General features: G+C 38.6%; 2 protein-coding genes across 4 annotated transcripts in view; one reads left to right on the top strand and one right to left on the bottom strand.

Annotated features, from left to right (window-relative positions):
• Positions 1-9,667, top strand: part of MCC (MCC regulator of WNT signaling pathway) — a 385,746-nt gene extending 376,079 nt beyond the window's left edge. For both annotated transcript variants that reach the window (XM_081053748.1, XM_081053749.1), the window contains 2 exons: positions 2,622-2,744; positions 4,349-9,667. In XM_081053748.1, coding sequence (XP_080909874.1) covers positions 2,622-2,744; positions 4,349-4,529 — 304 coding nt within the window. In that variant the 3' untranslated portion in view covers positions 4,530-9,667. The remainder of the gene's footprint in view (positions 1-2,621; positions 2,745-4,348) is intronic.
• Positions 9,668-15,343: 5,676 nt separating this feature from the next.
• Positions 15,344-60,389, bottom strand: DCP2 (decapping mRNA 2). Of its 2 annotated transcripts, XM_081053750.1 has the most exons (11): positions 60,130-60,386; positions 48,499-48,650; positions 43,047-43,174; positions 42,540-42,638; positions 31,641-31,793; positions 31,408-31,520; positions 31,196-31,303; positions 29,192-29,327; positions 22,593-22,688; positions 20,337-20,388; positions 15,366-18,686 (listed from the first exon to the last, which is right to left on the bottom strand). In XM_081053750.1, the coding sequence occupies exons 1-11, from the start codon at positions 60,180-60,182 to the stop codon at positions 18,523-18,525; spliced, it is 1,254 nt and encodes a 417-aa protein (XP_080909876.1). In that variant the 5' UTR covers positions 60,183-60,386; the 3' UTR covers positions 15,366-18,522. The 2 variants fall into 2 exon arrangements, with proteins under 2 accessions (XP_080909877.1, XP_080909876.1); XM_081053751.1 differs by lacking the exon at positions 22,593-22,688 and having other exon boundaries at positions 15,344-18,686; positions 60,130-60,389.
• Positions 60,390-60,948: the final 559 nt, after the last annotated feature.

A 60,948-nucleotide genomic window follows, 5' to 3' on the forward strand; every position in this document is an offset into this window, starting at 1 on the left:
GGTCCTTCAAGGGCCGGGGTACTGAGGAAGGAAGCCCGTTGTTTTATGGGGAGGCTGGGATTTCCATACTGCCCCCACCCCATCTGCGGGCTGGGGCAGGGATGGGGATGTAATTGAGAATAACGATACTGCTCTGGGCAGTTTTCTGTTGTGAATTTATTGAGTTCGTGGTGACATTTTAAATTCTCTTCACAATTTTTTCTCCTTTGCACTATTAATCAACTTTAGAATGCAAGATAAAAGCAGCAAAACAGTAACAAAATGCAAGACAAATAACCCTTCTCTATTCTTTCTAGCCAGAGGGAAGGGGAAAAAAATCTTTCATGCTCTCCTAACCTTCCTCAGCTGACAGTGGCCTGCCTGGAAAGCTGAGAGGATGGGTTAGGGAGGGAGCGTCCCCCCTGGCCACTATTCTTACTTCTGGTAGGAAATGGTGCCACTCTCAGATTCCTGTAGGAAATGCAACCAAATTTCCTGGTGGCTGCTAGGGCCCTGGAAAAACCGCCATTCCTCAGCAAGTGGGAGACCCTTGCTGGAAGGCTCTGCGGTGTGTTCTTAGGGTGGGAGGGACGGACCATTCCCTGAAGAATGTTGAATCTTAGAGGACTTCGGGCTGGTTGTTCAGCTTCACTTAGAGATCTTTCCCCCTCCATCCTCACTTCCAAAAGCAGGTCTGGATTTTGGTGTTGAAGCTCCTTTATTACTCAGTTTGGAAAGCCTGACTTGCACTTATAGTATATAATAGCTGGAGGCAAAAATGAGAAACATTAGATATTTGAGAAGCAGGGAAGGGAGAACAGGGCTGAACCATCCATCACCTGAGAGTCCTCCACCCTCTGGCCAGCCTCCCACGCCCCTCCTGTGGGCAGCGTAGTACTGAGACGTGATCTCACATACTGCATTTCCCCAAAAATAAGACCTAGCCAGACCATCAATTCTAATACGTCTGTCTTTTGGAACAAAAATTAATATAACACCTTATAGTAAAATAAGACGGGGTATAATATAATACCGGGTCTTACATTAATTTTTGCTTCAAAGGACACATTAGAGCTAAGTTTATTTTCGGGGAAAACACAGTATTTCACAAAAGCAGTTATAAAAATTCCAAGCAATGCAAAAGTGAGTCAAGTAGAAAATGAAAGCGTTCCATCATCCCTCTTCTGTGAGTTAACCTTTGTTGAGTGGTGCTGAGCCTTCTGGTCTGTTAAGCAGATATTCACACTCGTCTTTTTAGCTGTTTTTGCAAAAATGGCATCCAGTAGAACTCACCCTTTTCACTTGCCAGTGTCACATACCCTCCATGCCAGTGCGTTTCTATCTGCATTTTTTTTTTTAAGTTGCAGAGTAGTACAGATATACCTTACTCAGTCCCATGGTTGTTTCCCACTCTTACTTAGCTGCTGTAACCAATGCACAAGTGAATGAATGCAACTGTAGCTCATGTATCATCAGGCACCTACACTCCTTTTTCTGTAAGAACAATTCCTAGAAATCAAGTTGCTTTGTCAAGGGATTCATTCATTTTTTTATTTTGCTAGGCACTGCCAACCTGTTTACCAAAACCATCGGGCTAATTTACATTCCTCACACACTCACCGTTCTTTCTAGAGAATTTCTTCCATAAACCCTGGTTTCTCAGTGCGCTCCAAGTACCTTCAGTGTGTTGTTCTGAAGCTGTTTTAACAACCGTTGTTCCTGAGAAGCTGTCACCCAGGCATGGTGCTCAGCACTGGGGAACCCAACGAAAGTCCTTGCCACCCTGGAGCCTCCACGCCAGTGGGGGAGCCTGCGGAGTTCAGATACATAACCTGTCACAGCCGACTGTGCTGAGTGTGACGCATGTGACACCATGCAGTGACACTGCACGTCATAGGGGTGCTTCGGGGGCAGGATGATCACTGCTTCCCTGCCCATTGCTTGTGCTCCGTGGGAATGGGAGGGAGGCAACAAGCGGAGTGGACACTAGATACCTCCTGTAACAGACTCCCAAGTCTGTCAGCGTGGGTTACGTAGTGACCATGGGGTCGAGGAGTCAAATGAAAGTGCAGCTATCATGTAAGAACTTTAAGGGGAACAAGTGAGAAAATCATTTCTACCCGTCTACCACTACCACCCTTTTGTTTGTCTTTTTGCAGGGTAGGATCACGTTATTTTCAACAAGTAGAGACTTGTCCATGGGTAGCCGCCCAGAGCAGAGGTTTCTGTTCTGGAATCCCCGAGTGGTTCAGAGGTTAGAACACTTGGAAGAGGATATGGAGACTGAGGCAGGGTTTTGTGGTCAGGCTGCAGTCGCTGGGCATCTGGCATGCCCACAGCACAAAGGAACTTCTGTTAGGTTCCCCATCTGGAAGACTAGAAACTACTTCCTGTCTCGTTCCTTTGTGACACATACAAAGGCCTTATCAGTAAAGTAAGCAGGAGCAATTGATTTCAAGAATGCTGTTCTGGCGCCACTGAGGGCAAAGGGAGCTCTGGTGCCTTCTAGTACCTTCCTTTTCGTTCCCCTGCCTTTTGACTTGGCCAGCTAAACTTTGCTCCATTCTGCCACCATTTCCAGGGTAGTAGCCACCTCCACCATCAGCTCAAGTTACTCATGGTATTCTTTGTCTCTTTGATAGAGAAAAGAAGTTAAAGGCCAGAGTTCAAGAGTTGGTGAACGCCTTGGAAAGACTCACCAAGAGCAGTGAAATCCGACACCAGCAATCAGCGGAGTTCGTTAATGACCTAAAGCGGGCCAACAGGTAAAATCCTTTTGCAGATTCCCCACAGCTACCTGGACTGTACGCCGGGAGGACCTTTCCATAATTGCTGGGGACTAACTGGAGAATGGAGTTCTCACCTGCCTTCCGCTGGCCCTGCAGCCTGGTCTTCCCCATGGCCGTTTCCCAGTGTTCCCTAGAAACCTAAGAACTGCATGGGAAAGACAAGTCCTTGGGCCAAATGTGTTTGGGAAATGCGGCATACTGTGTGTGGTCTGTCCCCGTACCCTGTTTCCCTGAAAATAAGACCTAGCCGGACAATCAGCTCTAATGTGTCTTTTGGAACAAAAATTGATATAAAACCCGGTCTTATTTTACTATAAGTTTTGCTCCAAAAGACACATTAGAGCTGATGGTCCAGCTGTCTTATTTTCGGGGAAACATGGTAATAGTTCATGTAGTAAAGGTTCTGAAGTCACACAATTTTTAAAATCTATTTAGTTGTGGTTAAGCTAATGTTTCCCAAACAAACTGGCTCCAGAACCTTTTATTTGAGCAACATTAATATCCTGTGAAACACGTCAGAAGCACTGCTCTAAGACAGCAGGCACAAACGTTTTGGGCTCAGGACCACTATATTCTCATCAAAAACTGACGACCTCAAAGAGCTTTGTTCTTATAAATTGTCAATTGACACTTCATTTTGGAAAGTAAAAGATGAAATTTTTAAAGTTATTTAAACAATGAATTCACTACGTGAAATAAATACACATGCATTTATTTAAAAATAGCATTTTACAAAAAAAAGAGTAATAGCACTATTACTATTTTACAAGTCTCTAACGTCTGGTTTAATAGAAGACAGCCAGATTCTCACATCTGCTCTTACAGCCAATAGTTTTGAAATGTTAACGAAAAAACCCAGCTTTACAGATTGTAGGTAGAAAATACAGGACCTCACAGACCTCCCCTGTAGGGCTTTGAGAATCCCCGGGGGGTCAGTCCTAGGCCACTTTGAGAACCTGATTGTACCTGGAAGGGATTTGGGGTGCTGCTTTGGACCAGAGAGGGTATCAGGACTTACCTAGCCCTGGGCTCACAGGAACAGTTGAGGCCTATAGTCTGTGTTCTGCAGGCAGCATTAGCTTATGAAATGGCCTGTGTGCGCTGAATCTCACCAGCCTGAAGCATAAAGGGAAGTCGTGGGAGGCTCTCTGCCTCAATCCAGGTGGTCACTGAGACCTCAGGGCGTGAGGAACTCTCGCCTGTAATTTACACTTGACCAACTGTTGCAGGCAGCTATGGGACACACTATTTGTATTTAAATGACAGATTTCTGGGATTCAGTTATCTTTTCTGCTTATCCGTTTTGGATGTGGCTAGTTTAGACTGTTGGTTTAAACCCCGCCTAATTAACACCTTAGTGACAAACCTCTAAGCAGTCTGGCTGAATTCATCATGATTAAGCCAATACGCGTGAGTGGTCCTTAAGTGTTGAAATACTAACCATTTGATTTCACATTCCCACTGAGGAGGCTGAGCGACTGTTCTGCAGGGTGGTGCTTCCTGAACCCGGTTACCAGTGTGTGTGCGCGTCTCAGTGCTACTTAGGGTGACAACTCTCCTCTCCCCCTCTTCCCACCCAGCAACCTGGTGGCCGCCTATGAGAAAGCAAAGAAGAAACATCAGAACAAACTGAAGAAGCTGGAGTCTCAGATGATGGCCATGGTGGAGCGACACGAGACCCAGGTGCGGATGCTCAAGCAGAGAATAGCGCTGCTGGAGGAGGAGAACTCCAGGCCGCACACTAATGAGACGTCACTTTAAGTGGCACTCGGCCACCCAGTTCTGCCTGAGTGGTAGCAGCGGAAGCAGGTGATGGAAGAGAAGGACCTGGGGACCGAGTGCCTGCGGGGAGGCTGAGAAACGGGAAGGGCAGGTAGGTCAGCACGTGGACAGTGGAGTGCCCTGGACTCAGCCCCGGGGTGTGGCCCTGGGACTCAGCGCAGACTGGATCCAGGGGATCCTGTTCCTCCCGGACCCCCGCCAGCATGTACATACCTGCCCTGTGCGCCGTGCTCAGCAGGCCCCACTTCTGCTTTCAGCACTGGCTTTGTCCGTTCTGGAGGTTGGGCCTCAGTCGTGTCACAGCATTGGTTTTGTAAGACTTTTCCATTTTCTTCTGTTTGGTAGATAGTGACCTTATCTTGGGCACCCCCCGTTTCTCTCCTTGCCTTCTTCAGGGGAAAACTGCCACACGCAGGTGTGTGTGTACGCATCTAGATTTGCCTATCGCAACCAGGCTTTGGTTTTCAAGTCCCACGTAGCAACGCTAAGATACAGATGTACAGACTGTCCCTCGGAGACGCTCGGGGAGGCAGATGGCAGGATGGTGTACGCAGGTCTGCTTCCCAGCAGGGCCCCCCAGCGCCGCGCCTGAGCAGTTGTGTCCGGGAATGACACTTCCTGCAGCTGTGTGTGGAGGCAGGCCGGGCAGGGAGCCCTTCTGGCTGGGCGTCCCCGCCCAGGGCAGCGTGTTCACAGCATCCCGAGGCTGAGAGGCTGAGCACATCCTGCTCCTTGTTCAGGAGCAGAGGGGCATCATTAGCACCTCCCCCCGCGCAGCACTAGTAATTGCTGTTCTGCCGGAATCCAAACTCAGCCAGAGTCCTGATGGAGCTCTGGACCTGCCTCTATTTCTCTAAGGGCCAGAGGCAGGACACTGAGGTGTGTTGTAGGCCGACCCCACCTCTGAGAGACTGCTGCTGAACCACCAGTTCAAGACTTTGCTCCTGCTGTCAGGAGGGGCAGGGGCTGACGGGGGGGTCATTGAGGCCTCCTTTTATCCCCCCCCCCCCATAGCTGGGGATGGTTCGCATATGGTGCTTTAACAGGTTAAAGGTCAAGCAAAATACTGGTGGGAGGGTGGGGCGGGCAGGACCAGAGTACCTGAATTCTTTCAGGAAGAGCTTCCATCTTCAATTCACTATTCCTTTCCTCCTGTAGCCGTCCCTGTTTCACCCTTTCACTTCCTTTCTTCTGTTGATGCCCTACACTGATACATTTTAAAAGGACCGCTTACCATTTACTCTGTAGTACCTGAAGATCTTATGAGAAATACGTCCCAATGCGACCGTTCACAAAGTTTTGCTTATGACCAGGTCACTGCATTGGGGTCCCCATGTCCACAAGCTCAAGGTCTGTCCAGAAATCATGATGTAACTTCCTCAGCTCCTGCAGTGAGGAAAGACACTCGAGCCATCACGTTGGAGGACAGAGCAGTTTTATCCCTAAAGCAACCAACTTTCTCAGGTAGGCAGTGAGGCTGCCCCATCTTCAAAAAAAGGGGCAACTGGCATCAATGTGGAAGGACCAGCTTTTCGGTGCTTTGGAAGCTCTCATTTAGTCAGAGTTGATTCTTGTGATTTGTTTTTAAAAAACATTTTTTACTCTTTGGGTAAAATTTCATTTTGTGACAAGGAAAATGTTTTGACTGGAAACTATGTGCAAAAAAATAGTTTAGCAGACAAAAATCAGTTTTCCCCCTTTTCCCAGCTCACCTAGGGAAATGTCCTCCCCTAAGCAAACTGGGATGGGCAAGGTGGGAAACCACTGATGGCTTTTTCTTTTGTGGCTGAACAGGCATCAGAACAGTTTTGATTTTCACCAACACTGACAAATGGAGCTCACATGAATACAATCCTGTCTGCTGACCTCTGTCTACCATTCTTGTTCCAAGTTATAACAGAGCCCCCCCCTTTTAGGGTCATGTCATCCCTCCAGACCCAGGTCTCAGCTGGTCCATTAAGAGCCCCACCCTGCACTGCTGATACCGAGCCTCATTATGAGTTTATACAATACTTTTTCAGTATATGGCGATCGGATGAAAACTATTTCCCCAGTAAAACTGTTACTTCTATAAATGTGTAGAATAAAAAAGCTATTAAATAGTTGATTTCCTTTCCTTGTATTTTTCAAATACTCCCCGACACACAATCCTTGTTGAAGGTGAACCGACAGGCACTTGGTTATGCTAATTCTGGGGCCTCTAAAGCAGCATTGATTATTAAATGATGGCAGGTGCCTGGATCATTTTCCTTTTTCATAACCTTAATTTTCTTTCTAAATAGGAGCTGGTTTATATTCACATTTCCATCAGGAATGAACAGTGATCTTAATTCTAACGTGTATGAAATTAAAAACCTTCAACGTTCATATTTTTAATTCTGTTTCCTCAGTGGTTACTTACCCCTTTCAGACAGTGATCTTCTCTGTTCAGAGCTCAGTCTCTGGCTCTTAGAGACCTGTCTGTAACTGGTGTGCCATCAACGTGTGGGTCCCCAGCTGGGTCTGATGTTCTGCCAACCCCCACGTGCGCCAGCAACCAAACTGCCATGGACTTGTAGGCGGTAAGGTTCCTCTTTGAGACTTTCACCAAAAATTGTTGCTCGTGCCCTCCTACCTTTCTGCTCCAGTCCCATAAGTACACTAGATGTTGCATTGTTGCCAAGACAGGTAATTAACTTTCATACTCACTCTCATCTGCTGGCATGTCAGGTTTTTGAAGTTAATATCTCTGCTGGTTGAAACTAGAATGTTAGGTTAATAAGAAATTAAGTGCCAGTTAAACATAATTGTTTAATTCTCCTTTGAGATGCATGCATTTCTTAATTTTCCTCTGAGTCTGCGGCCATACTTTACAGGGACATCAGAGAACTGAACCCTTGACCTTCTATTACCCCAGAAAGAGGCAGTCCAAGTAAGAGCTGAGAAGGCTTTTTCTTAAAAACTGTTAGGATGAGGCTAGTAAGGACTTTACTACCCTCAGAAAAACTTCAAATTATTGGCAAGTCTCCTAGTTCCTAGCTGGGTAGAAATTACATTTCAAATGAAAAAGTGCCCTGTAGTTAGTTGATCTGGGCTGGACAGCCTGTCACTGGCATGTGGGAAGAACCTTGCCTGTTCCCTCTAAAGCCCACAAAAATTATCCTGCAATTAATTCAACTGTCTTAAACCAAACCTCTCAAGAGTTTAGGGAATCATGCTTGTTTTAAGTGACGTGATGAGAAAGACATCAAGACTACAGAAAACAAAATTTTGAGTAACTTCTGAAAGTCATAAGACTCCAAAGCTTTAAATCTCATCCGTGAAACTACTTAAAGTGAAAATTTTATTGTGTTCACTAAGTTTACACCTATTTATAGATGCAGCAAACAACGCTATATCATTAGAAAGTTTTTAGGAGCCAAAAAGGGGAGCGGGTTATCTGATTGAAATTTTTGCATTTAATTACGGTATAGTCACAGGATTGCCAAGGTTTTTTGGGGGGGGAAGGAAGCATAAGTAATAGTTTTATTTTTCCTGCAGTAGATGACACTTAAAAAAAAAATCTGAAAAAAAGTCAGCGATTATTTTTCTATTTATCCAATGGAATGGCCTACCTATGTGACAAAAAGTGGCAATCACCGTGCTTTATTGAGGCTTACAAACTCTCCAGTGCTCAGAAGTGGGCACTACTTTGTAAAGAAGCAAAACTTGTTACAAAACAAAAATGATACCTTTGCTGCACACACAGTTCTTACTGAAGTTTAGACAAGTCCTGGTCTAGTTAACAGAAACCTTGTGTGTAGACAGGCCAGGCTGAAGTTAGCTCGCAACCTGTGGCCTTCTGCGGTTCCTCCCATTACACACACTTAAAGCTGCTTTCTGATGACTAATTATTTGTATTCACTTCAAAAGATATATGCCTTAGGCTGTCAAGTACCATGTTTCCCCGAAAATAAGACTCAGCCGGACAATCAGCTCTAATGCGTCTTTTGGAGCAAAAATTAATGTAAGACCTGGTATTATTTTACTATTATATTAATTTTTGCTCCAAAAGACGCATTAAAGCTGATTGTCTGGCTAGGTCTTATTTTCGGGGAAACAGTACTAACTTTTTAGAACTGGAACAAGAATTAGCAATTAATGTAATGCTGGCTGCTGTGACCACAGCCTCACTGCGCACTTGGTGGCTGTTAAATACGAACAAGTGGAAAAGGGTACAAGTTGGAATAGCAGCTGTTGATGAATTCCTGTGTACAGGAAGTTTCATACGATTACATTTTTGGTTATGTTGGATACAGCCTCTATTACATTGCATCTGGGTGAGATTTTGCACGTGACCATGACAAAAAATCATCTGTGTCCCAGTTACAGCAACTGCTACTGGATAACTGTATCTTTGACTAGTAAGTAGTACTTGATTTTCCCAAGAGAAATACAAATCACCCCTCCAGTAATCTGAAATACCAGCTCAGCAGAATAGAGCAAGCTACACACAAAATCCCCCACGTTCACACTGATTACCTGCTTAGTAGTTCCTGCTCTACCATTCACTTTTGCACTTTTTGCAAATCAAATCCATCTGGAAAATGTTCTGTTTGTAGAACTCATAGTATTCACTTATAGTGCTTGTGTCAGGACTGCCGAGTGAGTAAAAGCCCCTAATAATCTGCTTCGGTCTGAACCTATTACAAAGATACTGAATGAAACATGTTCCCTTTTCTATTTGAGTTTTTAGATTGTCAAGACTTATTTACTTTGCATGACATTTAAGTTTCCTATTATTTGAAAATGTGCTATTTAAACCACTTGAATTATTAGGAAAACCTGCTTGAATGTACTGTCATTAAAGCACATGTGATTAAGTTTGCATTTGTCAGTATTGTTCTACTGTTTGTACTGAAAGTCTCATTTTAAAGTTGCCACTTAACACTGTACTATACCTTGTAATTTTTTAGATTCTTCATTTGTATGCTTTAAACATTTCCAGATGCCTATAGTTTTTAGCTGCTATAAAATAGCTACTTTGTGTTATTTGATATAGAATTGTTTTTTTAAAAAAAACCTCCATTTATTTATACAGAGACATTTATAATATTTTACAAACATTCTTATATTCTGAATAAATATTTCTAATTCCATGATGTACTTGAACTGCGTTTATTAAAGGGTAAGGCTGCCTTCTGTAATAACACGTAAGTATCAAACCTGTAATGCTCCATATTAAATCATAAGCTCTAGTCAAAGCTGGGAGCTACAAGACTACATTAGGTGAAAACAGCCAAACCTCATTTATCACCAATTTCTACTTGGCTGTTTTTTCAAATTTGGTATGAATGGGGAATTACCTATTGAAGGATCTTTCTCCCTTTCTAAAAAAATCACTGAAATAGAACATAATCAAGAATTGGAAGTACAAGCTATACATGACTGTCAGAAAGGACAGCAAACAGCTTTGCAGAAATGTCTGTTAGAAGGACCATCACCACAATGCTGTCAGTTCTATCAAAGCAAAGTACCTTTGACAATATGAGTGTTAATACCTTGGTCACTCTTAAAATTTTAAATAAAAATTACTACCATATCGCTCAGGTCTCTACTAGGCCTGTGAAGAATTCTATTCAGAAAACCTGGTTCTAGTACAAATTCAAGAACTGCTAGATTTTATGTATCTAGTTAACTCTCACTATAATCTTCCTTTAAAGCAAAAACCAAACTGTAATTATTTGAGATAGAAAATACATACCAGTTCTTTATTTTCATTTCTGCAGAGACTCATACATGTTAATATTCTTCCTATCATAAAACATACCTTTATCTCATGTCATTTTTTATTGGTCCAAAGAGATGCAACCAAAATATGAGCACTTTGGAACCTATAATAACAAGTAACAGCAGAAAACGGGTTAAGGTAGTAATTAAAACTGCCAAAGCAGCGAAATTTATTGATATTGCACTACAAACAGTCTAAATATAACACGATAATGTTTTTACAGAAAGCCAGTATTTGAACAATCAACTGAAAAGTGTTTTCAGATACAAAGGAAACCTTCCATCATTCAAACTGCATTTTGTAATTTCTAAACTGGTGTTATTTACATAAAAAAAAACATGACTGTTAAGACATAGGACTTTGTTCATTTTCTCACTGGAGAGTACAGCTGGCATTTCTAGTCAACTCTGGAAGTGTAGTAACCCTGCAAACATCTGACCTCCCAATTCATAAACATGAGTCACTCCTTTATTTATGATGGTCTCACCCAATATAAGTGAAAAATCAGTCCTTATATTTTCATTAACACTGAGAGAAAGCGACAAAGCTACTGTTCAGCCAAAAGGTAATAAATCCAGAAACACAATAAATCCACTCTAAAGATAATCAATTCTTAACTACAGGGTGAACTTGACAGGTATATTGGGATTCCTTTTCTGCTCTCATAAATGTTTGACAATTAGCCAAAACAAGCACCAAGAACTTCATTACGACCACAGACAGAATCACTCCAATGGTTTACTTATAATCTTTCTCCAAACATTAAAATGCCCTAAGGTAAAGAAATAAAATGCTGCTATAATTAAGGCAAAAATTAAATGTTAAATCAGTTCATGTAAGATAAAAATGATTACTGAATAGTTTACAAATACAGTTATCACATTTATTCTTAAGTGCAGTTCTCAAATATTTAGTGAAACCATTTCATCAATTTTTTCTACCAGCTTTTTAAGTCCCAAATAAAATAATTTAACATGACTCAGCATAAATACCTTCACCCATTTCAGACTACAACTACTCCCAAGAAAACTGTTTTAAGACTACAAATGAACATTACCTAGTCCCCACAGCATAAAAGACACCTGTTCATATCTTATTTTGGAAATAGGCAGGGTATAAAAAGAAATCAATTATTATTCCCCTTCCCATCCAAACTAAATTGCCCTTATTTTGCTTAGACGAAAGACAACCTTGTATGAGGATTACACTTAAATTAGATAATATATGAACTATTAATTCCATCTGATTTATCATTTTACTCTAAAATAAGATTGTTTGAAATTTTCATTAAAGCCAACAAGTAAAATTAAAAATCTGAATGAGTCAATATCTACCAAAGAATTTTATAAGATATAAAGAAGCAAATTTCAAAAACAATTATAAGGAAAAAATGTGTGTGTGTGTGTGTATATACATATATATATTCATACACACACAAATATATGTAAAATAGTTCAGTTTTATTTTCTTTCCCTATTACAGAAGAATGTGTTTGTAATAATTATAAAATGGAAGTCAGATTAGCTGTCTCTTGTCTTAACTCTTGAAAGTTAAAAAAAGTAAAATTAAAGACAGTTATTACACACTTGCCTTTGAAATTAAAAGGTACTTGTGCAAGATCCAAACACAAATTGAAAATGAGACAGCAGTGCCCTAGGGCAGTGGTGAAATGTACAAAGAAACTCTTCCAGATGTCTTTCGTGCTCTTCTATCGGTGCAGACCATTTGTATAGTACGAAGACTGCAAGTCCACCTCTCCTCATTCACTCCTGGAAAGTGTTAGCACATCTAACCAACCAAACTGCCGAGGAATAGTTACTGCCCTTCTCAATTTCATTCACAGTTGAAAACCTTTACTTTGCTTTCATTTGCTGCTATCCAGTCTATTCCTAAATATCACAAAAGCATAATAAGCCAAGTTATCATTCTACAAAGAACTACCGTGTTTCCCCGAAAATAAGACCTAACTGGACAGTTCTAATGCGTCTTTTGGAGCAAAAACTAATTTACTATATTATAGTAAAATAAGACCTGGTATATTTTATATTGTAATATACTGTATTATATAAGACCGGGTCTTACATTAATTTTTGCTTCAAAACACGCATTAAAACTGATTGTCAGGCTAGGTCTTATTTTCAGGGAAACACAGTAGCTAACGACTTAAAAGCTTGAGAAATGACTAACAATGTAGATTTCTGCCCAAAATATTTCACACCAGTCTGTAGCTGTAATTGCCTTAGAACCTCAGATTCAACGAGTTAAAAGCAGATTAAAATGTTACATCCTACCTCAGAAAAGTCCACAACCTAAGAATGTTAATTAAGACCTCTCAAAGACTGAGGCCCAGCAGAACCCTAGAACTTCACCCTAGAACCACACACAAGTTTTCTTTGTCCCCAAACCAATGTGACAGGTACGTACATTGAGACACAACAGCACAGGTTTCTACAGCCCTCCAACCTGCCCGTGGCCCAAAGGTCATAGTGGATCTTCTCTTCAAGGCAAGATCCCCGCCTGCAAATTCCCAGTGGCAGATTCACCATGAGGATACAACACACACACACACACACACCTCCTCTTCTACAGAAGGGACAAGATACAAGGGGCGGAGGGAAGAGGGATAGTGGGGAGAAGGACTCAATGGCCTCTTCCTGGCCAGTCACACCAGGGAAAAGGATTAAGAAATATGTCTTCAAATGGCACTCAACAGACACAAGTCAATAACCAAAATACCATCCAACCACCTACAAGATCCCTCCCACCAAAAAAGCAGCAAATAATGTGCAGGGCCTCATTCGTCCCCCACTGGACTAAAAGGACTAAAGGTCTACTAAGAGGAGGGTCCATGTGGAACAAAGTTACAAAGGCAATGATTTCTGAATTGAATCTCTTTTCCCAGACCACCCTTGACCAACACTACAATTAATGCTAGTGCCTCGTCAAGGTTAAGTCCATTTAGATTTGGCTTTCAAGCTACTATCATCACTAGACCGTCCCCTCTGCTAACCACAGAAGACCCGAGACAAATGGAATCTCCTTAACTGGTGATTTCATTAATCTGGGGGCCCAGATTAAACATTCAATTATGAACATCTCTCAAGATATAAGACTTCATACTTGTTTATACTTTTCTTTATTTATACTTCTTTATACTTTATGTTCAAGTCTGAGCAACTAAGCTCATGGAACTCAGCCTTTCGAGTCCACACTCCCATCCATGAGAGGTAACTTTTTTCCCTAGCTAAAGACTACTATTTCAATAGTAAATGCTGTTTATCACAAGGCAACTAGGCGAAAAGGGATGGGTCATCATTCAGGACAAATGTGTGGCTACCACGGGAAGTGGTCACGTGCACGCACGCGCGCGCACGCTCTGGGTCATTTCCTGTATGAGAACAGTGCACTTCAGTATGACTGAAGTTGTATCAGCACAGGAAGGACCAGAGTCCCAAATACTGGGCTTTAAAGTAAGAAAAATGACTAGATTTACTGGATTGCTTGGCGACCATACTTAGGAAAAAGGAACTATCCAGATCTAGAAAACGCTTGGTAATGGCCACCTAATATGAACACTCTGCTTGGGCTCGGCAATGCTCACATTTCTACCAGTACATCACACAGCACTCAAGAACTGATTTATCTTCTAAAATGTCTTCCTTATGCTCTTTGCCCAGCAACCATAGCTATCATCTCCCTTCAGGGCACTTTTGTTCTCCAGTAATAACCTATCATATTTTTTTGAAACTGCAATCCAGAACTCTACTTTAAAAGCATAGGAGCCTTTCCTGCCTTCTTTATGACATAGGAGTACAAACTTCAAGAGTAACTCAATTCTAAAAATTCATTAAAAAAATAAAAAAAAAAACAATAATTCTAGGAGAAGAAAAGCACTCTGAGAAAGCTCATAATCTCAGTTTTAGAAATTTTGTCAAGTATACAAATGTCCTTTAAAGTCTTAGAACAGAATACAAAATGAGGAACTCTAGCTAGGCCTTACCAAGCTAGCAGGAATAAGGTCTAACAAAACTGTTGTTTTACTAATACCTGTTTACCTAGAGACAGGTACTTAAAGGTAAAGGACATTGATACCTTCAGACAAAATAAGAGCTTGTCTTGCTTATCATTAATCTAAAATTAAAACAATATATATGAGCACGCTCCTTAGGCTAGAAAATAATCCAAGTCAAAATTACTAGGTCACACATTTTTCTTCAATCAGAAAAATGTTAATGAATCTGACCTTATAACTATGATTAATATGCAAAGAAAATACTGCATCAGAGACTACTGGGACACAACAGCTGTCAATCAACAAAATCTCTAGGCAGGCAGAGGTCGACCCCACTGGTACAAAGATATAGAAAGCCAAGAGATGTTGTCACAGTAAGAAAAATGACTTGGTAAAAGTCTCATTTTCATAATTGACTTTGCTCCTTACGTTCAAGTTAACTAACTAGTGAAACAAAACAAAAAGATAAGTGAGGGAACAAGTAATGAAATGTTTCTAATGCACACATGCAGTTAAACCTGAACATTTCTAAAGACCACCACAATATGTTTCTTGAGTTTTAAAGAATTTAATCCCTGTGGAAGGATGCTATTCACTTAGATTTGAGTTTTTCATTTGATATTATAGTAGTCCTTCCTTATCTGCAGAGATGCATTCCAAGACCCCTAGTGGGTGCCGGAAACCACGGACAGGACCAATTCCTATATATATATATACACACATTGTGTTTTCCTATACATACATACCTTTTCACTTAAAGGAAGCATTTCAGTTTCTCTTTGGGATACGCGATTGCCAGCATCACTACTCTTGCGCTTTGGGGCTGCTGTTGGGTCAAACAAGGATGACTTGGACACAAGCACTGTGACACCATGACACTCGATCTGATAACCCAAACGGCTACTGAGTCACTGACAGGTGAGTAGTGTATGCAGCGTGGATCCACTGGACAAAGGGATGATCCGCGTCCCAGGCTGGAGGGAGTGGGACAGTGGGAGATTTCATCACACTACTCAGAACAGCGAGTAATTTAAGAGTTATGAATTGTTTATTTCTGGGATTTCCCATTTATTCTTTTCAGACCACAGTTGACTCTGGGTAACTGAAACTGCAGAAAGCAAAACCACAGATAAGGGGGAACTACTGCACAGACAAATGACTAAAAGACAAATTAAGTACCAACCCAATCTTATACCCTAAAACTTTGCTAAGTTTTGTTATACATCTTCATTATCTGTACTTACTGATATTTAATAGAAAAACAAGGACATCCAAAGCTCAAAGCAGCGAGCAATGACCACACGACTTTGACAGCATAGACTTGCCTTTATATATTAACATGAAAATCCAACTTAATTTTCAAACATCTTCAATCAAATTTCATCCATGCTCATACGAGTTCTATTAGGTTCTCAGACTTCTCCAAATGCTCCTTTCTCAGCAGAGCGTCACTGTTTGAAATCCTAAAACCATTCATTTGCTATATCTTACTAAAAACTTCTGAAAGCATGTAAACCATACCCCTATCTTTTGGATTATGATGCTTAAATACAAAAACAATTCATTTAACATCTTATGAATCATTACAGTTATACATAAAAGCACCTACAAAATTTGAAAAAATAAGAGTCACAGTGCACTGAATCTTGGAACACATAAGGCTGGAACATAAGAACATTTAAAAAGTGGATTCAAAGACCTATTTCTCTTTGAAAGACATGAAGCCAACACAACTACTACTCCCCTCATCTAGCTTCATAAAATGCAGCACACAGAAGTAAATTATTGCATATTGAGAACACTTGTTATCACTTGATTTCTTCAAACCATGCTAACATTTCTCAAAGGAGAAATCCAGTTCTGTGCTAAGCATGGCCTTTCTCAAGGAAACCTGAACACTGAGAAACGAATACACAGATTTGAGGGAATAAGTACACTGGATGTACATAAAGCAGGTACATCCAACTTACACATTTTCTGCATAGTTAAGTCACATCACACACAAACTTAAGTCCCATCTTTTAACATTTTTTTTTATTTCAAACTGTCAAGATAGTTAAAAGCCTCAAGTTATCAAAACCCTATCCCAATAATACCCTTATTTTGTTCCACAGTGCATTAAGTGAAGCAGCACAAAAGCATAACATTTAACTATGGTTAAACCACCATCATTGAAGACATCATTTGTTGGTTCTTGAAAAGGTTCAACACCATTACTAGAAGACATACTTCTGATTAAAAAAAACTCTAATCTCTTTTGCTTTAGTATTGAGAGCTGAAAAATCCAGCCCTAGGCACCAGAAGACTGACCAAAGTATACTACTCACTTAAAAAGAGAAAACAAAAAACACATACAAATATCTCTAAAATTAAAAGGTTTCCAGATAACAGTAAATAAGTGAAAATGATTTACCTATCAGGCAAACGAAGTTTTCACTCCCTTAACAACTTAACAGAAATCTGGAATGCTGGGACCAACTATAAATATGGCTCAAGAAGACCCAAGCAAAGCAGCTGTATTTCTGGAAAGAATAGTAAGAGCTTCCAAACATAATCACATAATGCATTTTTAAAAAGGTCACAGAAGGATTCACAAATCTGTCACATTAAAAGATGTAGGATTGTAAATAACCTAATTCTAAACGCAATGCTGTAATTGTGAATTCTCCTGCTTAGCACCAAGAGGGTGACACTTTTATTAATAAATAGAATTTCTTCTTTAAAATCAAGCCATTGAAAAGCTAAAGCAAAGTAATACCAAGTGAATTCCTTACAATAGCATTTCTTTTGAAAGTCCCACTGGGTTAAATAGAACCCCTATTAAATAGGCTATCTATACAGAATAAAGATTTCTACAATAAAATTTACAAGCAGAGATATATTTTGTGGATACCACATGTAAGAAATGATTTTTAAAACCCACATGACAGATGCACACGCACGCATATGCTCACACCTCCTACCCCCCCACAAAGAAATACCTTCACTGAGGTCAGAAGCAGCCCAAACACTAAAGCCCCCTTAAAGCCCTGGTGATTGTCCTCAATTATAGCTAAAATCCTTCTTACAATGGGCACTGCCCTCCTTATTTGGATTTAAGAATCCTGAAAGAGCAAAATACATTCCTAGGAGTGAGTTACGTACGTTACTTTTGTGTTCTAATCCGCCCCTAGTGAAACGCTGATTTGTACTTGGGTAAATCGCATACCCCTTCCATATCGCTCCATCATCCAGGGGCTTCAGCATGCTCACAGAAGCAGGTCGGTCTCTGCTACTACTGCAAACTGGAACCTAATATAACATCAGTTTCCAGGGATCAACACTGAGATGCAATGTAAAAGCTAATAATGTCAGTATTCCATACGTATTTACACAACCGTAATACAGATTCAATGTTCACGAGACCAGAATCATTGCACAACACCAGAGGGCTGGTGGCAGGGTGACGGAAGGAAGCAGCTGCTGGGTCTTGGCCTCTGTGCTTTCTGCTGCTCTCCTCAGCAGTCTCACAGGTTTACCGCCTGCACACAGTACAATGCAAAATTGGAACAGCAACTCCCCACCCAACCAGGCTGAGGACGTTTCCCTTTAATGAAGTGCTAAGAGTTCATTTTGAACATGAACATTGTGTAACAAATGCTGGCTCCATATAAAACCTTTCACTAAAACGCCAAGCAGAGGAAGATTAGACGACCTTAGTGGTTAGAAGCAAAAAAATGTGTAAAATGCCACCAAAGCAGATGACCTGCAATCTTGACTTCTGTGACATTTCAGCTCTTGTATTCATTTAATTAATTGTGTTTTAAGTTTCTTTTAAAATTTCAATAAGGAAACTATTATTATAATCACTGAAATGGGTAGATGGAGCAGTCCCATTAACCTGGCTACTTGATAACTCAAACACTGTTTTCTTGATCAGAATATAAAATAAAAAACAATCACAGAAAAAAAAAAATGCCCTCATAAAAAGCAATTTAAATTCATTAGCCAAATACTGAAAAGGTACATCTGTATAAAAGGTTGCAACTGCATTTACAGTTCAAATTCATATTTCTTTCTACTCTCTTTTCTGCACACAGAACAATCTCTTCAGACACATCATTGCCTCCCTGCATTTCTTTAAAACACCTGAGAAAGGTAAGGCAAGAGAGACACCCACTCAAATGCAACAGGTCTCTGACCGTGGGACTTCCACAACACGCCTGTTGCTATCAAAGGTCCAAGATTTTCATTATAGCATTATGGTCAAACTTGAAACTCAAAAAGGCTCTGGATGAAAAGGGGAATTTGCAATGTCCATTACATGCCACAGACTGTCCCTCAGCATGTTCTAGCAACTGGTCTTCACCAGAGCAAGGTAAGTCATATGCAGCATCTGTGGAAAAAAACAAAATAAACACGCTCAGTAACTGAGGAAGAAATAAAACACTGCCCTTTACCTTTTGTTATAAAGGAATTCATGTACAGTATATTTTTATCTCCTACATTCTAAGTCCAACCTAAGTAGAACCACCAAGATATTTTCCTGTCCCTAAACTCAACTGAATTTCTAATCTGTTATTGCTTATTTCAACACAAGCATTCAAAACCTCAATCTGTCTTTAAAACCCTTAATATTCACTTGTTTTGGAAACTGGGCATACGTTGGTTTGACTCCAATATTTATAATCTGAGCCAACATAATGGGAGCTTCTTGACAGAGATCAAAATGTAAGCATTGCAAAGATTAAAATTACAATATTAAGATTTGTAAAGATTTCAATTCTAGAAAAATAAAGCTGGAGCTTACCAAATCTTCAGAGAATATATAAACCTAAAGAAAAATCCAAACTTTCAAAACCATAGCACAACAGCACCAGCTTATCAGGGGTGTCCTTGTGTCCTTTTTTTTTTTTTAGGTTGAGCAGGGACCTGACTAGGAAAGTGGAAGAGGCTGAGGCAAAGGAAAGTCTCAAATTCGGTTTCCCAGGACAAGATTCCTTTTATATTTCCTTCCCAAGACAACTCAAAATTTTATGTATCCATATCACGCCCAACTAAGCTGGGTATACGAAGTTATAGCGTGCCTTCTTTAAAGCATCTGCCTATCATGTTGTCCCAACCACCCAAGGTGGCCAGAAAAATCCTACTAAGAGGATTTCTACCCCCATAACTTATCTACAATAAACTAATGGTAGTTCCTGCTTCTTCATAGTTAAACCTGAGCTTTCTAAAATAGGTTTAAAAAACATCTCTTTACAAATACTTTTTATCTTGCTTAAATCATAGACAGTAAGTACTCCAAGAAAATAAGATTATAATGCTTTTCCTTTTAGACTTTTTTATATGAAAACCTTAATTTAAGGTTAATTTTAGGTCTAATTTAGATAGTGAATAAATGCAGATGTACAGCACAGGGAATTTCATACAATTTAAACCCGCACCTAAGAAAAAAAACACTCTACTACACTTCCAACTGATATCTATTAAGCCAATATTACCAAAGAACTTTCTACATTCACCAGCATTACTTTCCAAATCAGACCACACACGTACTCTTGATAACTGACGATGGAAAAGTTCCAAATGCCATTTTAACAGTAAGAGCTATCTTTAGTACCACCTTAAAAAGTTGACCACTACCTCAAAAAGGGGGGTAAATGTTCCCCTTCTGAAGCTGTGCTCCCCTTACAAATATTCTATGTAGTACTCAGAATGAGGTCTCCTCACCTCTACAATATCTGGCTCACTCTAACCCTTAAGCAATTATTTATCTATTTACAATATTTATGCACAGCACCAAGACTTGACATTCACAAACAAATAGCACACTGAAAGAAAAATTTCCTTGATCATTTAAATAAATTCATTTTAGCCAGTTTTATATTTAGAGAACTTGACCACATATTTGCACTCTCTCTATAGAACCCGTGCAACTCTTTCTGCTAACCTGTTACAATTTATCATACATTCCTCTAAGATCAAGGTTAGTCCAAAGTCAAACCAAATCCCACCAGGCAGATACTTTAAAAAGAAAATGACTCGCCTGTTTCAAAATTATCCTGAAGTTTTCGTGGATGAAGTTTTTTCTCACATTTCTATTAAAAAAATAAACAAACACAACATACATCTCCAGTTATTTCACTTATTATAAGATATATTATCAAATTTCTCAGGATGAAAATTAAACCAGGAATATGATCACAATCCCTTTATTTTTCAAGTCTAAAACTTTTTCAATTTTTGAATATGTATACAATATAGAAACACCAGAAAACATAAAATTATTCATTACATTTCTCAACCCAGAGGTAATTACTATTCATTCCAATGTTAAAAAAACAAAAACAAAAAAAAACCTAGAAAGGCAGTTTTTCAATGAAGACACGTGTGAATTCTTTTCATATAATTATATAATAAAATGGAATTACTCAATATATGCTATTATTCTACAAACTTTTTTTTTTAATTGAGGAATATTGGGGAACAGTATGTTTCTCCAGGGCCCATCAGTGCCAAGTTGTCCTTCAATCTAGTTGTGGAGGGCGCAGCTCAGCTCCAAGTCCCGTCGCAGTTTTCAATCTTTAGTTGTAGGGAGCGCAGCCCACCATCCCATGTGGAAATTGAACCGGCAACCTTGTTGAGTGTGCACTCTAACCAACTGAGCTATCCGGCTGCCCCCAAAACTACTTTTTAAATGCAATATACTGTGAACATATTCCTTTTTCAATACATAAAAATATGTATCATCATTTTTTTTAATGACTACATGGTAGTCTAGTGCATAGATTTATAATACTGTCATTTACAATATTGTCATTGTCTTCTTGGATAGATTGTTTTCAGTATTAAAGAGTAACAGGGTGACTACTCTTTAAATTTCTCTTTTAGAGAACCAAGATAGGAACTATTTCAGGCTTTCAATACAGCCAAACTACAGTCTAGAAAGCTATATCAACAACTGATGTTTAAGTGTTGCCAATACACTCGACAATACACATCTGGCTATATGTTCATCTTTGCCAACCTGACAGGGAAAAGTGTAACAACAGTAAAGGGCATGCAGTCTAAGAGTAAACCCATCTTTAATGTCTTTGCTAGTGGTATCAACAAGCCCCAAGTTGGATACAGAGCCTAGGGAATTCAGGCAAAATATTTTTGCTAAAAACTTAAAATTACTGTCATCACTCACTGTTAATGAAAGAAAAATTAAGTGAAGCTACTGTAAGAAAATTCAACAAACAAACATCAGAACTCACAGAAAAGATAAACAGGGACACCATTAGTTATGAATTACTTTCTGAAGCACAGACTAAAGGAATGGAATTAAATGCCTTAAAATGCTGACAGTGATTTGTCTTTGGGCCTAACCTGATAACTATGGCATTATTTTTTTTCTAAATTCTACCAACTTGAAGGAAATACACTGTTATGTTCTTCCAAATTTTTAATTTCATTAAAATAATATAGACTCTATTTAGAAGAACATAGAACAATAGCCAAGGACGTGCTATGGAAAGCAGGGCTGACTACATATTATTTTTCCAGTATTAACATTAATTTAAATAATCACATAAAAAAGCCAAGTTTAGGGCCGGCCTGGTGACTCAGGCGGTTAGAGCTCCATGTTCTTAACTCCGAAGGCTGCTGGTTCGATTCCCACATGGGCCAGTGGGCTCTGAACCACAAGGTTGCCAGTTCAATTCCTCGAGTCCTGCAAGGGATGGATGGTGGGCAGCGCCCCCTGAAACTAAGATTGAACACGGCACCTTGAGCTGAGCTGCCACTGAGCTCCTGAATGGCTCAGTTGGTTGGAGCGTGTCCTCTCAACCACAAGGTTGCTGGTTCGACTCCCGCAAGGGATGGTGGGCTTTGCCCCCTGCGACTAGAAAACTGCAACTGGACCTGGAGCTGAGCTGTGCCCTCCACAACTAAGACTGAAAGGACAACAACTTGAAGCTGAACGGCACCCTCCACAACTAAGATTGAAAGGACAACAACTTGACTTGGAAAAAAGTCCTGAAGTACATACACACTGTTCCCCAATAAAGTCCTGTTCCCCTTCCCCAATTAAAAAAAAAAAATCTTAAAAACAAAAAAAAGCCAAGTTTAAATGTACGATTCAATGTTACACATCTGTAACAGAAAGCAGCCAAACAGATTTTTAGTGGGTGAACTACACAATTTCACTCCGTAAAAATCCTGTCAATAACAATTTGATGTGCCCTGACAATGCCCTGCCCCACTCTAGAGAACTAAAAACGGTGAACTGCATTCTCAGTATGAGAGGTGTGACTCTCACCATCAAGGGATTCTGCTGCTTGACCCCGTTTGTTCTTTTCTTTTGATTAGGTGAGTCTTGATACTGTTTTCTGCCATTTCCTCTTATACTTTGATTCTGTGTTTGCAGTAAGAAAAAATAAAATGTAAATCTTTACATAAATTGTGTTACATAAATATAATGTAATAGGACAAAAGAATATATACCCTTATGAATCTGTTTAATGGATGAATCAAAGTTTAGCAAAGCACCCCCAACCCCAAATCTTCCTAAAACATTAGGGAATCACACTAGATTGGTATTTTTTCTTATAGACGATAGTGTTTCACAAAGCAAGGTCCCTAGAAATCTTTCCACATCTCTTGCCTTATCCCTATTTCTGCTTTTTGTTTTCAATGCATGAGTTAAAAACAATGGGAGGAAGACAGGAACAAGTTTGAAAATTCATGTGACTATCAAACAAAACCTCTGTGAGGAAATGCTAAGGCACACTGACCACAGCTCTCAGGGCAGGGAACATGCAGATGAGATCAATTGTTACCCTATAATCTACTTTAAATTATTAATAAGCATTTTAAAATTAATAGTCTCTTTTTATAAAATATACATAAGATTGGCATTTTTAAAATTTGCGCCATTATCTCTAACTTTATCCCTAAAACCTAAAAATGCAGTAGCTGACATGCTGCTATTACACTGCTTTAAAATGAGTTTTCTTACAAAAAAATTTCTAAGTTTAACTTATACAGTTTTAAACATTAATTTATCCTTAGAGGACTTGAAAGAACAGCTCTTCAAGAGGACTGGCTAAAACAATGTGAATAAAATAATAACTATTATTATTTAGAAACATAAAAATACATTTATTTATTTATATTCCGTCTACCTACAGAAAAAAATAAACAGTTCCTAAAATAGCTTGAAAACAAGAAGTTAAACTAAATAAATAGTAGGGAAAAAAGGGCTTTAGAAACTCATTGTATCACATAATTTTAATTCAATTCCATCCTGCTCTTCCTGGTATTTATTTTTTATTGTGGTACAATGTACATAAAATTTACCACTTTAACCAATTGTAAGTGTACAATTCAGCAGCACTAAGTATAGTTACAATGTTGTACAACCATCACCAGTATCATCCCAAACAGAAACTTTGTACTCATTAAATAACTCCACATTCCTCCCCACCCTTCTTCCCTCAGCCCTGGTAAACCTCAAATTAATTTCTGTCTCTATGAATCTATCTACAGTGGTACCTTGGTTTTCCAACAGAATCCATTCCGGAAGGCTGTTGGAGTTCTGAAACATTCGAAAACCAAGGCACGGTTTCCCCTTAAAAAATAATGCAAAATGGATTAATCCATTCCAGACCTTTAAAATCAACCCATAACACTGCAAATATAGCATGAATTTTACTATCTAATGATACCATAAATCCATAAAATTTACAGTGTTCCTAAACTGAAATGTTCATCAATGGAGACGTTCGAAAACCGAGGTACTACTGTATTCTAGATACCTTATATAAAAGGAATCATACAATATTTGTCCTTTTGTTGTGGCTTATTTCACTTACCACGTGTTTCAAGTTCATCCATATTGCAGGACGTATATGCAACAATTTCATTCCTTTTAAGGCTGAATAATATTCTACTGTATATATATTTTATCCATTTATCTGTTGACAGACATGTGGGTTGTTTCCATCTTTGGCTACTGTAAATAATGCTACTATGAACACTTATATATGTCATGTGCTAAGAGCTAAGACCTCCATTTAGGATCTGTTGAGCCTCTGCTTTCAATTCTTCTGAGTATATACCTAAGCAGTGGAATTGCTGGTTTATGAAAAGTCATAACGGTTTAACTTTTTGAGGAACCACCAAACTGTTTTCTGTGGCAGCTGCACCATTTTACGTTCCCACCAGCAATGCATGAGGGTTCCAATCTGTCTCCACATCCTCACCAATACCAGTTATCTTTCTTTCTTTTGCTGTTGTTGTTATATTCATTCTAATGGATATGAAGTGATATCTCATGGTGGTTTTGATTCACATTTCTCTCGTAACAAATGATGTGAGCATCTTTACCTGTGCTTATTGGCCATTTGTATATTTTCTATGTAGAATTATCTACTGAAGTCATTTGCCCATTTTTTAATTGGGTTGTTTCTTTGTTGTTGAGTTTGGAAGTTTTATATATATATATATTCTGGATATTAATCCATTATCAAATATGTGATTTGCAAATACAGTCTCCCATTCTGTGGGTTGTCTTTTCACTCTTTTGATGGTGTCCTCTAATGCATAAAAGCTTTTAATTTTGATGGACCCAGTATATTTTTTTAAAAGAATGAAAATAAAAAGTGGCACCAAAATGGGTGGCTAGATAATAAAGGCAGACAATACCAAGGATTAGTAAGGATGTGTCACAACTGGAACTGTCATATTTTGCTGAGGATATAAATTACTTGAGAATATTGTTTATAGTGTATGCTCAAGAAGACAGCATATTCAGTGATCCAACAATTTTACTATTGGTTATGTATACCCTAAAGAATTGTATATGTTCATCAAAAGACATGCACGATATTCCTAACAGTATTGTTTGTAAAAGCGCCAAATTGAAAACAACCAAATGTCCATTAAGAGAAGAACAGAGGACTTCTGGTGAAGGTGGTCTCAGAGTAGTAAATGCTGTACTTGCTCCTCCCATGACCACATCAAAACTACAACTAAATTACGTAAACAACCATCACGAGAACCAGGAGGCGGCTAGCTGAACAGAATCCCTATAACTAAGGATATAAAGCAGCAATGTCGAGACTGGTGGGAGGGGCGGAGAGACGCAGAACAAGCAGGTCCCACACCCTCCAAGTGGTGATTAAGAATCAGCAGGGACATCTCAGCTGTGGAGGTCTCCCCTGAGGAGCGAGCAGTCCCAGCCCACACTAGGCTCCCCAGCCCACCAGTGCCAGGAAGAGGAGTGCCTCCACAATATCTAGCTGTGAAAGCCAGAGACAGACAACGAGCTGCTAGAGACTGAGACACCGCAGGTCTTAAAGGGCCTGAGCAGAGACTCACTCGCTCCGAGTTTCAACGCAGGGGCAGCAGCTCGAAAGCACCAGGAACATCCAGGAAGGAAATAAATTGAGTAGCTGCAGGGTGAGGGCTGGAGGGACAGGAGTGAGGGCAACTCTCTCTGGGGACGGAAGTGCTCACAGACGCCACTGTTCCTCTTTTTTGAGCCCTCCCCCCACAAGCGCAGGCAGATGCCACATCTCAGCGCCCCACTAACCTGGCTAACACCACTCACCCCAGCCCAGGGAATTCCAAGACCGTGGCCCACCCAACTTCCAAGCCCTGCCTGAACCTCTTTCAGCAGCTTTTCCACACAAGTCTAGGCTGCACTGTGGACTTTCCTAGAATCTCTCAAAGGTCCCTAAACCCCAAACAGGCAGTAGCTGTCCTCGGTGTGTCCTGTGCCTCTTGCTAGTGCCCCCAGCCTGGCACTAGAGGCAGCCGGCCTCGGTGTGCAGCTTAGCCGATCCCAGGCGCCTCCAAGCCCAGCACAGGAATCTACCAACACAGATCACTTTGTATCTTCTACCAGGTGGCACCGGGCTGGACACAGGCAGTGGCTAACCTGCGCCTGCACCAGAGCCCCGTCCAAGAGGCCCCAGAATCAGCACACCTGTGGCCCACTGCAGACCACAGCAGAGCACCACCAGCCATCTACACAAACAACACACCCACAGGGTGGTCTCAGTAGGCACCAGAGCCCTGCTAAAGTGAATCCCACTCCATGGGGTCAGCTCCCACACAACAGCTCATAAGCTGCAGTCACAGGGCCAATCCACCACTCATCTGCCAACAGCAAAAAAGGCTCAACTCTAACAGGAGAGCACACAGAACCCACATAAGAAACACTAGAGCACCCAGTACAGGTGACCAAGGAGACAGTGCCACAGGACACCTACTACATAAAGTCACCTTGCCAAGACTGGGAGATGTAACAGATCTGCCTAATACATAGAAATAAATATAGGAACACAGCCAAAATGAGGAGACAGAGAAACATGTTCCAAATAAAAGAATAGAACAAAGCTCCAAAAAAAGAGAACTAAACAAAATGGAGACAAGCAATCTACCAGATGCAGAGTTCAAGACACTGGTTATGAGGATGCTCACTGAACTTAGGGGAAGGATAGATCTCAATGAGAATCTCAATGGAAACATTAAAAAAAAAAGATAGGAAACATAAAAAACAACCAGTCAGAGACGAACGATACTATAACTGAAATGAAGAATCATTAGATGGAATCAACAGATTAGATGAAGCAGATCAAATCAGCAATATGAAAGACCAGATAGCAGAAAACAATAAGGATAGCAAAAATAATTTTAAAAAAGGAGGATAGTTTAAGGGACAACATCTAGCATAACAATATTAGCATCACAAGAGAGAAAACAAGAGATTAAAAACCAAGTTGAAGAAATGACAGAAAACTTCCCTGACCTAGTGAAGGAAATAGACATACCGTTTCCCCGAAAATAAGACCTAGCCGGACAATCAGCTCTAAAGCGTCTTTTGGAGCAAAACTTAATGTAGGACCTGGTATTATATTATGTATATTATATTACATTATACCCTGTCTTATATAAGACCCGGTCTTATAGCAAAATTTATAATACCGGGTCTCATATTAATTTTTGCTCCAAAACACACATTAAGCTGATTGTCCAGCTAGGTTTTATTTTCGAAGAAACACAGTACAAGTCCAGGAAGTATAGAGAATTCCAAACAAAATGAACCCAGAGGCCCACACCAAAACGCCAAAGGTTATAATTAAAACGCCAAAGGTTAAAGACAAAGAGAATCCTAAAAGCAGCAAGAGAAAAGCAGTTAGTTACCTACAAGGGAGCTCCCACAAGACTATCAGCTGATTTCACAACAGAAACTGCAGGTCAGAAGGGACTGGTACAAAATATTCAAAGTGATGAAAAGCAAGGACCTACAACCAAGATTAGTCTATCAAGCAAAGCTATCATTTAGAATCGAAGGACAGATAAAGAGCTTCCCAGACAAGGAAAACGTTGAAGGAGTTCATCAACACCAAGCCAGTATTACAAGAAATGTTAAAGAGACTTCTTTAAGAAGAAAATAAATAAATAAATAAATATATAAATAAATAAATATCACAAGAAAAAAATGTTCAATGACAAAGGCAAATATAATAAAAACAGTGGATCAACCAACATTAAAGCTAGTACAAAGGTTAGAAGGTAAAAGTAGGAAGATCGTGTAATTACAATAGTAAATTAAAGGATACAAACACACACAAAAGAAGTTAAAAACAAACATGGAAGGGATGAGTATAAATGGTTGTGATTTTAGAATATTTTTGAACTTAAGTGACCATCAACTTAAAATAGACTGTTATAAACATAGCTAGCTAGGTATATAAAGTGCCCGGTAACCACAAACCAAAAATCTATGAGAGATACAAGAAATAGAAAGCCAATATATGGTGATGGAAAGAGAACTGACTCTGGGTGGTGAACACACATGTGATATATAGATGATGTATTGCAGAATTGTACACCTGAAATCTATGTAACTTTACTAACAGTTGTCACCCCAATAAACTTTAAAAAAAGAAAGGAATCCAAATACAACTCTATAGAAAATCATCAACATACAAAAGAGAGCAAGAGACTAAGAAAGGAACAGAGAAGAACTACAAAGACAATCTGAAAATAATAAAATTACAAAAACTACATCCCATCATCAATAATTACTTTAAATGTAAATGGTGAAATACTCCAATCAAAAGACAACTGGATGTGGTAAGATGTGATACATACATATGGCGTATTGCTCAGCCATAAAAAAGGAATGAACTCATCATTTGAAATTACATGGATGGACCTAGAGGGTATCATGCCAAGTGAAATAAGTCAGACTGAGAAAGACAAACAAAGATTTTGCTTATATGTGGAATCTAAAGAACAACAGAAACAAACTCAGATACAGAGAACATTTTGATGATTGCCAGACTGGGAGTGACGAGGGGGTTTTGGGGATGGGTGAAAAGAGAGAAGGGATTAAGTACAAATTGCCAGTTGTAAAAACAGTCACAAAGATTTAAAGTGCAGCATAGGGAATAAAGTCAGTAATATTGTAATTACTATGTATGGTGTCAAATAGGTATTAGACTTACCAGGGTGATTACTTCATAAGTTATATAAATATCTAATCACTATGTTAGTTTCAGATGTACAAAATTGTATGTCAACTGTAACTGAAAACTAAGAAATAAAGAGTAGAATGGATAGTGTTATAATCATACACTAGAATACAATACACCAATGAATCTTTCACTAATAGCAAATACCAAAGTCAGATGTCAATTCCTGTTACTTACTACACTGGATTTATAGCAAAACTGTAAAGATTGAAGAGTCTCATCCCTGCTTTACATCACAAGTCAGGAACACAGGAGCCTTTGATCAACAATACAGAGCTCTAGAAATGTTCATTTGCAATTCTTCAATTCAGACACATTTCAAAGTCAAATGACCTGAAGTTGTGAAAATTTTTAAATGTGTACCACTCACCTTTGCTTTTAAAAGGTCAGACATTTCAGAATGATTATTATATGGCTTTTGCTGCAATGGTTGCCTGTGCTTTACCCACTGGTCACCAGGAGAACCTTCAGGAAATAACTGCTGACTGTGGCGGAATTTGGTTCGACTATACCAAGATTTAAAAAAATAAAAATAAGATCAGAAAATTTTCACTTAAGAGTTCTTCCAACACCTCAATAGTTTACCTCACAGACTACATATTTTACTTTGCTATTTATTGTCTATATCCTTTTAGTAGAATGTGAGTTCCATGAGGGCAGGGGCTCGTCTGCTTTGTCCACTATCCCCAGCAGGCAGCAGAGTACCTGGTGTTCAGTATTTCTGGAATGAATTAATAGTCTGTTATTTTTAATCCCACACTTTTCTAAACTATACACACCACCTCCTCCCTACAAGTGATTATACTTTTAAAAATGTGAAGAAAATAATTCTTCCGAAATTTAGTTGAAACAAATGTAACTGGATTCTCCTCCTTAATAGGCAGACAACTCATATTCTTACTAGGATGTTTAAAGTATAGAATTTGATCCTGCACACGTCATTTACGAACCCCATCCATGCTGGAAGAGGATATAAAAAATTAAGCTATATTCTAAAGCAAAAATATAAGGGACCTAAGACAACGGATGAATAAATTAAAAATTCAGTCTCAAATTCTTATGCAAAAAGCATGCAACTGTAAGACTGCACTCGTGCAATAGTTTGAGAAATATCATTCTATAGTACCACTTACATGTATAACACAGTCCAGAATCACTAATCCCAAGGGCTGTACTAGGATTATTTCTAAATATTTCAGAGTTCTTCCCCTTTCCCATTTAAAAATTACAATAAAATTACAGACTCTCTACTCTTTCTTTGGACAAAATTTAGATATTTCCTCCACCCATCACCACAGGCATTAGTCCATATACTTAAAACACACACTGCTCTCTCTAAGAAACCTGAATTTGGTTAAGAAGTTGGTTTATTATTTCCTTATTCTAGTCTCTAAGACCATAAACCCTAAGACTAAAAAATATGGGAGTTCTATCACCCTATGGTAGATAAATTTTCCCAAACATGCAGTCATACAATTTTTTTTCAAATACTATTTCCTAACTTTTTAGTGTCTTTGTTTCTCTTTTTAATCTTGGCTGCATTCCTGTCTACTTTACTTTTTCTATACTGTTTCACTTATGTCTAATCATCATCATAATTCTGAGGAAGAAATGACTCCTAACGCATTTAGTCCAAGCTTCTGTCTTCATAAAACCCAACTAAAATGGAATATTCTCTATGAATTTAAAAAACATTGACAGATGTGGTTTACTTTTTTAATTTTTAAAGCTCTAGAATAAAAACAGTACATCTAAATTAGAGAAAATGTAAAAAGAACTGTCTCTGAACCTAATATAGGGAAAGGTCTAGCAAGCTGATGACAAATATATATGCTCATTTAACAAAATTACTTAGCCTGCTCTGTAACTGTGGTTTAGATACTATTAAGTTCCAACCGAGAAAATGTTCTTTGTGGTTCATATCCATGTAACAGTCACTCTTTATGACACTAGGGAAAGAAGGAAGCCCACCCCACTCGTCACAGTTCTTTCTGAACAAATGATACCTCAGCATCCTTCATCTCCCTACACAAAACCAGACCTCAATATATCCTCGATATGAGAACAGAGAAATAGCAGTATAAACACAGATTTTTCTCTTCTTTCTTCCTTTCTATCTATCTACCCAATCTATCTAAAGTATTGGTACTCTCTTATGTACACTTTTTAAAAATGTACCTAAAGCTCCTGTCCAACTCGTTAACCTTCTTAATCTCATCAAAAACCCTTAAAAAAAAAAAAAATCTACTATCCGAGACCAGTAACAAAATAGTACCTATAAAACAAAACCAACAGCTCTGCAAACTTTAGAAGCAAAATGCTACTGTATTAAAAACTATTAGAAAGTCAGAATCCTATGAACATATTTCTTTACCTCAATTTTTCCACCGTGGGTTTAGCTGGTGTGCTACTAGTTGAGGAAAATCCATTGTCACTGTCTGAGGAATCTCCAAATCTTCGAGAAAGCCAGTCCCTTAACGGTCTACAGAAACAATAAGAATTCACTTTTAAAACTTGGCTATATAAAGAAACTTACAATCAAAAATTATGAAGGTTAGCTTTGTATTTCAAGAAATATGAACATACCTGATAAAAGGAATAGCCATAAAAAATTTGTTAGGTGCCAAACCAAGTTTGGATTTTGGGGTCATATCATTTCTATGACAGGGCAATTTCTCTATGGAGAACCACTCAATGTTCTGAAACACATGAAAATAATTCATTTAGTTAATTATTATCAAGGAGTTTCTAAAAGCAATTTCCTACTTCATTCAATTGGGCTACTGTCCAGCAACCTGAAAATACTTTCAATTACATACCCGAATTTCTCTTCTGGTTTTTGGATTAAATTTTGTCTCTCTTGGAACTCCTGGAATGATGTACAAACGAGCAAGCTGGTCATTGATTCGAAGTTCAATGTAATCATCCTTACAAATATAATCTTTGATATCAAAACCAGTTTCTTCAAAGACCTGGAAGTAACAAATTTGGATGATGACTTTCAATTTTTGCTGTCAGACCTCCAGAGTTCATTAAAATTTATTTCAAAGGTAAAAATTCAGAAATACGCAGGCAATTAAAGGCATGAAAACAGTAGGCAAGAAATCCGATTATACCCAGGGTCTAGCTCTGGCTCTACCTCTCCTGACCTGTTCCACTATGGAGAAACCTCTTTACATACCTGAGCCTCAGTTTCTTCACCTATTCAATCAAAGGACATGAGTGACATAGTGATTTACAGTAAGAAATATATATTTGGTCTTTGTCGCCCCTTTCTGGTACACAAGTTCTAAAACCCTTGGAAGTTCCTAAGTGGTAAGATCACGAAGGTGCTTTTTATTATGTTAGTGAAGTGGCTTTTGGGACAAACCTGAGAATCAGGGCTGGCTGCCAGGAAAACCAACCATGTGAGAAGATTGGAACCTTCCCGGGAGGGGAGACAGGCTGGAGATGGGGCTCACTAGCAAAAGGCCGATGACTTACAGTACCATGCCTCGGTCATGAAGCCTCCATAAAAACCCAGAAGAACAGAGTTCCAAGAGCTTCCAGGCTGGTGAACACGCGGACATTTGGGGAGAGCGGTGCTCTAGGAGAAAGCACGGAAGCTCCGAGCCCTTTCCCGGTAGCGTGCCCTATGCATCTCTGCATCTTGTTGTTCCGGGAGTTAGATCCTTTTCTAATTAACCAGTAATCTGTTAAGTAAAATGTTTCTCTGAACTCAAGGAAGGGGTTCACTGGAACTTCCAATCGATAGCTGGCGGGTCAGGAACACAGGCGACAACCTGGCATTGACACTGGCCTCTGAAGTGGAGGCCGTCTGGTAGGACTGCGCTCTTCACCTGTGGGGTCTGATCTACCTCTGGTTTCTAGTGTCAGACTGGAGGTGACTCGCAGGAAACCCACCTGGTATCTAGAACTTCTTATTGGTGCGGGGAAGCCCCTCCATACACCTTGTAACTGGCTCCAGAAACCCTAAGATGTGAAGAGTGCCTCAGTGGTTCCCAATGTGCGGAAGTGCATCACTGGGGACCACAGGTGGATTTTAGTCACAGCACCCATGAATCTGTACGTATACCAAGCTACCGACTAAAAAATGTCTTACCCAATAAAACTATTTTCAAACATGAACACTGAATTGTGGTTAATACTAACATTTAAATGGACAGATTCCAAAGTACAGCTACAACCAAATTGGTAGCAGTTTGTTAATGCAAAAGAACAGAAAACTAGTGCACTGGATTAATGGTTCTAAAACTGCCTTTCCTCAGGAGTGCCTCAAAGGCTGGGAGGAAGAACTGGGAAAACATAAATATCAGGAATTAATGTTACATCTAGCCTTCGCCTTTTCCTTCAACCAAAGAATCCATGCTTAATCTTATTAACATACTGGGCTTCTGTTTAAAGTAAAAACCACTGGTCTCTTCTTGCCTTAAAGTTCTCCTTCAAGTAACATTTGTATTACTCTGACAACGTCCTTACTCATTTCACCTCCAAAATCAGAAAGGCTTTGGACTCTCAGTGGCTAAAAACCCCTGTGCATTTTTCATGCGGCAGCTCCTCCCCTGCCCTCTGGTTTCAGCTTCTCCCCATCAATCAGAGGGACATTAGAACACATGCACACGCCTGAATTAGTCCCAAGGCACAGGTGTGGAGGAGATATTTCTACCCATTCCTTTCCCTCTTTCTCTTGTCAGTTCATTACACCTTCCTACCTCCCTCCCTTAGGGCAAATCTAGTCAAGCACGTGTAGTCTATGACTCCCAATCTAAGTTCCTCCATGACACCTAGGTCATTTCTATCACAATTTCTGTATTCTCCTAAGTATGCTCAATTTTTTGTTTTTGTTCCTAATTTTAAGAAGTACGTTGAACATGTTCACTTGAAAATTGTTCAATGGTATACAGAAAAGGAAAGACATTGTTTGTATTTCCTATTTTAGAAATGGCAAACCAGGTAAGTACATGTGTGACATTGGAAAAAAGTTCTCGTTTCTTTATTTCTATTATCTGGCGTTGTAGGTATACATAGAAATAGTCTATGGTAGAGGTGATCACTGACATTCAAACATACCAAAACAATACACCTTTTCCAAAATGAAACTCCGAAGGCTCAGTGATAGAGGTTTCATGATTTCCCACTTCCCCAAATCTTAACATTTATATACAAATATAATGTAATTAAACCATTAGTCATGGGATTTATTTCACAACTCATGCACGGTATCTGAATATTCCCATTAGAGTAAAACTTGAGATGCTTTGGTTTTCATTTTCTTAGGTCTACTCTACTGCTTAAACAGAGCTTTAAAATGTTTTCTATTATAAATCAATCTTGATGGGAATTAGATTTATAACCATTAAGACTGGTTTACCTAAAAATTTAAACATCAATGACATAGAAAATTGTTTCTCTTCGTGAAAGGCTCCATTAAGAGAGTCGAAAGGAAAGACGTAAACCAGAGGACATTCACAATACCCTCAAATCCAGAATATATTAAAAAGTCCTACATATCAATAAAACAAGTAACCCAACTTTAAAAACATGGATAACATACAAGTGCGTACTTAATAAAAGAGGACATTCAAATAGCCAATAAAAATATGACAATGTGCTCAACATCATTAAACTTAAGGAAAATTAAAAATTAAAAACAATGATAAACCATTACATTCCCCTAAGAGTGACTAAAAATTTTTAAATGAGATATAATTAACATGACTTTATATTAGTTTCAGGTATACAACGTAATAATTCTATATTTGTATATACTGCAAAAAATAGCCGTAAGATTGTTTTCAGTTTTATTGATGTCACTGAGATACATCACCATATAAGTTTAAGATGTACGACATAATGGTTTGACTTACATATATACTGTGAAATAATTACCACAGTACGTTGAGTTAGCATCCATCTATCTCATACAGATACAATAAAAAGCAAACAAAAATTTTTTTGTCACGAAAGCTCTTAGGACCTACTCTCAACTACTTTCCTATATGCATCACACAACAGTGTTAACTACTATAGTCGTCATGTTGTACGTCACACCCCTAGTACTTATTTACCTTATAACTGTAAGTTCAAAACTGCCCCGCCTCTGGTAACCACAAATCTGATCTTTTTTAAGGAGCTTTTTTTTTCAGATTCTACAAACAGGTGACTACTGAGCAGCTGAAAATCCACATATAACTTTTGACTCCCCCAAAACTTAATTTTCCCTCGGTATCCACAGGGGATTCAATCCAGGACCTCCACAACTCCACAGACACCAAAATCTGCAGATGCTCAAGTCCCCTACATAAAATGACATGGAACAGTGCATAGGTGGCCCTCCCTATCTGCAGAATCCCAACCACAGACTAAAACCAGTACAGGTTATTTATCGAAAAGAATGTGCGTATAAGTGGACCCACACAGTTCAAACACTGTTATTCAAGGGTCAGCTAAGTAAGATAATACAGTGTTTGTCTTTCTCTGACAGATATCTTTTCAAGGTATGTCTTCATTTCCTTTGGATATACTCCCAGAAGTGGAACTGCCAGATCATAAGGTATTTTTAATTTTCTGAGGAAACTCCATACTGTTTCCACAGTGCCTGCATCAGTTTACAATCCCACCAACAGTGTACAAGGGTTTCCTTTTGTCCACATCCTCACCAGCATTTATTATCTCTTTTTGATAATGGCCATTTTAACAGGTATGAGGTGATATCTCATTGTGGTTTTGATTTGCATTTCCCTTTTCATGTATCTCTTGACCATTTGTACATCTTCTTTGGAAAAATATCTATTCAGGTCTTTTGCCAATTTTTAAATTGGATTTGTTTTTGATAAGTTCTATGATTTATTTATTTTGATATTAACCTCTTATGAGATATACAGTTTGCAAATATTTTGCCCATTCTGTACATTCTTTTTACTTTGTTTCTTTTGCTGTGCAGAAGCTTTTTAATTTGATATAGTCCCACTTATTTATTTTGTTGCTTGTGCTTTAGGTGTCAAATTCAAAAAATCATTGCCAAGACCCATGTCATGTTTTCTTCTAGGAGTTTCATGATCTCACGTGTTACATTTAAGTCTTTAATCCATTTCAACTTTAATGAGTGGTGTAAGATAGGAGTCTAGTTTCTTTCTTTTACATGTAGATATCTAATTTTCCCAGCACCATTTACTGAAGAGACTGTCTTTTCTCCACTGAGTTTTCTTGGTTCAACTGTCAAATATTAGCTGATTGTATATATGCTTACGTTTACTTCTGGGCTCCTGATTTGTTCCACTAATCTGTCTGTTTTTATTCCAGTACCATACTGTTTTGATTACTATAGCTTTATAGTACAGCTTGAAATCAGGAAGTGTGATGCCTTCCCCTCTTCTTTTTGAGAATTGCTTTGATAATTCAGGACCTTTTGAGGTTCCATATAAATTTTAGGACTGTCTTTTCTACTTCTGTATAAAATGCCATTAGAATCTTGATACTCTTGATGGGAGGACTGCACTGAATCTATAAATGGCTTTTGGTAGTTCTGACATTTTAATAATGTTAATTCTTTCAATCTATTAACACAGAATAAATTTTTTTAAATTGCTAATTCCATCTGTAGGCCAGGAGAACTAAAATTCTCATACGGAGGTGGTGGGAATGTAAACTGATACAACCACATGCACAACTATTGGCAGTATGTACACAGCTTCCCTATGGTTCAATAACTCCACTCCTAGAGAAATGAGGGCTTGTTTACCTCAAAAGACATGTATAAGAATATCTACAGCAGTTTCAATCATAATAGCCAAAAAATGGACACAATCCAATGCATAAGAGAATGAATAAAGAATTGAATATTTATACACTGAACACTACACACTACACTGGAATACTACACAATAAATAACCAACTAATAATAAAAAAGAACCAACTACTGATACATGCAACAACATAGATGAGTCTCACAGGCATCATATTAAGCCACAGACACAAAACACAAAGTTCTATTTATAGGAAGTTCAAGAACAGGCAAAATTATTCAATGGAGGTAGAAGTCAAAATAGTGGTTCCTTCCAGGAAATATGGAAAAATGCAGGTACTGACTAAGAAGGGGTAAGAAAGAATCTTCTGAGGAAGTATCTTCTATCTGGGTGGTGGTTTCACAGGTCAATAAATACACAAAAATGAGTAAACTGCTAATATTAGCATACTTTGTTTTTATAAACATAAAAGTTCAACAAAAAAATTTAAAAACTAATTTATACATGGATCTTAATTTTATTTTTACTTATTCTCTTTAGCTCCCTTCTTTGAAAATACCTTATAATTAGAAATAAGTATACATACCTAGTCATGAAGTCTGTATAACTAGAAACTATGCTGAAAGTAAATTGTATAATCTATGTTCCTTGTGAGCAAAGTCTGTTACCTTTGTGTTACAAACTATACATTGCATGAGCCTGGATAGGATGGGGGATGGGGAGGGGTGGAAAAGAACCCCTGAAAAGAACCATAAGGGACAATCAGTAAATATGAGTATGAACTGTCCATGAGACAGATAACAGCACCTTCAATGTTACATTCTTGAATTTGATAATTACACTTCTGATTATATAAGATAACATCAGTGTTTAAAATGTACATGTAGAAGTAAGTAGTAAGGGGCATTGTGTCTGTAATTCACTCTTAAATTATTCAATAATGAAAACTATACACACATATGTATCAAAAGTAATATAAAGCAAACATGGCAAAATACTAATGGGTGTTTATTCTTTGTATTAGTCTTACTATTTTTTCTCCATACTTGAAATTATGTCAATATTAATGCAATTTTTAAGGAGTCACATGTAATTAATGTTTAGTTCTTTTTAGTGCATTCATTCAAACACATACTGTATGCTTAGTAAGTGACTGGAACTTATCCTAGTCACTGACTTCAAAAATAAGACCAGAAAGCACTGCTTTTTAAAGAGTCAGTCTAAAAAGAAAAAAATAATTATAATATATGTACCAAGAGGTAGTGGGTGTTGTGGGGATACAGAATCAGGGTGCCTAACTCAGCCTGGGGTAGAAGTGAGGTGGGAGTTTTGAGTTGCCTTGGTCACCTCTGGAAGGCTGTCATGGATAGCATTCCCCTTCTGCTGGACACACATGAGCTAAAACTTACAAGATGAAGAGTCTGCCAGATAGGTAAGAAGAAAAAGTATTCCATTTAGAGAGCTGGGAATGGCTACAGCTGAAAAAGTTTTGGTCGGAAGTGGTACAATATGAAGCAAAATGAAAAGGGCTACTGGTGCTAACACAGGCAGCTTCAAATCCTCTACAACCAAACTTAGAAAAGATACAACAAAGTAACATATAACCTCTCCATTCTAAAAGTGATAAAGATAGATTTGCCTCTAAAATTAGGTATTCATTCACAAATATTTACCAGGAAAAAGTTTTAATAGCTCACTTTCGTTTGGAGACATCAAAGATAAAAATTTTAATACCACACTTAGTGTGAATCAAATCCATTCCTGTATTATAACACATAGTTAATTTTCTGGCACATGGAATATCAGTAACTTCCCAAACAGTATCAGATAAAAATCCCTAACCAGATCAGATAACCAGATCAGATAAAAAATCCCTAAGATTTAAAAATGTGCTACCCCAAAAGCATTGGCATAGACATGCTGAAATCCTTTATGTCCTTTAAGCTAATAGGAAGAGGTAGAATAAGCCAACCAACAGTTCCTCTGTACAAATTCTGTGAAGATAAAATCTTATAAGGACATAGTCAGCTTCATTACAATATTGTTTTACCACATAATAAGTAAGAATATTAAATCTTGAAACTTCAAGTGAACTGTGAAGTATCATTTGCTTGTTCTCAAGAACTGTTGGTGTTTCACCACAACTGACAACGAACATATACTGAGGTTATCCTAACGTATCTTTTCCACAACATCCAGTAAACATTTTTCATTTTTGTGCCAAATCTACTTCACTGAAGTGATCAGAAATAACCTGATTAACGAAAGTGAACCAAAAAGGTCAAAGAGAAGATTGGAAATTACTAATTAAGACGGTCCCTAGCCTTCTATTGACAACGAATCAAACCTTGTCCCTGCCACTGCTTCCTTCACCTCAGCCCAGTACGCAGCCCTTATAGGATGTGTCAAATTCTGCTACAGCGTAACAAAACACCCCTGGACAGCCATACACAGTGAAACCATAACATTAATATAACTATAATAACCCAACATAAAATGTTCTAACAACTAAATTGAAACATTAGCAACTTAAGGTTAAGTACCAATGGTAGAACAGTCTAACTTCAAAAAGTGCTTAAGGCGTCAGCCTAAGTCTAACAAATGGCAGCTAAAAATTAGGACAAAATTTCTCCGTACATATTAGTCAATAAGGTGAAAATTAAAAGGAACACTGTGATATTAACATAATCTCCCATCAAGAATGGAATACCAATCTAGTTTTCAACTAAGACGTAACACTGGTGGTTCCCCGCCTCGCTCAGGGCTGCTCCTGTTACACTGCAGCACCACCACGTGGCAAAGGACACACTGCAACAGCAGGATTACTTGGATACTTTCATCACTTAAAAACAGCAACTGCTGTGGATTGATCAGTGTCCCTCCAAAATTCTTACGTTGAAGTCCTAACCCCCAGTGTGACTGTATTTGGAGTTAGGGCCTGTGAGGGGGTGACAAAAGGCTGGTGCCCTTACAAGAGAAACTAGTGCTGTCTGCATTCATGCAGGCACCCAGGAAAGGCCACCCAAGCACAGAGAAAAGGCTGCCATCTGCCAGTCGGGATGAGTCCTCACCAGGAACCAAACGGGCAGGCGCCGTGACCTTGGACTCCCAGCCTCCAGAGCTGCGAGAAGTAAACTGCTGGTGTTTAAGCCACACCGGCAGTGGTGCTTTGTTATGGCAGCCTGAGTACACTGAGATAGCAACACTCCACCTTAATACCAAAACTTTTCTCTTTATAACAAAGGTAGTCATTTAAAAATCCGGAATAAAAGCCTTTATTGTTGCTTGCCTTTAAAAATTTGAATTCAAAAATTTACAGAAATTAAAGTTAAGCTTTTTCTGACAAAGTCCTTTATCAGCTAAAAGAAGATGTTACTTGGATCAGAAAGGTCAGCAGCTAGGATCATTTATCAAAGGGAATTTTTTCCCCTGAAATTAAGGGAATATGGTTCCTCAGAATGCCTGTGCTTTCTTCAGAGCAAGACAAAAATTCCAAAACAAAACAAAAAATTTACATTGATCCCAATCAGAAAAGTGAGTTATTAGAAAATATATATACTTAAAAATCACAAATTCCTTGTTTATATCTGTGCATGTGTGTGCTTAGAAATAGCCCTTTACATATATATATTCCTTGACTGCCTAATTGTAGTAGTCAAGAATACGGATTCCAGAGCCCAACTACCAGTGTTTACGTCCCTATTCAGCTGCTTTCTGAGACTTTGGGCACGTCACTAAACTGCTCTACGTTCTAGCTCTTCACCTGTAAAATGGAGATAAGCTCCCATAATGGTTGTATCCCTCCCCACAAGACTAGCTTCAGATCCTATCATCCACACTCCATTCTCCCACTTCCCATGCCCTCAGAATAAATTTTATTTAATTTCTTACAAATTAGGGTAATCTATAGTCATTACTGAAATTAGCAGCACACGAACAAAACAACCTTTTATCTTAGTATCTCAGAGCAGAGAACAAACAAAATAAACCGAAGTGACATGTGGGTGCTTCAGTCCACAGGTTAACTTCCCCTCTCTCACCCAAAATACCCTGTTTCTGCATCATCCTGATGCTACAACACAGCGTGTAACATCAAATGCAGGCTTGTAGTGAAGACACAGGTGGGGCACTTCAGTTTTCCAACTTTAGGTATTTGATTTAACCCAATCCCCCCAAGAAGATCCAGTTGCAGAGACAGCCGACCTTAGCCTATTTAGCCTAAATTTCCGTTATCCCAGTTCATGGAGTGTCTTTTGTGGACTTAGGACAGCTATCTCACAGCTATAGCACCAGCCTAACTCCACGCACAGGACTACAGACCAAGTCCTCTACGTAGGAAGCTATGGTTCCCATCTTGTCCTTCCCTGAGAAGTTAAGAGGACTACAACATTTGAGGACATAAAAGGGAAGAGTTTACAACTGCTCCGTTTTGTCTCCTGCCATCCTGATTAGTCAAGGTTCTTTGGAAAGCTAATAATGCTGCGGAAAACAGAAAACAGCAGGCAAAGGGGAAGACCAAATACGAGATGGGCTGACTCCACGAAAGAAGCCATCGGCGTGAGTCTGCAGGAGCTGAGAAGGGCTGTGAGGACAGGACACTGGGGACGTCACCCATTCACAGTCACCGGGAGTCGGAGCTGATTCAATGGCATGTAACTAACACACACACACACACACACACACACACACACACACACACACACCCTACAGAAAGATCAGGGACAGCTCTGAAGAGGACGTGGCACTTCCTCACCTGCTTCCTAAACGACTTGCAATTTTAAGGGGTATGCATCAACGTTTACTAACTTGTATGTAACGATTTTGTCTGTAAGCTGCTGCAAATACTTATTTAGGTAAGCTGTTCCATACTGAATTTAAATGCAGTCATTTTCAATTGCTTTTTAAATCCTATTCCAAAGTAAATAACTACTAACGGTTTATATGGTAAATAACCACTAGTGGTTTATAATAATTTTACCTATTATCCCTCACTACCCAATCTTAAATGAGCTAGTGAACACTGCTACAGGAAAACACTAAGTCCAAACTGGATGATAATAATAAATGATAAGGAATTCATAAATAAGAATATGGTGCACAATCTATCACAAGGCGCTGCTACACAATTAATGCCAAGCAAATGATAACGACAGCAGCTGCTATTCAAGTTCAGAGACAACTGAAGGAGACAGCTAACTGGTTTCATTTAAAAATAAGTAAAATTTTAAGAATGAACTTTAGAAATTATTCACTCTAAACCTCACTTTACAAAGAAGAAACTCAGGTCCTGTATACAGAGCTATTTGGTGGCAGCCCTTCAGAAAAAAAGGGAAATTTGAGTTGGGTCTAGAAAGGTATCTAGATAGGATTTCAAAAGTCAGGAAGAGACGACTTTCCAGGTGGGGAAATGATATAAGCGAAAAGTTTAAAGGCTGAAACAAGCAGTCAAATTCCGGGTACAAAGAATAAATCCTTTTGACTGTGAATAAAGATAAATTTAGGAAGGGCTAAATTTTTTGTTGGGAGTAGGGTTTCAATACTTAAAGGATTAAACTTCATCCAATAGGTAGTGGGAAGCTAGAGTGGGTTTTGAGCAACAAATGTAAATTTCTTTAAAAGTCCAAATTCTGCACTTGTCTGGAAGCCAAGACTATAAACATAAAACAAGGGTTATAACAGCCAAAATGTTTGACCAATTGCATATCCAATTTTAAAAGGAAAGGTGAAGATATAAAAAAGAAAAAAAGTTAGAGATAATGGAATAAGAAATGGACAATGAAAGAAAATGGAAACAAGAGACTAAATGATAGGGAGTTGTGAGCAAAAGAATCAACCGTTATATTATAAAAGATAAGTTATTAAGTTCACGTAGTTAAGTTCTGGAAAGAGGTCCAAACAAGTCGCTATGGCTAAAAACACAATTCAAAGCATAACCACCAAATGTTACTATGTTTCAAACTGTAATAACTTACCTCTCTAGCAGCACAATCATGAGGAGCTTCTTCTTTGTTTACTTTTCCTTTTGGAAATCCCCAGCCTGATTTTGCTAGGTACCCCTGAACCAGTAGTACCTACAAAACAACCAGAGATTAAAATTAGTAACTTATTCCCATGCTGCTTTCTAAGAGTCAAAGGTGTTTTTCTCCTTACTTCAGGTAACTGTTGTCACCAATAATTTTACACAGTACTTGGTTTAAATCTTACATCAGTTTGAATATACTACTACTAGTGTGAAAGTATTCTGCCCATTTTAAAGTATTTTTTCAACAGTAAAAGTGACACTTCTTTGCAATAAGCTATACATCAACTATAAAATATTAAGACACAATGCAGACAAAATATGCAAAATTTGACCTGTTAGCACTAAAAATGTAGTGTATTTTAATACTTCAATTCAGAACATTATAGAAATAACAAATTTTATTAGGACAAAAACAGTTGATCATTTCATTAAAAATCTTTAATTTTATTACACTCACGTTTTCAAGTGTCTCATCAAGAATAATTGCACCATATGTTGGTACTCCCATTTTATATTCCTTCCATTCATCCAAAACTTTTTCCACATCTTCACCTTGAGGCAGCAAAAATGGACAATGACTGAAGAGTATACAGAGTGTTAAGGAAGTTAGTTTCTCCTTTAATACAGCTTGAGCACTTATATACAGAAGAGACCTATGTAAAAGAACTGTGTTTTCCATGAAATTACTCAAATCTTCACCTCACTTAAGTTTATCCCTCTTGTTTATTTTTTCACATTTGTTTTCTCTTGATCAAGTCATTGCTAACTGCTGCATTTAGCCTAGACACAAATTCAGCAAGCTTTGCGTGCTCATGGTCCTGGATGCTGAGTTCACATAGATTCAGTGCCAGGCGAACACCTTCCTCCTCATTAAGTCAGTCACGTGCATCACACCAGGAGTCAATGGGTACTGAGACCAGCAGCAAGAAGCAAGTACAGCGCACATACACTGGTTAAGAGGGAGTTGTCCAAACAAGTTACAGTGGCGAACTGTGGGAAGCAGAACTGGGGATGAAGTATTACCACTCTACATGCTGTATTTCATTACTATGTACACGTATTGCTTTTATAATTAAAAACATTTTTAAGGTGAAGCTTATAGAAAAAGGTAAATCTGGGTATTAAGGAAAATCTAGCCTGTTTCAAAAGAAAATGGGCATGCCCCTCCCCAAAACTGGGCAGAATAAAATAATTGTTTTTAAAAGTAAATAAAACCTAAACCTGTGAAGTGTATGCTCAGGCTTCCAATACGCCGTGCTGTCAAATGCCTCATCACTATCCCACTGTTGTGAAAAGTGTGGGGAAAACTGTAATTTGATAGTGTTTCTCAAACCAAGGACATAAATCTTAAGGGTCCTCAAATCCTTTATGAAAACACATATTGTTTTCATTCTCACGTTAACCTAGAAACATGCAATATGGGCATATTTTTCACCATTTGGATGACCAAATATTAATGTATCAAGTATCATCACTTGATTTCAGAGACCACACTGGTACTAGTATTACTTTACCTGCTTTGGGCCACTACAAACAGAAGAAATCTAAAATGCAAATGATGCATGAAAGTCAAATGATATTCGAATGTAACACAGAAAGGTTTTATAACAGAACAAAGAAAGGTGGTGGAAAAACTGAAGTACAAACATGTCTAAACAACCTCAAAGTAGTCAGCATTATATTCACATTGCAGTTGGTGGTTTGATTTCAACAAAAACATCACAATAATTTCATTTTATGAAAATAAATTTTATATGTTCTACAGTTTTGTATTTAAAAATTCATTTTGGTTTTATAGTTGTACTAAGAACTAAAGAGGCCCTCAAAAAGACCAAAGAAGTCAACCATCTATGACAACCTTGTAATTAAAAGACAAACACTAGGTTAATCTCAATTATTCCATGCCTTCTTTTGGGGAGGGAAAAAGAAGGATCAAGTTTGGGTACAATATAACCATGTCATGAAGCCCTATGGATGCTAAGATTCTGAAAAGTATTTTCCAATAAAAGTCTGGCTTCAGATGTTCAATAAAATCCCTTAAGTGTTTTAACGTTATCACAGATATTTTTTTAATCTAAGTATAAGTTTTAAATAAATGGGTATTTTTCCATTAAGAATTTAACCAGAGAAAAACAGAAAAATACCCCAGAAACAGAGATAATGACCAACAGTTCAATGAGTAGGTACTTATCCAGTTTTTTTCTTTCTCTGCCTTCTGCCTATACGGTTCCTAATTAATTTCAAGGTGAATCAATGTTCTCCTTTTTCTACACATTAAACTACTTTAAGAAGAGTAGTAAAGGTTTAGCAAGAGAAATTACATCAACTACTTAACTCTGGAATCTATTTATACTCTTTATCCATTTTTTTCCTACCCCAAAACCACAAGAAAATAAGTGAGTGAGCTGGCTGAACCAACCATCTACAGTTCAAGATACACTTGGAATTAATGTTGAAAAGAACCTGTTAAGTATTTGGCTCAAGTCTACACAATTAGCAAGTAACAGAACCAAATCCAAAATGACATTAAATTCCCCACTGATAACTCTTCAATCCTCCTTCAAAATTAATCGTACATAAAGGTAATTCAATTCAAACATGGGAGTGGAAAATTTTTAAATACCATTTTTATTTAATCAGATAATGCTTTTAATTCAAAAATCCCTACAACATGCACTAATTGTTAATTATCCTTTCTAATTTTTACTGTTCTTAATTACTGATTTTCTTAATCTCCAAACCAAATTATTTTGAGTCTTGAATCTGGGGTACTCGGCCTTACACAGTAAGAGAAAGATAGATTACACTGATTAAACAATGTAAGAATTTTAAGCTTGTACACTTGTATTACATATATTTTCTCTTTTTTAAACAATTGAGTGTTTTTATATACTCTATTCTAATATTTTTTGCAAAAACATGAAAAATCTGTTTTAGGTATAAACAATCATTAAATAGTAATCTCCATCGAAAATTTTCCATCATCTTACATGGTATCAATTACCTCAGATAGCTCGATGCAAACTCTAGCCTTAGTTCTTACATTCCTTGTCTTTCCCATGCCCCCAGTTCCAGGACCAATTCCCACACAACATTCTAGGACTTGCCATCACTAGAATTATTCTGGCAGTTTGATTAAAGTAAAACATCTTAATCATAACTTTTAATGGCATTCTTTTAATTACTCGCACCATATCGTAATTCTACATCAATCTCTGCCCATTTTCCTTTCTCTGTATTAGCACCCTCCTGCTTTTATTTTCTAGCCCCAAACGTGGTCCATCCGTTTAATCAATCTCCTAGCAATTTCCAAAATTTCTTAGCCCCACTGTTCTCTGAACACAACTCCCCGGCAAAACTTCAATCCAGGAACAAATCCAGAATACCACAGTGGTGAGCACTTACTGAAGAAAAATCACAAGATCACGCACAATTTACGTAAGAAAAAACAGAGGCATTGAAACAAAGCCCCACCACTTGCCCGAGGATGTATGGCTCTTAATGCCAGCCCAAGGAATCTGCCTCCAGAACTCACGCTAGTACCTTTTATTCTGTGCACTCTTGCCACTTCAGTATTTCAAGGGTGCCACAAACCAACTTGTTTGTAACTGAATCCATCATTCCCCCAAGAATGATGACAAGATTTCTCCTCCTTGATTTTTCTACAAATGGAATGACTACCAATCCACTCAACTGCTCAAACCAGGAACCAGAGCACCACCCTTCATTCATCCAGCTCTCCTCAGACATCCATCTTAGCATGCCTTTTACCTCTGTAGTATCATGCAAATTTAACCTATACGATTCATAGGTTTCCGTTTCTAATTCATAAATTAGTGAAAGAGCATCTCAACTATGTTTCCGTCTCACCTTCCTCCAATTCAGTCTACAACACCCCTAGAGAAAAAAAGCACGTTTGAAAACGTTAACAAAGGGTGAATATATAATATAATAAGGGTACGAAGGCAGTTCACTGTAATATTCTTTCAACTTTAAGTTCGGTTTTCCCCAAAATAAAAAGTTTAACTGCTTTAAACATCTCCGATATTCTAGTACTCTTACGAAGTCCAAACAAACGTGGCCTACATGGCCCTTACATGCTTGAGCCCTGACTTACTGTTGGAAGTTGATCACTTCCTCCAAAGGAAACTTTTCCGTCTCACAGAGTATCCCTCTCCGTTCCTACCGAGCCCTCACTACCCTCTCCTAACTTACATACTGCTCTATCATCATTTCCTTTTCTGTCTCCCTCATCTTCATGAAGGACCGAACCAACCTTGTTCACCACAAAATGCCTGGCACAGAGTACACGGCCATTTAAAGAAGGCTACCATACCACATCAACAATAAAGATTTTTCTCCATATAACTGAATTTAAAGAAACGTAACTAAAACAGGTTTCTGATTTTTGTTAATAGCAAGGAAAGTTTAAAACTCACATGTATACACACACAGAATCTTATTCAGAACCCCAAAGTATATAAAGTTGCTATGACAGAACAGTCAATGCAAAACAGACCAAAGCCACAGAGGAGAATTTGCCAGTTTTCACCTGTTTCTATAGAAAGCAGTCTTCTGTGATTTCTCCACAGAACCTATCGTCAAGCCTGTAACAAACAATACTCAATAGTACTTCTTTCCGCTTTGATTCCTCATTTACTGCCCTACACGTAACCAGTAAAATAGCTTTATCATTTTTTCCGCTGACGGGTGTCTTCAGTCTTTTCTCTGCAGGCCCTCTACTAGGTATGGTCCAGGACCTTATTGGGCCACAGCTCCAGTATTGTAACAGTCTACAGTAAGGTTCAACCAATCCTGCCAGGTAAGCCCTGAATACAATTTTTAAATGATCTAAGTAATATTCTTTAGCCTTGCTCAAAAACTTTCTATGGTTAGCAGTTACCTAGAACAGTGTTCATTCATTTTACTGCAAGTTCCTTTGGGGGTTCCTTACTTTATGGGGCTCAAGGAAAATTATAGGGAGTTGAGGGTTGTTTTAGGTCACCTACTCCAATTCTAGTGTAGTATACAGTGAACTTGTGGGAATTCCGTTTGAACACGATTTGTGGTTTAAAACAGTGACTTACAGAATAAAAATCAAAGCACTTTGGTTCAAGATTTAAAAACCCACAAATCTCCCCTTTATCTTCTATTCATATCTTCTATTATATCCCCATAAGAAGGCTCTGCTCCATTCAAACTCCTGTATTTCCTGAGACATCCCTTATTCCTTTCCAACTCTACAATTTTGCTCAATCCCTTCTTTACCTGGAACATATTCCCCACTCCTGTGTTTAGAAAATAGTCCTATATTCCCTTAAAATTATAGATTTCCTTAAAATCTTTCCACCCTTTCCCAAATTCTAAAAATCTTTACTATCAGAACCATTAGCAAATTGTCATTTTTTTTGCCCTGTGACATAACCTGTTTTATAATCTTAAATATTCATGTGACTCTTTTATACCTAATTATGCAAGTTTCTACCTTACCTGTAAATGGGGGGGAGGGGGAGCTTCTTCAAAGGCAAGGACTTTTTTGTTATTTGCCAAAAAACCAAAAACATTCCTTTGAACACAGTAAGTATTCAATAATTATTTAAGGATTAAAGATCATCTGGTTAAATCAAACAGAAAAGGAAACTAAAAAAACAGATCAGTTGTAGACATAGGCTATTTTTGAAAGAAAAGAAAATCAAATTTAATTCTAATCATCAGTGCACATTTCAAGGGATCCTCTACGTAATAAGAATACTATTAAATTGTCTACTATTCATATTTGACAATTTTTAGAAATTAACTATGATTTACCTAATAGGTTATAAATCTGAAAGACAAGAAAAAGGAAATTTGTGCTAAAATATTTTACTAACAAGAATGATTGAAAGTCATTATAGTAATAAAAAGGATATCAGCTTTAGCAAAGTCTCTTATCCCACACTGAGGTAATCCTGGTGTGTTCTGCATATAGAAATCCAAGTAAAACCAATGGGCAAGTTCAATCTGAAAACACACTCGAATAGCATTGTCTCTTTCCTCGCTGGGAATATGCAAAATAAATCGGCTGTCAAAAACAAAAACATATAAATATTACATTTACAAACTATAATGACTTATTTTAATCTATTTAATTGCTTCATCCCTGACCCACCACCATACAAAAGGGACCAAAAACAATGCTAACCAAGGGAACAAAATTTGGGGAAAATTACCATAAGGAAGATGAGTCTAGGCGGAAAAAAACAAAAAGGTATCACATGTATCTCACTCAGAATTTTTTAAAGAGATCTTTTATCCTCTGTTCACAAAACAAATGTAAGAGCTCACTAACAACAAACTAAAGGCAAGCAAGAAAACAACCTTCACTAGGATTTCCTCCCATGTCTGGTAACATTTTCTAAGAATATATGCAAATATATTTGTAAAATCAAACAGAAAAAATGTTAGATGCTTAATCTTCACATTGAAAGTATTACCAAAAAAAGTAAAGAAATTAACACTATTGCTCATTAATAAACTAGACTTCCCAAAGAGCTTCATCCACAGAACCTGGGTTGAAACTAACTTTCAAATACAGTATACTCAAAAAATCCCGAATTGTCTTTTCCAAGTACATTGGGGGTGGAGGGAAGTGGCATATTTATTATACATATAAAATAAGTGTACATTATACAAAGTCTGACAATTAAGCTTGCGAACTCATCCTAGAAAAAGTGCTACATAACTCATTGCTGAATATCACTACAGTCACCTTCGAAGTACTCCCCTTGGGAAGCTATGCACCAACACCAGCACCTAGTGCACCCTTCAAAGCAATTTTGGAACGTTTTTTCTGGAATGGCCATCAGAGCTGTCATATTACCCTTTATGTCCCGAATGTCATCAAAATGTCTTCCTTTCAACATTTCCTTGATCTTCGGGTAAAAAAAGAAGTCACTGGGGGCCAGATCAGGTGAGTAGGGAGGGTGTTCCAATACAGTTATTTGTTTACTGGCTAAAAACTCCCTCACAGGCAGTGCCGTGCGAGCTGGTATATTATCATGATGCAAGAGCCATGAATTGTTGGCGAAAAGTTCAGGTCATCTAACTTTTTCATGCAGCCTTTTCAGCACTTCCAAATAGTAAACTTGGTTAACTGTTTGTCCAGTTGGTACAAATTCATAATGAATAATCCCTCTGATATTAAAAAAGGTTAACAACATCGTTGAAAGTTCTCAAACTTAATTGCCAGAACTCGCATGTACATGTGTATATATATATATATGACCTAAATAATAAACCCCTTTTTTGTGCAAACAAGTCAGAATTCACAAGTCTAAGTAAATGTAATTTACAGTAGTCATTAAGCAACCACCAAATGTTTCTTCACTGCACCATATTTTTGGTAATCCTTTCTTCTAGTGACTTAGAGACAGATTGAACTACATAAAAGAAATCTGTTGGTTTTTAGTATCATTTTCCAAAATTAAGAATAGTATCACGTCGTTTTATCACTTACACTATTCACTAGCTATGGAGCTTAAACGCCCTTGGTTGTTTCCAAGTTTCAAATGAAACTTCAAACAAAATACTTTTAAGTTATTATATAAAAATGTGACAATCCAATAGGGGAAGTAGTAAGTAAATGGTAGCACAAATGTATATACAGTAATCCACATTACAATACAGAAAAATTATGTGGAAAAGGATCCTACACTAAGGATCTTACTCTAAGAACAAAATGTGTTAACATGCAACCCTGATGGCGTCGTCTAAGATATAAACTCCGAAACCTTCCATTCGGCATTCGCAAGCTGGCGATGCTCACCTGCATAAGCTCTTCTGTCACCCGAAGAGGTTTACACCCAGCAATACCTAATGCTTGGAACTCCTAAACTGTCATCCACATACTATATTTACACTCCCCTTCTCTGGTCTATCTAGCAAACTCCTAATTTATCCTTTATGACTTACAGACACTACCTCTCCTATGTTGGCACACCAGACTCCTCTGAACAGGTATAGACTATACTCTCACACTCCCATCCATTACAGCAATTATCTGATTTTTACTACTATTGTCCACAGACCCTTCCAAATTAGTTCCAAGATAGTGTACTATCATATTAAACTTGCATATTATTACACCCACCGTCTAGCAAACTGTCTGACATATACTGATAGTGACAAAGTGATAGTTATAATTTATCTTTTAAAGGTTTAGAGATTCATATTCCCGTTAAGATGGAGCAAGCACACTCTGTTCCCTCCCATAAAATGCAGCTATCAAACCTGGACAAAACGCATGGAGCAGCTATTTGAGAACGGTACAAAGTAAACAGTCGCAGAAAGATTGGGAGAAAAGACTAGTATTCAAAGTGAATTTAGCATTTTCTACCTTCTAGTATCCCCTGGCTGGATCGGGGGTGGGGGTGGGGGGTGGAAGCGGGCACTAGCAGGGACAGAGAGAGCACTCCAGATCAAGAAAGGAGTCTGAAAGGGTCTCCTAATGCTCAGACACAATGGGGGCAAATTCCCCTTTTTCTCTTTTGTCCCTTTTCTCATGCCCCAACCCCAAAGCAATGGCCATCATGGTTACAGAGATGGCTGCAACAGTGGCTGTAACAGGGAACCACAGAGGCTAACGAAACTGAGGGACGGGAACCTTCCTCTGGGATTGCAAGACATGTGCGGTCCCAGGAGGGCAGGGCCATTCTCCACTGCATTCTTTTATCCCCTAGTCGCTTGGTCCAAGACATGGGCGGACTCACATGAAGTGTGTGACAGAGTGGCTTTCTGGACCTAGGACCAAAAAGGGCAGATCCAAGGAACTGAGAAGTACCAAAGAGATAGCAGAGGGAAAGCAGCTCAGGAAAATGGCCCCATGAAATGTTTATGAACTCTGGGGTTAAACCCCAAGCCGTACAAGCTTGAATTAGACAACAAACAGCACACCACAAACTTTGTGAACTGAACTATAAGACAGACACTGCCCAAGTCTCACATTGGCCCCTGGGTGGTACATACAAGACACAGAGCACTGCAAAAACTAATCTTCTTTCATCTGATTTTATTTAACTTATCCTCTAGGTCTCAAAAAAAAACCTCTCTGCTATTTCTTATTTTCTGGGTCTGAGGCATTTTCTATTTCCATTATGTGGAAGACGTGCAATTACCCAACCTTCTGATTTCTCCATCCTCCCAACAAAACCACACATATCATAGTTTTGGTTAGTTTGTCAACTTCAGCACTACTGATTCTGTTGATAGGAGCCGTCCTGTGCGTTGTAGATTGTTCAACAGCATCCCTCGTTCTACCCATCAGAGGTCAGCAGCACTCCCCAAGTTGTGACAACCAAAAAATATCTTCAGATATTGCCAAATGCTCCCTGAGGGGAGCAAAATCACGCCCAGTTGATAACCACGGGGTTAGCTCAGCCGTCTTTCTACTACTTTGACTCTGTAAGTGCAGTTCACAACTGAACCTTTCCTGAACAGTTCTCTGTTCTCCCCACAATTAATAAAGGTCTTGTCATTGCTTTTGCTTCATTTTCTCTACATTTGTCACTAATTCAACCTTCCACTAGTTCCCCAAAATTTTTTCTCAAGATGTTAATTCGGCTGCACCCGTTTCATCTTGAAGACTATCCTTGAAACTTCTGATATGAGGTGTGAGCAAACGATACAGTGAATGTTTAAATGAAAAAAAAATTATTACAGTAAAAGACACATTGCTATCAACCCTCTCAAAATACTCCCCCTCGCTTTGAACACACTTATCCCATCCTTCTTGCCACTTCCTGAAGTGGTTCTGGAAGCCCTGTTTCGTCAGTCTTTAGTTGCGCTGTCATGGCTGCCTCGATGTCCTGAATCAGTTCAAAACGTTTACCTTTCATGGTCATTTTGACTTTGGGGAAGAGACCGAGTTGCCCAGTGCCAGAAACGGTGAATAAGGTGGATGAGGACACACGGTAATGTTTTTATTTGACAGAGATTGCTGTACCAGAAGTGATGTGACACAGAGCACTGTCACGATGGAGGATGATTTATGGCACACTTTAAAACACACCTCTCAACTGTAGTTCACACCTGATTGACTGCACCAAACAAGTGGAAACTTGTCACATACCGTTATTAAGGCTCAATGCACTGCCGTATTGAAGAGCCCTGCCTTTCCGTTGGATGGCACTTGGCAGCAGCAGTCACCATATTTTGTGATCACAACGGAAAGGCTATGTGTCACACATCGCCTCTGGTACGTAAATTTAAGTGTGTTTGAAGCGAGGGGGAGTATTTTGAAGGGGATTAATGGCAATGTGTCTTTTACTGTAAATTTTTAAAAATTTAAACATTCACCATATTCTTTGATCACAAGACTGACTCTGTGAATCAATCTTGACTTTCGTCTACACCTGACACACATTTGTCCTCCTATGCTGTCCTTTCACTAGCATCCTACAGTTGGTTCTCTGTGTGTCTATCTTATGTTAAATCTCATGTTTCTTGTATCCTGTTCTCAATTTACTTCTTTGTGAAACAAAGTGCATCCTCTCATACCTTCTGGAGGAAGGATGCAGGGGAGGTAAATACTGAGACATTGTACATCTGAAAATACCTTTACTCTTTCCTCACACTTGATAATGTGGCTGGGTAAAGAATTCTAGGTTGGAAATCATTTTCCTTCAGAATTCTGAAAATAGTGCTCTCCTGCCAGCATGCCATTACAATGTTAAGGAGACTGAAGCTATTCCAATTCTTAATCCTTTCTATGACCTGTTTTTATCAGTCTGGAAACTTCTAGGTTTCTCCTTATGTTCCCAGTGTTGTGAAATTTCTGTCTATTTTTCTTCCACTGCACCAGCCATTCAATGGACCTTACCTATTTGGAAACTCTATCGTTCAGGGCTGAAGGACCTCACGGACTGCTCCTCTTACGATTCTTTACCTTTATCTGATATTTGCTACCTCTGATTTCCTCCCCACACTTTCTGGAAAAAGTTCTTAACTTTATCTTGCAAGCCACCTATCGAGGTCTGTGTTCTGCTCTATTTTTAATTTCCAAATGCTCCTTTTGTTTAAATTTTGCTTTACAGCTTACCGTCATTTCATGGTTGTAAAAAATATTCCTCTCTAAGATCAATGTAGTTGTTTTTTTATGTTTTATTCTACCTGCATAGTTGATTCTTCCCAGCTTTTTTTTCTGTTAGTTTTAAGCTTTACCTTTCATGTTAAAAGGCCTATTCCAACTGTTTAGATTCAAGTGTGACAGACCACAGAACTATTTAGGAGGGCTGTCACACTATGAGGCACCATTTAAGGTGATCAGGCTGGGCCATTAACTGAGGAAGCTCCAGTGGCAGTATCTTTTCATGTTTTTCCTTGGGCTAGTCAGACCACCTAGAGAAGAACCTTCCAATCTCCCATCTGGAGGGTAGAGGCCAGGCTACCATATTCTGGAAGCTGAACTAAGAGGACTGAGGTTTGCAGCACGTATACAGGCTGCATAAATTCAGCGCTGCCACTTTCCGTATTCTCTTCTGGAGCAGCTGACACTACTGCAGTTGTCTCTCACTCAGGTCCATCAGCTCTTATCACTTTCCCTTTTGTTTCAGAGTTCCCAAATTTTTCTGCTCATCTCTTCATCCATTATTCCTTTCCTTGGGGGTTTATGCATTTAATAGTTTAAAAACAAAACACTTTACTCTTTTAGTAAGTATTTGTGTTCAATCTACTATCTTTAACTAGAAATTCCCATTTCAACAAATTTCTGTATGGCCCTAACCACAACCTAAAATGTGGTAACAAAGTGCCCACAACAAACTCAATCCCATGCCCATCCCCATCCCAATCCAGAAAAGCCCCAGGTGAAAAAAGGTAAACTGGAGGATGGGAATGAAAAATAGGACTAAAAAGGGTGGTGGGCGGGAACAGCAAGGTCGGTTTACGTAATAGAAGAATGTCTATTCCTCTTTCACTCCTTTTTTTTTATAGAAGTCTCTACTACAAAAGAGTGGGGAGAGGGGAACAATATCTGAGGCTCTTTTCTAACTTTAGTAGATAGATTTGTATTGGCACCACAGGCAAAATTCCCACACTGGATCTCAACGGCCTTCGGTGTCAGAGTCAGCTAGCTTTGCAGCTATTCACATAAAGAAGCCTATCTATAAGCCACTCTACTGTTTCACCTTACATATAAAAAACAAAAAATCAAGAATCACCCAACATCTAAGGAAAACCTGGGGCATAATGAAGAAAAAAATTAAATAAATTTTAAAACTGGCCCTGAAGAAAAGACAGTGTTGAGATCATCTCCTAGAACTTTGGTGCTCAAAGTGTGGATGCTCGACAACCTGGGAGCATTCAGTGTGAGAAGAGAAACGGACATTTAAGTCACAGAAGGACTGAGAAAACTGACTTCCTAATGACCCCTCAAAGGAAATGACTTTAGACTGTGCATTGGCAAAGCAAGAATGAACACCAAGAAAGCATAAAACATGAGATTCAAGCGAGAACAGAGACAAGGTGGGAGACCTGGGAAATGGAAGGCTAGTACACCAGCTGTTTGGTAAGTGAACCAGTCCAGCTTGGACCAGCAGAGTGGTGTCTCCAAGAGGGCACTCTGGAGAAAGACAGAGTACTGTAGAAAAGAAGGCATGATTGAGGGTGTGACCGAGGATATAATAAAGGAGCAGATGGGGGAGGGGCAACACAGCTACAAACTTTGGACATGTTGGGGGAGAGGGGTAGATGTACAAGACAATCACAGCCTAAATGTGAAATAAAATGCCAAAATTAGAAAAAGATAATCCAAGAAAAAAAAAAGATTTCAAGAATAGCTAGAAGGAATCAGAATAATCTTTCTCCAAAAGAAAAAACTAAAAGGCAGCATTATTTTGACCAATTTGTAGAATGGAAAAAAGAAAAATTCATTATGAATATTCTCTCTGAAGATCCTTACCAAGGTATCCTAAGAAGGGCCTGAAGAAAAAGAAACAAAATCCTAGCCACCTGCCTCTTCTGTGAAAAATATATACCTAGTTATATTGTATAACAAATGCTATTATTGTTCAGCTTTTGCAATCAACAGACTTCAGAAGGTTACAAAATGAAACGTACGTATTACCTTAATTTTTATTTTGGTTAAATCTGGATAGAAACTGAGGGAATGCATAAGAAATGGAATATGGGGAACTAATTACCTCACTTTATCAAATAAAGACTCAAGAAATACTTTCTATAAGTTTATAAAATAAATACATATAATTTTAAGTATACAAAGTCACAAAGGAAACCAACAGGACAATTTAAAACAGTGATATAAACATATTGGAAGTAGGCCAAGGTCAACAGTAAGTGTGGTAAATTAACCCCCTACCAAGGTAAACTAAATCACCCATCTAATATCTGAAGTTGATAAAACAAGAAACTGGTGTAATTATATTTTAAAATATTAAAGTATTCTCCAGACTTCAACATAAAATCGGTAACAGACTGGAGAGCAGAACTGGGACAGAAAGGGATAGGACAGGAGACTTGCTTTTCATTTATAAATTCCTTTGTACTGTTTGATGTTTTTAAAACCTCTTTTTAATAGTTAAAAGCTGACTTATTTAAGAAATTTTGTAAGAAAAAGGAAATGTGACACATGAAAATTACACTTCAATGCTTTCATTCTGTGCATGTTTTTGAGTTGTTTTAAAGATATGAAAGTGTGTGAATATATACATATAATGCACATAGAAATAAAATACTTTTCACAATAATTTGTTATGGGAAAATTTCTCCAACTCACAGAATGTCATATTTCCAACGTTCCCAAAGATAGAATATTAGCACGAGGACTGCAATTGGAACAAAAATGTTTCAGAATTGAACATTAAAATGGGAAGGTGACAATGAGCAATCACCAAAATAGCAGAAACATTTGTTGCCAGAAAATACTTTTCTCCATTTAACACTAAAGTAGTCTTACCATTTAATTCTTAAAGGGGCTTTTAAAAAAAAAACCTCCAAGCATCTCTTTAAAAGAGAAACAAACTTACCAAATTGTAGTTTTCAGTTTTTACTTTAAAAACATGTTCTCCAATTCTTTAATAAGCTAATTTAAATAGTGTTAAAAAACTGCTTTTAATGTCAAAAATCATGGTGCACCAAAGGCAAATACTACCATTTTTACATAAAGGTACACTCTTTATGATAAAGCAATTTTTGTTCACTAGAACATTTTAGACAGGAGTCTTCTCTTCCTCTCCTCTAATTCCATTCCACCCAGAAGAAACCAGTGTTAATAGCTTGGTATACAGTTGACCCTTGAACAACACAGGTTTGAACTACACTTATATATGGATTTTTTTCCCAATAAATACTACGAATGTTGTTTTTTCTTCCTTATGATTATCTTAATGTTTTCTTTTCTCTAGCTTACTTTATTGTAAGAATACAATATAGAAAAAAAAAAGAATACAATATAGAATATATATAACTTGCAAAATATGTGTTCATCAACTGTTATCAGTAAGGCTATCTGCAGTTAAGTTTTTGAGGAATCAAGTTATTTGCAGATTTTCGACTGCAGCTGGGTTGGTGCCCCTAACTCCCCACTCCACCCTTCCTCCCCCCTTGTGCTATTCAAGGGTCAACTGTATATTCTTTCAGATTTTTCCTGTGCATACACACACATATACACAAAACATTTAAAAATTTGTTTTCACAAAAGGCATCAAATGAATAGTACATTACATTCAGTAGTAGATTCTGAGCATCTTTTCAAGACAAATATTTTCCCTTCAGTTTACTGTTTGCTAATTTCCTTAGGAATTTCTAATGGCTGCACAGTATTTCAGTAAATGAAATGCTACATATTAAACCATCTAAAAATAACATTCCAGGTCTTAAGTTATAAGCAGTCTAATGGTTACAAAGTCCCATCTTGAAATTTTAAGTCTCTTGCTCTAATTTTTACATCAAAATCAATCTCACCTTTTAACTGTCTTTAAAATATATGGCCAACTAAAGCAGACAAGATTAGCAGGAATATGTAACTTATCAAAAATAAAATTAACACAAAACGAAAAACCTCTTAAATATATTAATAAGCAGAATTGATGAAAACATAAAGGGAGTAAAAACAGGAGTCAAGACCAAACTCATAAATCAAGAGGTACTCAAAACAGCAAAGTGCTGAAAAATTAACCTTTTCCAACATAAGCTTCATTTTTATAAAAATTAGAAATTACATAAAATTCTAAGTGTAAAAATTGTAAAAATTCCTGGAAAAGCCCACAATCAAAAGCCTAAATTGTCAACCTCAAATATTTAAATTAATCAACAAAAATACTATTAATATTAACTTGAAAATGGCATTACTTTTAAAACCTGAAGTTTTAAAAAATGCCTGCTTGGCAGTGACGGGATGTAAAGTACAGCATAAGGAATACAGTCAATGATATTGTAATAACAATGTAACAACGTATGGTGTCAGATGGATACTAGATTTATCAGGGTGATCACTTTGTAAGTTATACAAATGTCTAATCACTGTGATGTACACCTGAAACTAATATATTATTGAATGTCAACTATAATTGAAACATTTTTAAAAAGAAATCGCTATTTGGTTTCATTATTAGTTTATAAAGTAGCTAGCTCTAATTTTTACACACACCATCCTTTTATTTATATAGCCAAAACATAATTGCAAAATAATTCTTAAAGGAAAAAAGATGTTACTCTATTCTAAAATTTTTGTAAAACAGCTTAAATACACTGAGTGGAAAACTAAGTAAGAACTCTTATTTAACACTCAACAGATGTGAAACAGTGTTAACAAATACAGTGTAACTATTTTGAGTAAACATGTTCCACACATAAAATCAATCACCTTCATAATGGTTGATACGATTTCTTTAAATGATGTAATCCTCCATAATATACGAAGTAAACCCAATATTAGTAAGATTAGATGCCTATAAAAAGTATGATTACCATCTTTTTCTAAATAAACCTGCATTCCTATTAATCCATTATTGATCCTTTCCAAATACTCATCTTTAATTTTTTTCTAACTATAAAATGCACATCCTTTTAAAAATCTTGAAAACATGAGTAAAAAAATAGAAATCATAATCCCACTTTCGGTATATGTTCTTCCAGTCATTTATCTATACAGACATACATATGTATCAAATCTTTTTTTTCTTTTCTTAAAAAATTAAGATCATAGTGCCTCTAAAGTGGTTCATTCAAATCTATCATATTCCAAAAATTAGAATACCATCGCCAAAGAAGTAACAGTGATATTCTTACTTGTTGCAAAATTATTCTATTTACTTATCTGCATGTACCTTTCTTTCCTGAGGTTTAAAATGTTAGACTTTTCTATTACATCCACCTGATATAGGAGAAAAAGCACAGGCGTTGTAGAGAATAAGGCCTAGGTTTCCTATCTTGATTTTCTAAATCACGATGAATGTGACCTTGTGTAAATTACAACCTCTCTGAGTCTGTGTGTCAGCTGAAAATTTAAATAATTGCACCTACCAAATAGGGTTGGTTTGAGGAATAAAATGTTAAAGGAGGACCCAGTGCCTCGCACCCAACAGTAGCCCTACAAATAGTACTCATTAAAAAAAGAAAAAAAAACGCGTGAATGAGACATTTACTAAAAGTCAGACTTTGAGACACAAATACACTAACTATAATTGAGTGTTATTTTATCGGTTTTTACTCACTTGTAATTTCAATTATTTCACAACCCACTTATACCTGGCGAAAATGAAAAAATGTACTTAGTTTGGGGGGGGGGGAAATATATTGTAAGTTCATTTCCCACGTGTTCGGCTATCTGAAATTAGAACGAACAAGAAGGAAGAATGCAGAAATTTTCTCGTGTAAAAACATGCCACGAGGGAAAACGTGAGCGTGGAGGATGTCCTTTAAGAAGGATAATTAAGTGACGAAAAGAAAAGCAGCCCTAGACGTGTTTTCCCCTCCCCACCGCCAATACAAGTTTTGGGATGAACACGAGAGTCCTTCTTGACAGCAATTGCAGAAAATGCCACGGGGGGGGGGGGGAGAGAAGTTTGAAAACTACTCCCCGCGAGGCTCTGGGGCCCTGGGACATTGAAGATTTAAAACCTGCAAGTCCTTCAACAGCATATTAGGGAACGAGGCGGGGGAGGAGGGGAAACGGTCTGAAAAAGTCCGAGAGGCAGAAGGCGCAGGAGGGGGGAGGGGCAGCTTCCAACCCGCCCGGGACCAGGCTTCCGCGGAGCGGCTCCGCCGGCGGAGAGGAGTCGGCCAAGTACCAACCGAGGACGGGTCGGGGCTCGGCGCAGACGGACGCAGGGGCGTGCGAAACACGGGGCTGCGGCGGGAAAGAGGAGCGGTGTCGCCCGAGAGGAGGGTCGCCCCGGGAAAGAGCGCGGCGGCGGGACCGGAAAGGCGAGGGCAAGGCCGTGGGCGCGGGGAGAGCGCGGGAGGCCTCTGCGGTGGTCGCAGCTGCGGGAAAAGGGCGAGCGAGGCGACCAAAGGGGGACCCGGGGGAGCGCGGGGCGCCGCGGTACCTGCAGAGATCGTCCAGGACGCTGCCGGGAATCTCCACCCGTTTGGTCTCCATGATGAGGACCCACAGCAGGAGCAGCGCATCCCGGCTCCGCGCTGCCGGGGACCGAGGGTATGGCACGGAGAGCGGGCTGCAGCGGCGGCGGCTCCAACGAGGACGAGAGGGGGAAGGGGCGAGACCCGCTTACTTATGTTCCGCACCCTCAGCCCTGGACCCCCGAGGCTGGGCCAAGGCGCGGGGCGGAGCCCCGGGAGTTACGCCCCTTCTGCTTGAACGGCCCAATGGGAAGCTGGGGATTCGGCAGCCTGGGCGCCCTCAGCCAATGAGACATTTGCTTATTGGTCCGTCGTCTCCAATCCGTCTTCAAGCTGCTCAGTTGCTACTCAGAAAACCAACTTCCCGCCGCCTTTGACTGAGCCCTGGGGTGGATGCGCGCGTGCGCAGCCTACCTCCTCTGCACTCCTAGGAAGTCTGGAGGGCGCAGGTCTTCTCTGTCCTCCCGGAGACTAACACAGGGACGTGGGCGTGGTATGCACGGCCTCCCCGTGATTGAGCAGACGCACACTTCTCCGGAGCCGCCCCCGCGAGCGCGTTCAGGTCTGCACAAGCATGCACTCACGGCTCCCGTCACCAGATATCCTGCACTCACACCGCTGCCCCCACCGCCTCCCGTCCTAGGGCTGTGCCTCCTTTCTCTGCACACTCCTGAAGAGCGCTGTCGTTTTTGTGGTGGCTCATCTCTGTCCTGCAGGCACCCAGCCCTGTGCGTGAAATACTTGATCCCAGCACCTGACACGTCGTGAGATCTCAGAAAATATTG

Source organism: Rhinolophus hipposideros (assembly GCF_964194185.1).
Source record: "Rhinolophus hipposideros genome assembly, chromosome: 7".
Classification (NCBI taxonomy): domain Eukaryota; kingdom Metazoa; phylum Chordata; class Mammalia; order Chiroptera; family Rhinolophidae; genus Rhinolophus; species Rhinolophus hipposideros.

Excerpts from the sequence above, each read along its gene's own strand:
- DCP2 (XM_081053750.1), bottom strand. The coding sequence starts at position 60,182 with ATGGAGACCAAACGGGTGGAGATTCCCGGCAGCGTCCTGGACGATCTC. Across the intron at positions 31,794-42,539 it reads ATGATTGTGCTGCTAGAGAG|GTCTTTGAAGAAACTGGTTT; the intron begins GTAAGTTATTAC and ends TGTTACTTCCAG. Across the intron at positions 31,304-31,407 it reads ATGGCTATTCCTTTTATCAG|ACCGTTAAGGGACTGGCTTT; the intron begins GTATGTTCATAT and ends TTGTTTCTGTAG.